We start from the raw sequence: 72089 nt of genomic DNA on the forward strand, positions 1-72089 counted from the left end.
AACACAAACTTCATAAACATTAGATCTATAAAATTAACTGCAAAAGATCTTCCAGTTGCACCCAAGATATATTACTGTATCCAAGAAAAACATGTTATTTAATTAAAATTAAGGAATAAATATTTCTTTGGCTTTTAGTTTTAACTTATGATAATGAGGGAAAGACTACACACGCACATATACCAACATTAAAAATAAGAAAATTCACATTAGTCACAGCTGTAACTTGTAAACAACAATAGTGAGAGGAAGGAATGAACTCTTGGACTTGGGAACGTATCTGGGAGTGGATCTCCGTTTTCTAGGGTTGAGCCATAACCTCAAGAATCAGATCCGATATGCCCAAATTACATTTTTGGGACTTGAATTTTTGACTTTCATACAATAAGAAAACAAACTATGAATGAGGCTATACATGTTGAAAAGAAGAAGGAATCTTTACCATGAGATGCAATATATTCCAATTGCGATTTTTCAGAAAAATATATACTTTGGTATAGGTAATTTAAGAAGAAAACAAAATGATACGAGTACAAAATTACAAATTATAAAATTCATGCAAGGTGGGGGTTTCTTGGTTAAAAAAACTAAAGTGAGCAAGAGGGTTAGACTCATATACTCATATATAGAGTGAGAGTTATCAAAGACTTACTTGAACTAGAGGGGTTTGTAACTTTGTATGTGTTTGTGACAAGTTTATGAATACAAGGCAAGCTAGTTGTTTCTCCGGCAGTTTGGTGTGAGTGGCTGGAAAGGTCTTCTTCATGCATATATGATAGGTGGCTATGTAGCACAAAGCTGAAAGTTAATTAGAAGCCACTATAGGAAGAATCCAAAGGGATAGCATGATCCAAAATCAAAGAGTTAGGATCAATGCGATCCCTTTGGATGCCTCCTCTAGTTGCAGTTGAAAACACCCGGAAACTTCTTTCCTCCTCAAACTTCTTTGTTTGTGTGTTTTTGTGATGTAGAGGAAAGTGGTATGAGGGAGCCTTGGATATAAAAGAGACCAAGTGCTGTAACAGTGACTAAAATTTCCTTTTTTTTTTATTCTTTTTTTTTTTTTTTTGAAAAACAATCCATAAATATAATAAATTTGTTTCGATTTAACAAATCATCAAAAATGTTTTTTTCAAAAGATATTTGGATGCTTGTAGACCCCATTCTCTAACAAACCAGACATATGGAAAAGGTTTTACCAGTAGTGGGTCAGCTATCCTTTCTTAGAATTTCCCAACAAGTTGGGTAAGCAATATTAATAGTATTATTGTTATTTTCCTTATTTTAACGAAGGCTTGCGGTCCAGTCCATGTTCCCCCTCACACACCAAACCTTTTTTTTTTAATATATGCTTATTTCATAAGGAATACATTCTCATCATTATATTAATTAATTTTTTTTAATAATATTTATATTAGTCATTGATAGTATCATATGATTGATATATATATATATATATATATATAGAGAGAGAGAGAGAGAGAGAGAGAGAGAGAGTTGGGATCCGAAGAGGTACAATACAAGCTGTCCATAAGGCTTATATTAACGTGGTCAAATGTGCACGTATAGCGTGGTTCTCTTGGGATACACAAGGTGATTTAATCCCGCGGATATATGTACTTTATATATAGTATTGAATAATCTTCAATCCCATTCGAGAATATGACTAAAATTTGCATTTAAAGTTTTATAGAGTGTGTATAATGGGCATATATAGCTTCATTATACCTCAAACTCAAGGATTCAAGGGTTTTGGGCTAAGAACATTATAATATTCAATGGTAGTATTTGGTCTCTTTTATGAGAAGAATCAATGTTTGAATCTCTTTTTCATATTTATTGTAAAAATTGAATTGTATACCATATATGTGTGTGTATATATATATATATATATATATATATATATGTGTGTGTGTGTGTGTGTGTGCGTGTGTGTAGGGTCATTGGGCCCAAGAATGTGTGTGGGGTTGGCCCAAAATTATTTTGTGAGCTAAAAGCCCAATCTGAGGATGCTGAATGGTCTGAGGATGTATGAATGATAACTCATAAAGTAATACTAAATAGTAAAGAGGTAATGCCTGAACATATATGTCCGAGGATGATTATGTCCTCGGTTATGTAAAGTCAAGGCAGGTAAAGAGATGGTTAATATCCACATGCAATGTTCTAGAAAATCCTATGGGTAGAGGTAAACATGGTAAACGTGAAAAATAGGAAGAAGGGCGGTGGAATATTTAAGATAAAGCTGTTACCACAGCCCCCGCATTGAATACTTTGCAACTGCTATTCTGGCCACATTAGTGGGAAAGCGAGACCTGAGCATCAGAGTTGAGCCTACCTCTTGCCTCTAAAGACTTCATGGGAGGTGGATGAGACAGGTATCTAATCCAGCAATCTAACCCTGACGTGGAGGATGAAGAAGGAAAAAATGAGGGAATATAAAAGGAAGAAAGGACCTTCAGCAAAGGGGGAGAGAAGAAAACAGAGAAAAAAGACTGTATACCTCACAATCCATAATTGTAATCTATTTGGGAAGTAATAATATAAATCATCCTGGCTTGTGTCCAAGGAGAAGATTCTTTCATAAATACAGTTCCTTGTGTGTATCGTTGTGAAAAAGTCCATCATCTTTGTTATCTAAACATCATTAGAACCTAAATTTCAAGTCTACTCTCTACAAATTCTATTGTAAAATGCCTTTCAGGCCCATCCCCCTCTGACTGTGGGTCCGGACTCAAATTGTGGCCTTACAATATATATACACTTTTTGAATCGATAAATTTAATTTTGTTCCCCTTAGAATGTGATGTCGCAGACTAAGAAATACTTCTAGTAGTAAACTTTGAATCTATAAGGAATCCCTTGAAGGAATCCACTAATGAAAGAACTTGACAAAACGTCTGTATTTTATTAATAATCAACTTATTTGCCTTCGGAGGCTACAAAACATATAAATACTAAGAAAATAAAATCCTAAGATGATTAGGAAACATTTGAAACCCTAATATATATAACCGAAGTTTTTGAAGCTCCCACAATTTTCCACATCAGCAATTAATTTTTTTTTAAATAAAAATAAATTATTTTATTAAGTTTTTTACTTGCTAACCCGACAGACTACCCTCACCCGATAAATTCCCTCTCCTTCTTTGCCTCTTCCGTTCTCTCTGCCTCTCTCAATTCTCAAACCCCTTAGTCCACGGGCCCTGGCCTCCCACTCCTTTAGTGGCTGAAAGTTTTTGATCTTGAGACTTTACCATCAAACCAAATTCTCTCCGCAAACATTAACGGTAAGTTTTTTATTTTGTTCTATAATTTTGGCTGTTAAATATGATTTAGGGTTTTGCTTTTGATTCTTTGCCTCTTCCGTTCTCTCTGCCTCTCTCAATTCTCAACCCCCTAAACTATAGTCCACAGGCGCCAGCCTCCCACTCCTTTAGTGGCGTAGTTTTTGATTTTGAGACTTTACCATCAGACCGGATTATCTCCTCAAACATTACCAGTAAGTTTTTTTTTTTTTTTTGTTCTATAAGGGTTTCATTTTTGGTTGTTAAATATGGTTTAGGGTTTCATTTTTGGTTGTTAAATATGATTTAGGGTTTCTTTTAGGGTTTCATTTTTGGTTGTTAAATATGATTTAGGGTTTTGTTTGAGAGTGTTTCTTTTGAATGATTAGCTTAGATTGATGGGTTTGGGGCCTGTAGTGGGTTTTATTGATTTCAATTATTGGCCGCGAGAAAATCCATTTGGGATTTTAGATTGAATTTTTATGTGTAGGTTGAAAATTGCATCAAGTTTGTGAGTTCAGGAGTTAGAGGAAAAGTGATTATTTTTAAAGTATGAAAGTAACCACTGTGTTGGATTTGATTGTCTGAATGGCTTATATGGGTTTGATCCTTTGGATTGATAACATACTAGGGTCAATTTTAGTTTTATGTTTTATGGATAAGATTTATTTGAGCTGTTACTGGATGTTTTACTTAACCGTGAATTCCAACTGAACTTTTGGCAACAAGAATGAAGCCAGAATCTGTTACTAAATTCAGTGAGCAAGATGCGGTAAGTCAGAGTTAGCAATTCTTTATTTTCCCCTTAATCTTGTTTTGTGTAAGGAGTTTTTCACCCAAAAAAAGGTGATGGCTTGAATGAATAATACAAGTTAAGGTTTATACTATACTTGATGCTCATCTTTTAGGACAATAATGATATTTCCTATCCTTTTATTAGACGAGCATCCTTGGCATGCCCTTGATGTTTTTGTGAATCATTTGTTTGTGTTTGGATTTAATTTAAGTTTCTGGGTTATGGTCAAGCTTGGTTTTATGTTTAGTTTAATTATTATTTCATCTCAAGTTTTTATGGGTATGTAGAATAGTACTGTGAAAAATACATGCATACACACATGAATTGATATTAAATCTCTTCTTTAGATGAAAGAATGTTTATTAACCAATAAAATCCAGACAGGGTCAAATTTTGCTACCAAAATCCAAAAATAAGGAAGAAAAATATCATCTTGAAATTACTCATTTAAGACTAACTACAAGCAGATTTGTTGCAATGAAGGTTTAATCCATCAAATGCTAAATTTACTTTGAAATTGCCATATAACCTACCTATAAGATCATTCATGTAATATGAAGCAAAGTTTTCTGAATCCTGTAACTTAAAATTACTTTAGAATTTGCATAATATCATGAAAATTGGAGGAAAATAATGAAGTTAGAGTCTACTACATAATCCAATTCTCCCTACTTTATTAGTTCCATGTTACAATTTAAATCCAAAATAACTTGAAAATATTTAGAAGCCTATAATTGAACCTATTGAACTCAAATAATACCATATTCTCTTTGATTCATCAATTTAGAACCAAAAAAATTAAAAACAGAGAAAAAATAATGGATTTGTTGCAATTTGAGCTATTTTATGTTTTAGAGACTATATATGTCTTTACTTCAAACATAGTGAAATGATGGATTTGATACACAATTCAATAAGGTGATATGCATTATGATGGACACTATGATGAAAATGCGCAAATCTAGGTTAAGTATAGTTTTTCTTATGTTCTTTATATTTTCCCTATTTACATGTATTGTGGTTTGCTTCCAAAAATATTATTTTTTGATTGTAAATCATTAGAAAGCAAAATAAATGTGTTTCATTTATTTTCTCTTTTGTGTATTTTATTCACATATTTCAATTAGGTAGTCAAAAGTAATTTGGCTGGTAAAAAGTATTGTTCTTTAGTGCCAAATGTTTGTTTGAATTGGAAGCCTTAAGGAACAATTTTCATGAACAAGGAACCCTCATTTGTTTGGAATATTTTATGTTTAGCTGGCCTTTGGTATTACTATCAATTACATATGGCTTGGTCTTAATGAAAGATTATTTCAAGGCAAAGTAAGTGGGGTATCTATATTTCTTTCATTGTAATTTTGGATGGTTCTTGCTTCATGTTGAATGAAATTTCTTGAATTTGCTACAAATCTTGATGGGTATTGCTTAATGAAAAGTTATTTGTCTCATATATGTGGTCAACTACAACTATCACAGCCATTGCTCTTGCACATGGAGGGGTAAGTCCATATGACTTCAATTTTATTTTATTTTCATCTATTTTTTATAGCAAGGTTAGCAATCTGACATTGACCCAAAAAAAAAATTAAAATAAATATGACTCTAGGCTTACTTTGTCTAGAAGATTTTCAGTTTTTTTTAAAAAAAAAAAAAAATGTATATGATATATGCTCACATTAATGATTTTTATATATAGCGGATAATCCATTTGTCTTTTTAAGAAATTTCAATGAGTAATATAATATTTTTTTTATAAATCCATTCCTATTCAAGAATTATAGGAGATTTAAAGAAACAAACAGATTATTTGCAAGGTATTACTGCTACCTTTATATTTTATTACTTTGATAGTGTGCTTAGCATTTTGTGTATCATTTTTTTTCAGTTATCATGGTGACATTGCTTCTTTTTTTGCTATTGTAACATTGTCATTTTGTAGAACTTTTAGAAGTCAACATGAATTATTATCGTTAGGTTTTGAATCAATAGTTCTGAATCTCTTGATGAAAGTTTTACTGGAGTGTTTTCAGTTTGTCAATGGAATGTTTTTTTAATTAAAACAAAAAATTAATGTATGATAGTCTATCATCCTAATATGATGCCACTCAATTTATTTGGTAGTTTAGACTTTAGAGCTCATTCATGATAAAAGTCTTTCTAATTATGACTGAGATTATGCTTCGACAAGTTTCCAATTATTTGAAGTATGTATAGTTTCATTCTCAAAGGTTCTTGCTTCATCATATTGAACTCCACCTGTTTGTGTTTTGAAATTAACTTGAACTCTTATTAAAAGCTTGGTTTTGTATCTACTCTATGTGAAACATTATAAAGAAGTAAACTTTGACTTTTTAGTTTTAAATTATAATTTTTAACTTCTGTAGTCAAACTAAGAAGGGTGAAGGAAAATTTTTCTAAAAAAATGGAAAAAGGCTTATGGATTTTATGAGATGTATACGTGTTAATTGTGATTTTTATGTTGTAGAATGATGAAAAGAATTGGGAAGGAAGAAATGACTTTGTTTAGGATCCACTTGAAATAGGGCAGAAGCCTAAAGGTTGCTTCTAATGTTGTTGCACTTGAATGATTCAAAAGCTATGTAGACATGTGCTTATGCATTATATGTGATGTTTTGTTTGGCAAAATTTACATTTTTGAAGTTCTTCAATAAATGAGTTTTTTATTTTTGGAGTTATGTGGATATGTGTAATTGTTATTTATCTTAATTCTTACCTATCAAAAACATACCATCTATCCTAATACTGGAATATCAAGATGAAGGATTTGCACTTGATCCATTAAGACTAAGTTCGAACATGCAAGTGATTTTGCTACCAATAAAATGTTGGACAATACGTAAGATGCAATTGATTCTTCTACCCAATTTTGTAGTCTAATTTGTAAATGATTTTAATTGTAAAGCTTGACAATTTGTAACTTGCTTTGGATCCAATATATATAAGCTGATCTCATTTTTAGTAGCTTTTTCGTGTATCGCACGGGTTAGCGACTAGTTGAAACTAATTACAAAATTAAGTGACAAAATACCGAATTTTACCAAAAATGGTAAAATTGGCTCAAATGCAAAATTATAAACTACTGAACTTAATGGCCAGCCCAAAACAAGTGGGATCTTATTCTAACTTTTAAGAAAAAAAAGTTATTAATAAAACAAAAATTACAAAAAATTGCAAAATCACTGTTTTCAAGGGCTAAACGAAGGAATTTGCCAAAACAAGGGAGTATCTCGTGGCGAAGCAATGAATATTGCTCAGAAGATTGTTTCCCTTTTACTTGCCAAATTTCATGCGATTCCAACTCTGTCACCCAAACAATTTCTACTATAGTGTCTTTTTGACCTGCGCAATTTTAGACGCTTGAGATTCCAAGAAGGCCATGGCAGTTAGTTCTACATCAGAATGACATGTAAAAAGAAAATTATTTTCATCTTAACAATAGGATAGGAATATTTGGGGGTTGGAGTTGTTATCCCAATGGTACCATTTATGGTATCCAACGTCAAGGGTTCTATTCCTAGCTCTCCCTTCCCCTACTGACCTAGTAAAAAATAGGAGAGGAACATTAATTTTCCTGTATAGTAAGACCCTATAAAATGATGGACATGGATAGCTAGGTACCAAATAATAGAGTGCGTTAGTCTGCAAAGAAAGAAAATCGACCTTGGCTGTACATTCACCCCAACTAAAAATTTATTGCCATATAAATATTTTTTTTCCAGATATTGCCATTTAAATATACGTTATTTCCATAGTCGAGCAACTCAGAGATTCCATCGAAACAAAATCTGTGAGTTGCTAGATTTAGAGGGACAACGCTGCACGGAAGAGGGTGATATTGCAAGGATCCTGGTGGAGTACTATTAAGGCTTGTTCAACTCAACCAACCTAAGCAGCATTGATCAGGCCGTGGCTAACATTCCACCTATTATCACACCTGAGATGAATATCATGCTTCAAGAGGACTACTCACGAGCTGAAGTGGAGATTGCTTTGCACCAGATGGAGGCGCTTAAAGCGCCAGGCCCCGATGGCTTGCCACCAATGTTTTTCCGACACTATTGGCAAATCATTGGGAATGATGTCTTAGAGGTGGTGTTAAATTGCTTAAACACAGGTTCTATTCCTCCATCCATAAATAAAACCTTCATCACTCTTATTCCTAAGGTAAAAGGCCCAACCATTGTGACTGAATATCGTCCTATTTCTCTCTGTAATATTCTCTATAAGCTTGTATCCAAGGTTATTGCTAATAGGTTAAAAAAAATTTTACCTGATATTATCTCAGACTCACAAAGTGCTTTTCAGTCGGACAAAGCTATCTCTAATAACATTTTGGTGGCATTCGAAGCTCTTCACCATATGAAAACTCAAAAGGCAAAAAAATCGGGTTTCATGGCTTTGAAGCATGACATGAGCAAGGCTTATGACCGGGTTGAATGGAGTTTTCTTGAAAAAATCATGGAGAAAATGGGCTTTGGCGGTAGATGGGTGAATTTAGTTATGAGATGTATTACTACGGTGTCATATTTAATTTTGGTGAATGGTGAACCCAAGGGCGAGATTATTCCGTCTAGAGGAATAAGACAAGGTGACCCTCTCTCACCTTACCTTTTTTTGCTGTGTTCTGAAGGTTTAAATCGACTGATTCAGGGAGCGATAAGAGAGGATAAGATGAGAGGATTTTCATTGTGTAGGAAGGGACCACGAATTAGCCATCTTTTTTTTGCAGATGATACCTTACTATTTTGTAGAGCGGAGATGGGTGATCTCCTAGTTCTTCAAGATATTTTGAATTTGTATGAAAAAGCATCTGGTCAACAAGTAAATAGAGGGAAGACAACAATCTTTTTTAGCAAAGCTGTCTCAATGCAAAAGAGAGAGGCAATATCACACTTTTTTGGGGGTATTAGAGGTGAAAGAGTATGAGACATACTTGGGGTTGCCATCTGTGGTGGGAAGAAATAAAAAAGCAAGTCCAAATCACATAAAAGAATGTGTGTGGAATAAATTACAAGGGTGGAAAGAACAACTACTATCTCAAGCAGGTAGAGAGGTACTTTTAAAGGCAGTGGTTCAAGCAATTCCAACATTTGTCATGTCTTGTTTTAAACTCCCTATGGGTCTTTGTCATGATATTGAGATGCTGATAAGGAAATTTTGGTGGGGGTAACGAGGAGAACAAAGGAAAATTCATTGGAGGAGTTGGGAGGTCATGTGTCAACCAAATAATCAAGGAGGCTTGGGATTTAAAGATTTGGTGAAATTTAATGAGGCTATGCTTGCTAAACAGGTGAGAAGATTACTGCATGATTAGAATTCATTATTCTATCGTGTGTTCAAAGCAAAATATTTTCGTCATGGAACCGTGTTAGATGCAAAAAAGGCCTCCGGTTCTTATGCGTGGCAGAGTATATTAAAGGCTAGATCAGTCATAGCTGATGGTATGATGTGGAGAGTGGGAGATGGCTCAAAAATACGGGTTTATTGGGACAAGTGGCTGCCTGGAAAGTTCCCTTCCAAGATTGCTTCACCACAAATTGCAGCACCGGGTGATTTGCGTGTCTCTTCTCTGATTGACCAGGACACAAAATCATGGGATTTCGGAATGTTAGATAACTTATTCCTACCTTTCGAAGCAAAGAAAATAAAGACTATACCACTTTGTGTCATGGACCAAGTAGACTGCCTCATCTGGCCAAGAAGCAGGGATGGTATATACTCTGTAAAAACCGAGTATCATCTACTGTGTGAAAGAGAGGTGATGGATGAAGCTTCAGTATCGGATTTAACAGGAAAAAAACAGTTTTGGAAGAGGCTTTGGAGGATGAATGTGCCCAACAAAATAAAAATCTTCCTTTGGCGTGCGTGCTCTGAAGCGCTGCCAACAAGATCAAATCTTCTCAAGAGAAAGGTAGTGAATGATTCAATCTGTCAGCTTTGTGGAAGTGGGCATGAAAATACGATGCACGCTCTATGGTCTTGCCAAAATATCCTTACGGTCTGGGAGACAAGGTTTGGATGGTTGAGGAAGGATTTTCAAATGGTGGAAACTTTCTCAGACTTGGTTGAAATAGTTGGAAGGCAGAAAAAGGAGTTAGACTTATTTGCTACTATTGCATGGTTAATCTGGGGTCGGAGGAATAAACTACGGTGCAATGAACAATGTTTGCCGCTGGGGAAGATCAGGGAAGCAGCTGCATCACTCCTTAGTGAGTTTCAGAAACACTATAGTCATGGCGCTAGTGTACCAAGGCATCAAGATGTCAAGTGGAGGCCACCTACAGTTGATATGATGTGGAAAGCTAATTTTGATGGGGCTATGTTTTCGGAATCTGAAGAGGCCAGGATAGGGGTGGTGGTTCAGAATCAAGCGAGACAAACTATGGCAGCGTTATCAGAAAGAATTAAAAAGCCTGCTTCTGCTGAAATCCTAGAGGCCTTAGTAGCGCGGAGGGCAGTCAAATTTATCCTTGAGCTGGGTTTTAATCAGGCGGTGTTTGAAGGTGATTCGGAGATTATTATCAAGGCCCTTGCTCGTGAAGATTTTTCTTTAGCTAGTGTTGGACACATTATTAAAGACGTTTTGTCTATGGCAGGTTTGTTACAAACCAAGTCTTTCTCTTATGTAAGGAGGCAGGGTACTTCAGTGGTCCATGTCTTAGCCCAAAGAGCAAGGTTTTCTTTTCCTGTATTAGTCTGGATGGAGGATGTTCCACCAGACATTTATCGCTTTGTATTTTCTAATATGTCAGCTACTTAATAAATTGCCGACGAGATTGGCTTCTCAAAAAAGAAAAATACCTTGAAGGTCTAGAAATTAGAAATTTAGAACTCTAATAAGAAATAGAAGGTAGGGAATAGGTTAGAATAATACACAAACCACACTCAAATGCTGATGAGAATTATGTCACTAATAATGCTTGAATTAATTATGTTATAAATTGCTTTTGTGAAACATATAACACAAAAAAGAAAAGAAAAAGATAATTTTGATAGTTAGAAGTGAGGCAATTTAAACCTTGAATATCTCTATTAGAACTATCAAAAAGTGCCAACTAATTAAGTTACAAAACTTTTTCCAAAAAACAAATTAAACATATATTTAGTGTGCGTTTGGATACTGCTTACTTTGATGAAAATTAAAAACAATAAAAAAAAATTTCTAGGTTACTGTTCACTACTAGGTCACTGTAGTTTTGCCTTAATGCATTGTTCATGTTCCATGAACAGTGCAAGAGGCGCTGGTAAAAAAAAAAAAGCCAGACGCAGACGCGTGAATCCAAAATGCAAACTAAATGGACACTTAAAATGAGTCCATTATTTTGGTATATAGTGCGGTCCTTAACTATGTATCTATTCTCTCAATTAATCCTCTTATAATACATTCTCCAAAAAGAAAACCCCTCCTATAATAAGTTTACATTCACATATATCTTCAAATTATCAATTGCACACATAATTAAAAAAGAAAAAAACAAAAACAAAAATCAGCCCACAAACCCTGTAAAATCTGGTTACAATTTTCTACATGAAGAAAGTAGCATAAATCAGCCCACAAACCAAGCCTTAACCCAATTCTCAGGTTGCTGGAAGAAGTTGTGGAATTTGGAGGTCCCCAACAAAGTAAAAATTTTGTTTGGCACACTTGCAGGGAAGCACTACCAACAAAAGCCAATCTGTGCAGACGAAAGATCACCACAGATGCGCTATGTGAGAAATGCAAGGTGCATATTGAAGACTATTCACATGCTTTATTTTTTTGTCCTAATGTGCAGGTAGTTTGGGCCTCGGATCCATAGTGGCAATGGCTTCTAGCAATGCAAGGAAGGTCGGCACTGGAAATCTTTAAGCATGCTTTGGAAGAGGACAAGGACCCTTCTCTGCTGGCTTTCACAAGATGGGCCTTATGGAATTGTAGAAATCAAATCAAGTTCAATGAAGTAGCTTGTCCACTGAACCAGGTTCTGCAGGTTTCAAAGGAATGACAACTGGAGTTTCAACTCCTTCACCCAGTTACATCGAAGCTATAGCACAAGAAACATACCAGGTGGAAGCCTCCGGATGTTGACAGATTTAAGGTGAATTATGATGGTGCAACTTTTAATGAATAAGGCAAAGCTGGTATTGGTATTGTTATCCACAACTCGAAAGGAGTGGTGATGGCTTCCCTTTCACAGCAAGTACCCTTACCAGCCATAGTTGCCCAAGTCGAAGCACTGGCAGCGAGAAGAGCTGTCGAGTTTACATTGGAGATCAGAATGACTCAAGCCATCATCGAGGGAGACTCAGACATCATCTTCAAGGATCTCACTAGTCCAAAACCCTATCTTGCTTTACATGGGCATCTAATTCATGATGTAAAACTTTTAGTAAATGCTTTTACAAACATTAGTTTCACCCATGTTCGTTGCCCATGGAATACTGTAGCCCATGGTTTGGCTAGGTGGGTAATTACAACACTCAATCTAACTATTTGGATGGAAGATGTACCACTAGACATTTTTCATTTTGTGCAAGCTAATTTAACAAGCTTGATTAATTAAAGTTGACGTCTTTTTTTTTTAATAAGACAAAAAACAAAAAAGCAAAAGCTCTCGTGTATGTGCAAAGTCTTAATAATTCTTGTATAATAAAGTGTGCACTTGATATACCTTATTTTCATTAGTTTATTTTACTTAAAAATTAAGTGGCATAAAAATCTAGTTATATTTTGAAATATTGAACCTGAGCAAATAAACAAAGTAAACTACAAATGAAGTACAATAAGTACTTGTGGGGTGTGGGGGGCAAGGGCTAGGATTCAAGTCTTCAAGAGGAAGCTTCACATACATATATACTTAAATTAGACTAAAGTAAAATTTTATCTTGTATTAAAAAAAAGTACAATAAAACAAATATTAAAGACTACATAACATACTCTATCAACAAAAAAAAATAATCCATAACATACATTCAAAAATCCAATAAAAACAAAACAAACAAACATTCAATGAGAGTGTTACACAAGGCAGATGTCATAATTCCATTACTTGATTGGGTTTACTGTTCACCCCACTTCAATTATTATAATAACATTTCACCTCATCAAGAATTGGAAAAAGAGACTTCTTTTACTTTACAAACTTTTCATCAGCCTTCTCAATTCTAGTTCGTTTCCAAGCAGAAAGTGAAGGAAACTCTAGTTCCGTATACCAATGACTGCCATTGTCCATTTTGCATGTGACCACCTCGAAAACTCTTTTCTTTTGTTACATTCTCTTACCCCAACTATTGTCCGATACTAGCTAGAGAGAGAGAGAGAGATGAGAAATTTTTTTCAGTCTACTGCTTAGCAACACCCATTTCTTCTTTGTAAAATCATCTCAGCCATTGATAAGTAAGGCCATCAAAGCCAAAGGATGCCATAGTTGACTCCTTCATATCAAAACATGATGGATGGTGCTAGATCTTGTCCACACTAGTGAAGCACAAATGGACCACAAACACAGTGCAAGTTTTTTTTTTTTTTTTTTTTCCTATGGTGCTGTACAGACCCCACCACCATATATTTACTGATCTCTCTCACACATAATGGTATAGTGGGGTTAATTTGTGGTTGGCTGATACTGTCTGATGTGATATGAAAGTAGGGTTTGGTTCAACCCTGAGGACATGTATGTTTCTGAATTGCAGGACACAAATGTTATTTCCACCCAGGCCTTGTAACCCATCTAGTGGAGCACAAGGTCCTTGAATAAACCCTGCCATTCGCTGCACTATATTGTTCATATCTATAGCTTTCTCATCTTTCACACATGAAAATTTCACTAAGTGCCAATTCCCACTCACAGTTCATTCTTGTTTGGATTCACTTTGGGTTAGAAATGGACTCATCGGTTTCTGTTTGTAGTCATTATGACACTACATAAATTTGAAAGTCACACGTTCTTTCATTCAAAATTCATGATGCCCTGCTGAAGTGGCCACATGCATATATGACCTAATTGTGTTACTTGCCGCCCAATTATTTTGCTACTCTTTCAAGAAAAATTAAATAATTTGGTTTTATATAATAATAATATAAAACATAATATTATTCCAAAATTCCAATCACAATTTGCTATTTAGCCAAAAAAAAAAAATCATGAAAAAATAATTGTATTCCTGCCAATACCATTCCTTGATTTTTCCTCTTTCTTCAATACTGCATGATTGAGACTCTGAGTAGTTTGTTTTACTCTCCTTCCTATTTTTTCTTTTTTGGTAACCTGCTCTTTATCTCTTTTTTTTTTTTTTTTTTCTTATCTTATCTTCTTCTTCTTCTTCTTGTGCGATCTTGAGTCATTTAAGATGATTAAATGGTGGTCCAATATTGTTTCTACCTAGCTCCTACTTCTATTCCTTTATTGGATGTTTGAAGGTTTGGAGTTTGGACCACAGCCGCTGGCAACAGCACCTGTGTAATGAAAAAAAAATTTAGTGTGCCCAGTCCATCGGTATGTAGCTAGCTAAGGCTAGTGGTAGTGTGATTAAAAAAAAAGATCATAGTGCTAATTTCCATGGTGGTCTTGGAGTTCTAAACCTTTTTCTCCTGACCATGACCAGATCTTATCTTCCTGGTAGTTTGAACCAAATGAATTTAGTCTAGCTTTATTATACATAAGAGTCAAGTACGCACTCAGTCGTTTTTTATTCTCAAACTCAGAAAATGGAATAAAAACAAAATATAAGTTCTTGGAGGAACCAACCAGGGTAAAAAAATTTCTGAGATAGATGAGATTCAAACCTTATTCAACTATAACCCATAACAAGATAATTTGGTAAGCTAACATGTGCATTTAGTCCGTTTAGCTTCATTATCACCCAAAAAAATGACAATTTTGAAATTAGGTTTTGTGCAATGGGTTTAATAGGACTAGGAAATCTGAATAAATATAGAGTTTAATTAGCTATAAAAATTATTGTAGTCTTAAATTACAACTTTATTTAATATCTTTTTATTGGAGGTGAATTCTGACTAATTCACCATTGAATTAAATTTTCTGCTTATATCCTTCACACTTGCAAAATTTCTAGAAAATTAAAAATCAATAGTTATGTCATCAATAAATTGTTTAAATAGCAAGTTTTTGTAGATTAAAATTATACACAAAATATAAGCTATTAGATCATATGGTAAATAATATCTGATTGACAAAAATTTGACATGTGTATTAAGAGTGTAAATAATATAGTAAATAATATAATAATTTGACATGTGTATTATAAGATATTAGATCATATAGTAAAAAATAATTGATTGACACAAAATTTGACATGTATATTAAAAGCATAAAAAACATGCAATTCAACGATTAGATTTTCAAAATATATAGAAATGTTTTATTTTATTGAATAAGTTTCCAATTTTGGATCTAAACTTTTTTATAAAAATAATTCATTCTCATGTTACTGTAAGACCCACTGGGGTTTTTTCAATTAGTATGACTAATAATTTGCATTCCTAAAAGAAATATAAAGTCGTAGGGGTTTTCAAAACTCAAAAGTTACACACTACCCGTTGTTTTCTCACTATCATATGATTTGCAATGTCACGTGGAGTCAATTAGGAGGGGGTCTCCCACAGAGGACCATTCAATTAGTGCTAAGGACACCCCCCTCCTCTCCCTTACCCCACATCCTCCTAAGTCCTACCCTACCCCAATTTTGTTTGACATCAAACTCTACAGCTTTCAGTCTGTGTTGTGTAAGAAGTGGGTCATGGAGTGTCTGATAAGGAATTAGGGTTTTTTGGACCCTCACATATGCATAGGATTAAGGGTTTCATCATCTTTCATGTGTTTCTTTCTTTTTCTTTTAACTGGCAATGTGAAATACATTTTGAAGGTGACTCTAGCTGTCGCATTGGATCCCTCTTAAATACGTACGGTTTAATATGTTTGGAAATGGGCTCTAATTTCTGCAATATTGTCTGTGCTTAAATAGGTGAAACCTGCTTTGATGTTGGATTGCCGACTATTATGGCATCATGGGATTTCCTGGCTCTCTTTTTTCTAAGTTCCAACTTTAAAATTTAGCTTTGATAAAAGAAAGAAAATAATAGACATGGAATTTTGTTAGAAATTCATTGGCTACTGTAACTATATGTACGTGTGTGTGTCCAAAGCTTTCAGCTATCAGACTATTCATTGGTTACTGTAACTAATTTTATTAGCCAATTCATTTGCCAAGTATAAATAAGGGATTTGCTGCCCTCCTTTTTAATCCCCACAAGAAAGGTGGAAACCATTAGCCATATGTGATATGACATAGACAAAACATGAACTTTAGATTTGGAGATCAAGTTATGAACAAAAAATAATTGAAATTTGAAAATGAAAAATATATCAAATATCAAGACTAAATTTATTATAAAAATGTAAAATTAGTACCATTCACTATTAACAAAACATAAACATAAACAAATATATATATATATATATATATATATATATATAAATTTAAACACATTTCAAAACAATAATTATTTATAAAAATGAAATCTGTAATAAATTTTGCAGTAATTTGCATTTTACAATTTTAATATACAAAACAAAAAAGATTATAGGCTTTTAAAAAATCATCTTCAATTCATTTTTGTAGTGAAGCTTAGTTTTAACTGACTTATTATTGAAAATCTATGTTTATCTTGTAAATGCAGTAGAAACAATAAGGCTAAGCAAAAATACAATTACTTAATAACTAAGTTGGTAGATTGTTGATGTTTTAATCCTCACCAATCATTTGGGACAATTCATAAAGAAATAATGATGAAAAAAAATATGTTTCAAATTTACTATCACCCCATCAAAATGAAGAAAAAAAGGGAACGCACATAATTAAATATTGGATAAACTACGTATTTGGTCTCTATCTTAAACATCATATTTTAATTTGGTCCATAACCTTTCAATTGTATCAATTTAGTCCTTAACCTTTCAGTATTGTGTAAATTTAGTCATTACCATTATCTTTTTGGATGAAAATTGATGATGCGTCTAATATCAAAATAAAAAAAATTAATTTTCATTGATATGAAAATACACTAAAATTTTATTTTGGTTGTTTGTCATGTCATCAATTTTCATCCAAAAGATAACGACTTGAACTAAATTGACACGATATTGAAAGGTTAGGAACCAAATTGACACAATTGAAAGGTTAATGACCAAATTGAAATATGATGTATAGGATTGAGATCAAATACATAGTTTACCCTTAAACATAAGAGCAAGAAACTATATTATAATAAAAATAAAAGAGTAATTATACTTAAAAACTTGGCTTCTTAATTATAATAATAATTTTATGTTTGTTTGTTCTTTATCATCAAATGAATGGACCAATCAATTTTTGTTGTAAGAATAAATTAAATCTCAAATATCTTATTCAATTATGAAATTTTTTTACTAATTGAACTAATTAAAATTTATTTATTTTTTAAAAAATTTAATATTGCATTGTTAGTAATTTGCTTTATTTAGAGGGGAGTCGCAGGCTTTTACAGGCTGAACAGGGGACCTTGGTCTCATCATGGGTACGTCTCTGCAATCTGCAATGCATACGACCATCGGCCGAATTTATTAGCCAGTTCACTTTTTTTTTTTTCTTTTTTTTTTTACCTATTCTGTGGTGTTGTAGATTGTGAGGACTTACAAAAGTCTTTGTCTAGGATCTGGTCCCAAAAAAAAAAAAAAAGTCTTTTTCTAGGAAGCTCTGTAGATATAATGGAGTCAATATATGTACTTTCTAAAATTAATTTAATAGTTATAATAACAGGAGAGATAAGAGTTTAATCGTCTATGGTGAGTTTTTTTTTTTTTTTTTTGAGAAAAAGACTTACTTAAATCCTTTATTTTGAAACCTATAGATATAATTGAGTCAATTTTTAAAACTATTGGTAGGTTACAGTTAACTTAACTGGTAAAATTTTTTATAATTAAATAAGAATTTTGAATCTATACCAAAACTAATTGATATTTTGGTCTGATAATAAAAGCACAATAAAAAAAGTTACAACTTTACAATTAATAATGAAAATGAAAGAATAATTACAATAATTTTAAGTATGATTCATTCTCCTTATAAAGTAAACATATTATGCAATTTAATTGAAAAAAAAAAAAAAACTCATAGCTCTCAAATATTTATCCAAGAATAGTTTTTTTTCCCTCTTTTTTTTTTTTTTTTTTTTTTTATCAGATAGAGGAAAATCCTCCATTGATCGAGTTGGCTATGGCTCTATTGAATTTCTCTTCATTTTAATAAAAGCTCTCAATCTTTCTATCAAAAAAAAAAAAAAAGAGTTTGGTAATATATCCTAGTCATTGATTCAACTTAGGATTGCTGTCTATACGCCCGTGATAGATGGAGGGGCCCTCTAAGTTTCTAAATTCTAACCCAAGGGAGCAAGAGTGTGTGTGAAGATATGGCTTTTTTCACAGAAGTGGGAGCAACCCAAAGGCCACAATACGTCAATATGCACCCGGGCTTAAACCCCACACACATAAACATAACTATTAATGTCCCCACTTTAATGATAATTCTTACCAAACTCACCAGTTGCGCATATAATAGTTAAGTCAAACAATCCACATGATACTAATTCATAACTTTTTTTTTTCTTGAGAAGAGCACAAATTCATAACTTCATCGCAGGGGTTGAACTTTGAAGTTTGAACATGAACATTATTACATTACATGTATTTAAAGGGTTTTAGTACTCCATTTGTTATGGGCAAGTAATGATGTACATTATTCAACAAAAAAGAAGTACAAAATGATGCACATTTTTCTGATAATTATGTACTGATGTACAAAGGGTTCTTTTTCTGTAATCCTCATGTACAAAGTACTTGGGTGTTGTAGATTAATTATGTACTAGTGTCACTTATTCACCATTTCACTAAAAGATTTCACTTTGTTAAAATTGTTGAGTTAGTAATCAATTTATATTTAAAAAAAAATTCTGACTCGACAATTTTAGACAGGTGAAAATCTTTTAGTGGAATAGTAGACCACGTTACTTGTTCATTATGAGGACCTTATAATTTCTCCTGATGTACATACCAAAAGTTCTGCCAAGTACTAGTAGTCAAGTATTCAATCGCGATTCCATCATTAAATCAAAAATTGAAATGTTTGCCGGGGTTAATTTATCAACTAGACTTATTAGACAAGACATGTTGGATTTATTGGAAAAAAATCAGGTCTGATTACAGGTTAACTCATTTTTGTTTCAGCCAAATAATTCAAGTTTGAGTCGGTTATTTTTTGGGTCGGATCAAAAAATTCTTACTCCATTTTGCCATGTCTACTTACATGTATATACCCATAATAATTTCTCTCTCACATGGATTCATTGTAGTCTCTCCATAGGCCTCAAGATCTCTTTGTTTTTGAGCCATGAACAAAATCCTACTAGCACCCCTTTACCTATGAGCTATTTACTTCACCATGCCTCATCCACGAGTCTCACCTCTCGAAGGTCATACATGGCAACCATTTGTCAACCTCAATTACTTATTCCTTGGAACCCAGTACAGCCATGACCATGAGAAACCCCACAATGTCTCATTCTCCTTCAATCTAGAATCATTCAAAATAATATTTTGTTGCTCTTTTCCAAGATCATTTGTATGGGCTTTGTAGGTTTGCCTTGTGCATTGCTCACTATGTGGGCTCCCAGTGTATGCATGTCATTTCTCCTACAAATTGCAAAACTTAATAACTTCGTCATCTTGTACATGTTGCTCATCATAATCTGCTCTAATACCATTTGCTAGGGAATTAATACCTTAGGGAGACTCCTATTAAGGCCTTAACATAGCATATAGGGAAATTACTTAATTACAATATGCTGCTAATCTCGCAGCTCGAACCCTTTTCTCCCTAGACCCCCAAGCACTTTGTACATGGGAAGGTGTCAATTCAACTACAAGGTCTTTTGGCGTCACTGTATGTTATGTACTTGTTAAGACATAAATTGGAGTTTTTCCAATGTGTTATATCTATTATCTCCGACAAGAGTAAGGAAGTTGAGTAATTAATATAGTATAATTGGCCTATACCATAAATTTAAACTTTTGGGTTAAGTGAGGATCTTGTAAGTTATATCATGATCTTAATTGCCATCTCTCGGATACGTTATCTCCTTTAAAAAATGGATATAAAAACCGATGGTGATGTGTGGCAAGATAGTAAGATTATCAAAGCCACTTTATAGTTGAAGCAAGGACATGGTATCTCATATGTGTGCATATAGCCTACGTTAAGTGTTAAACACACTAGGCAAGCCCACAAAGTACAAATTCAGAGATTGGTTTTTTTTTTTTTTTATAATAAACAAACAAGCTTTCGTACGAACAGAAAACAAAAGCAAAAACAAGGTATCTCTTCCAAGCATCCCAAGCAGAAGCTGGGATAAAAGAATTATTACACATAATGAAACATTAACATCACAAGAACACTTTGCAAGAGCATGGGCCATAAAATTTTGATCCCTTTTGACCCAAAAAAAAAAAAAAAAAAAAGAAGCTTGAAAAAGATACCTTAAGTTCTAATAATCTTTACTGGGGGTTTTCTGATTAAAATAAGTAATGTTAAGTGGCTTTTAGTTTTTTTTTTTTTTTTTGGGCTAAGCTATAGCTTTGGCGTTTATATTGATGATTAAGTTTTTTTTTCTTTTTTCTTTTTTTAATAAGAAGAGTATTTTTTTTTGAGTTTCCTGTTAATGTCTGTTTTTTTTTTTTTTTTTCCAATGCTTTCCTTTTCTCAAACTCAAATAAACAAATTGAATGGCTCTTGGGACCCTTCCAAGTGTTTTCAACATAAGATTTCTAGCTTCCCTATACATTCTCAAAGCCAATAGGCACAATTGTGCAAATCCTTGTCACGTCAATGAGATCACACACCACCGATTCTAGCCCCCTGATTGCAGAAACAAATGAATTTGCTGGGCATATGTGTCCGCCCAGAAAAGCGATTGGCACTTTGGTGCACCTACTTTGATATGTGGTCCTTTTCGTGTAGCATTTTGCAAAGGAACTTGGTCCATGCACTTTGGTTGGTTGGAAAGCATGCACATTTCTCTTTTCATGTTGTCATCCTGCTTCTTCTTTGTTGGTTATCCTATGTATTTTCTGCAATCTAATCATCTTTAGCTTTACATATAAATATATATATATATATATATATGCTTTTTAATATTATTTTTTTGATCCATAACACAAATATATTAATGCCACTTCATGAGCAAGAGAGTTTATGCAATTAAGCTAAGGAAATTTAAGAAGATTTTGAGCAATTCAAAGCCATGGCCAAATATGTAAATGGAAAAGGGGACCATGTAAGAGTCCAGAGAGAGGATGTTGTGTTCTTTTTAATGCTTCAATACCTAATCCTTTTCTCATCCTTATCGCATAAACATATTGTTTAGAAAAAATATTCCATAACGAGAGCTTGATAGAAACACACCCTCTTCTTGTGCACTATGTAAGATGTTTTGTGGATTTTTCTTTCACTCAAGGTAACTGAAATAGTATAGTGTGGCTCATAAATAATACTAAAAAGTGTAATAGGACCCATAAATAGTAATAAAAAAAAATTAAATAATAAAAAAAAAACTAACTTTTTAAGTCAATGTCAAATACAACCTAAATTTTCAATGTCAACTTATTTTCATCTTAAAAATGAGAATGCAATAATTCAAACTATCACATATTTAAAAGTAAATCTATACATATACATTATAAACAAAATAAGCTGAATAAAATAAGTCTATTCAAACCTCTCTTTAGTTCTAGAAATAAATTTCCTCTAGTCTTTTTCCCTTCTATTTTTCTTTTACTCACTTTTTTTCCAATTTTAATAATTCACGGATTAAAGTCTTTTTTGTGTTATTTTATATGAAAGTTTATCTTTAAAATAGAGGGGAAGAAAAGAAGAAGAAAAAACAATGAAAGGTGCAAAATCCATGGCAAGTAACAATCCAGGTCCCTTTCCATGTGTTTTGCTTTGCGCTATCATCGCTAGCGATCTGGGACTCGGGTGTTTCTTGAATGCCTTATCTCTCATTTTCATTCTTATATTCCTCTCTCATCCAAAAGACTACGACGTTACAAAGATTTTTCTCGAATAGCAACAGCTAAAGTATACAACAATAGAACTAAGGGTTCGTTTTGTAATTTGCAATATTTATAGGAAAAGTAGTCTTGGGTCCATAATAACGATTAAAAATAGGTGTCGGGTTGAAACTATCATAAAAATTTTATGAAATAAATTAGTCGAAAATAACATCTTGTAGCAAATAATTATCAAACACTCATTAATATAATTGTCATTTTCTCTTCTCTGTTTTCTTTATTTTCCTCCACTAATCTCTGGCTTGGGTTTGCATTGGACTTTGTCAAAAAGTTTGGATTGGGATTTGAATTTTGTAATTAATATAGGCTCATATATAGCAGTATATGTTGCAATCAACCCAAATTCTGAATCGGCATAACATAACACATGGCCTGGCCTGCAAAAAGTGATTCGCATCAACAATAGTCTATTAACCTCGGGAGTATATTCGCTCAGCAATTGGCCGAAAAAAAGAGTAACAGACAACTTATAGGCTTATAGCCCTCTTAGGTTAGACAATGTTTTTTTCTGTTTGGACTTAAATCTTTTCACCAGAAAGGGACTCGGAATTTTGTGTACCATAAATATAAGCTAATCAATATGCTTTAAGGAACAATAGAGTTGAGTGATATTGACATCTCTGATGCTCTCCAATATGTCTCATTGAACTTACACTACATATTGAGATCATGAATTCATGATCACGCTAATGGTTGAGTAGCCAAAATATTTTGAAATTATTGATTTTGATTCATACTCCCTTGAATGCAAGAATAGATCAGGAGGCGAAAGACAATTAGACAAAGAGAAAGAAGGGGGCATTGGTGTGAGCATGACCGCTCAATTGTGCATCCATGATGATAAGGAAGAAAATGTATCCTAGATGGACAGGGTGATTTTGTTTTGGGCCGATGAGTGATATGCACTGTGGTGATATCTTTTCCTTGAAAAAGGAAAATTATTTTAAAAGATAATGTTGCTTTTTGTTTGTTGATGGCTACTTTTGCTAACACCTTTTCTAAGCCCACATAATGAAAGGCCCAACTCCTTTTGGCCCACTGTCTCTATTAGAAACATTTTACCTTTACACATGACTCAAGCCCATGTATTTTATCCTGAGGATTGAAAGAGTGTGACTTTGAAGGTAAAAAGTGAGCTTATTTGGGTTACTTATGGACCCAAGCTTAGACTTTACATAGTAAGCTTTTTTTCTTTTTCTTTTTTTTTTGGAGAAAGACTACACAAAGTCAGCTAGGAACACCTTTAGAAGCAAAAAGCTCATGAGTTAGTCCATGTGCCGCCCACAAACATAAATAAAAATACTATTTTGGGTTGCTGTATTTGCCATTAAATTTAGAATTTGTTTTAAATTTGAAGTAATCACTTTAAGCTGATATAAGTAGGTTAGCCGCATTTATATAACCAATTTACACAACCTTAGCACATATCTTAGCAGGTTATTTTCCTTCAATAAACACAAGAAAGTGAAATTGCTCAACAAATTACCTGGATTTGTCATTAAAGCAATTGATCTTATTATCTAATCATGAATAAAGTTGAAGGTTGCTATTTCTTTAAAATTCCAACAACTGGATAATAAGTACCTCATAATCTGTTATGAATCCCAAAACATGGAATTCTCAAATCTTAAACGTAACTAAACATCCTTATTTATTACTATGACTTGTGGTAGATACAATAACTTTGAGAAATAGTGCTAGTGTGTGTGGTGACACGAGTAGTGTCTACTCTCTCTTTCATAACCTCCCTCATTCTCCCCACTTTGTTATATATCATTTTTCAATACTTTAATAGATATTCCTTTGTCTTTATTATTAGCTATAGTCATTGCATGTTCTTCTTTGTCTTGCATCCCTAATCTCCATTTAATACTAAAATGAGTTGTGGGTTTGACTCTTATTTATTTTGAACTCAAGTTGATAGGCTCAATTTTTCAACCTTTCCAAAAATCGAACTAAACAATATTTTACATGATATTTGTAAATCAAAGTTTTTAAAAAGATAGTCTTCAATTAAAAAAAAAAAGGCCTAAGATGAGAATAATCATACCATATATAACATATTAATCAAAATCCAAATTAGCTTTTAATTGTAGTTTAATTTTGTGCTAAGTATTCATTTTAATTTTCTTAATTTTAGTGTCAAGTGACCGTTTCATAAAACTCTCAATGAAACTTGAGATGACCACTTCACTTACCTTAGTAAAACTAGCTTCATCACACGCGCTTTGTGCATGCGATGGGACTTTTTTTTTTTTAGTGGTAGTAGCAAAAAAAAATCTATGTTTTTTATTATATACTAGCCTCTGAGCACGCGCGAGAGGCTCTTCTATTTTTTGGTAAATGTTAATAATTTGCATCCATTATAAATTGAAATTACTACATTTTTCAATCGCAAAAATATTTAAGAGTGTGATAATTTTAATATTTGGTACAAACGCTCATCACACCCTTAGGTATTTTTATAATTAAAAAATGTAGTAATCTCAATTTATAATAGATGAAAATTATTAACATTTACCAAAAAATAGAAGAGCCACTCACGCTCGTGGTTAGATGCTAGTTAATATTTATGTATTTTAAACTACTAATATGACCAAAAGTGTCATAAGAGTCATTCCAAAAAACGAACACCGATATAGCATTGAAAACATATGTTCGTATGTAGATTTATGGAATAAATGTTTCACCTTACTACCGAAAAAAAAAAAAAAAGTGCTATGTCCACAATATTTTCATAACAAATCATAGGTGACACTTAGGATTTATTGTAAAAATATTGTAGACATAGCATTTTTGGGAAAAAAAAAATATGTACAACATGACTCATAACTCCAGCCATAACTTCTTTGTGGTTGAGATTTCTGTGATAGACATAGAGATAGAACAATTGAAAGACTTAACACTTGCCAATATAAACAATCGATTAGCAGACACAAACATATGACATAAACATTAATACGTAGTTTACTATAATTCCAATGACACTCTTTTATCAAAAAAAGAAAAAAAAAATCATTTGAAGATAACATTTTATTCACCTTTACATGAGACTGTAACTTTATGTGCCATTTTTTATTGGCATGTACCCAAGGCTAGAAACTAAATTTATTAGAGGAATATCTTAGCACGAATGAATTTCTCTTTTGTTGAAACAGTATCATAATTTCTGGCATTTTTCATTAAGATCAGGTCATTTCTATTCAATTTGAAAAGGCTACATGGAAAAGAACCAATAACACATCAACATAAAAACAAATATGTAATAGTTAAATCAAGTTTTGCATTACTAACCTTCGTATGCATTTCTCCGTCGATTCCTATTGCACGTTTTCAAAGTTTTAGTTTTTATTTATAAATGTAGTTGAATTGATGAAAGTAACTTAGGAAAAATCCAAACAATGGGAAATGTGCAATTCAGGGGATCTTAGGAACTGCTCACCATCATCGTGGGCTCTGGTTGAAAAGGCAAGAGTTGAAGAAAATTCTTTAAAATTGTTTAATGGAAGGATAGATTCGTGAGTCACCAGCTGTATAATTCGTTCTAATTTTTCTCTAGAGTAATGGAGTAACATGTGCAAGGTGAAAACTAAATCTAAAATTGGAGTGGAATGGGATTATTTGGAATTGAAAAATGGGTAGAAGAACAGGTAAAAGTGGGGGAGATAGAGATATAAAAGTAGTAATTGATCCCAAGAGATTTTGATTTGGTGGGAAGTTTGTGGATGGACGGATGGTTGTGTATGGCGTGTGAAGAGTTGGAGTAAGTTATTCAAGGAGCAAATAGTTTGTAAAATGTTTTTTTTTTTTTTTTGGCTAAAATTTAGGAGTTTTTGAATTATTAATTTTACATGTCTAACCCTATTATTTAAGTTTTACAAACTGGTCAATTTAAGGGTATTTTAGGCATCGAAATTGAGGAATCCAAATAGGGAAAGCCCCTTAAATAATAGTACAGATATAACTTTTATTTTGAAAATCTAATTTATAAGTGGATAAATAAATTTGAAAATCAACAAGAGAGTAACCCTATTTTTTAGGCAATGTTTTAGTAGAACTTAGAGTTGTATTTTTACCGAATTGTCCTTTAGTTTTGTCTCTATTTAAACATAGGAATGTAGGAGTATTTTAGAACAAAAAAAAATTCTGTCAAGACAAAGGAAGGCCTTAAATAGTAATATAGATTAACTTATCATCACTATTACTAAATATTTTCTAGTGTAAGCATGGAGTTGCAAGGTAGATGAATAAAACATATTTTACTGGAGTTATGGCCATCTGACTTCCCATTTCAAACTAAACTGATGAATGTAGTGTTGTGGTTCTATAATTGAGTGGACCATGGACCACGATGTTTTGGGTCTGAACAAATGGACCACTTTAATTTACAAAGTTTTTCTTTAAAGCTAAATGGGCTTAAAAAGCCATAAACTCCAACTCTATGGGCCTAGCAATAGTCCATTTACACAATCAGAATTGATTCTCAACTCAAGGGTCAATTCGTCATACCAGTACTCAAAAGTCAAAAAGATCTACTACTTTGAATTTTAAAACTTGGAGTCTTGGAGCCTTGGAAACGGTTTTTTTGGCCTTTTACTATAACAGACCCCCTCACGTATAAATAACCAGGAAAGTTTATGTATTCACGACAAAACCAAAGAGATCTCTCAATAAATTGACACAATTTGAGGGGTAAAAACAAGACAACCGCATTTTGTACATTTCGAAGAAAGTCCAAAGTCCAAACCCAAGTCAAGGTAACGGACATTTGGGTCATTTTGGAAGAACCACCGATCATTACCGGGTAATAATAACTAGCTTTATCATCCGCGCTCCGCACTCGGGACAAAACTTTTTTTTTTTTTGAGTTTAATATAATTTTTTAATTTAAATTTATCTATTATTAGTGAGATTACATAAGAATAAATTTTTAAGAAAATAAAATTTAAAATTTGAAATAGAGTTAACGGCTGGGTTTAGTGTTTACTTTTTTTTTTAATGTATCAAATGTGAGTAAGAAATATTTAAATAGAGAGTGTGCTGTTTTCAAAAAAAAAAAATAGTATGCTAATTTTTAGGAAAAAAATTTTCTTGTAGTTTTTTTTTTTTTTTGGTTTTTGAATTTTGTTAAATTACAATTTTAAGCCAATTTTTTATTTTTTAAGAATACTGATTATTTAATTAGATTATGAGTATTTTTGAAAATTTTTGAAATTATAACTAACTTTCTGAATTTTCTTAGTATATAATAATAATAATAATAATAATATAATAATAATAATAATAAAAGCTTAGTCCGAAGGTTTGAGTTAATGCAAATTACTACCAAAAATTTTCAAGAATTTCAAGTTTGTTTCATAAGCACAAACATTATTTAACACCATTTGAAAAATCCCCTATTTCTGTGCTTTCTTTTTCATTTCTAAGTATTATTTATCTTTCAGCGATTCATTGACTACCCATATATATTATTTTACATATATAATTGCTATAATATAGTCACTATTAGATACGTGCACTTAATACAAGCTGTTAAAAGGAAACATATACTTTTTTTTTTATAATATATAGAGTATAATTTAAATTTAGGGCGTCCACTTCCATGATAATTTCTCTTGTCATCAGACTAAGCCATTAGTTTTTGAATTTCAAATCTTTAATCAACGATAAAAGACTTTACGAGTTAAGTTAATTAATACTCACAAAAATCAAATGATTTACGTGAACATATAATACTTTTAAACGGCATTAAATAATTAAATATCTTCATACTTTGGGAGCATATGGTATATTTTTGAAAAAAATATTGGTAGTAACTGAAATTAGCCCATACCTTTTTTTTATATATAAATAAGTATTAGCCCATACTTCTTCTTTTTATTATAAAAGAATTAGTCCATACTTAGGGCTATTTGGTAATATAGTTCTAATAATATTAAAAATATGTATGAATAAAAAAGAATGTGAAAATAAATATAATATTATTTAAAAACTAAAAATTATTGTTTAAATTGTAATACCAAACACTTCCTTAATACATGGTTTTGTATTTAATTTTAAGTTTTAAACTCCCAAAAAGTAATCGAAAGAATCCGAAACATTTGGCTCCTATAAATCGGTTCCCATCCATGCCCTTTTGCAGTTAAGCATTTACTCATTTTTTATTGGGTTAAGTGAAAGGCAGGTAGAGACTAGAGAGAGACTGTGTATTTGTGTGTGTTAGACTCTGAGAGAGAGAGAGAAAGAACAAAAACTAAAACAAACCAAACAGACAAAACTGACAAGTACCAAACCTAAAACCGCCACAAAAACGATGAGTGAAAAAGTAGAAGACCACTCACCCGCCGCGGAATGCGGCGCCGAGTCCGGGGACCCCGAGTTGGTTGCTTCGGAGGGAATCGGCGGCGGCGGTGGTGGTGGAAAAGTGAAAGGACCGTGGTCACCGGAGGAAGACGCCGTACTGAGTCGACTCGTCAGCCAGTTCGGAGCAAGGAATTGGAGCTTAATCGCCCGCGGAATTCCCGGGCGCTCCGGCAAGTCTTGCCGCCTCCGTTGGTGTAATCAGCTCGACCCTTGTCTCAAGCGCAAGCCCTTCACTGGTAAATTATATAAAAATATTATTTTGAATTCAATTTGTTGAATATTGAAATTTTAACTGTTATTAGTTGATGTGAGTTGAATTTTATAAGTGGACGAGGTGGTTGTTTTGTTTTGTTTAGTTACATTGTTTTGGTTAGAGAATCAAGGAGTTAGTTATAGCAGTTAAATGAAACAAAGGAGAATTAGGAAACATTAAAAACAAAAAATGAGTATATTCATGTTAAGCATTTGGTTAGCTTGTTACAATGTAAGAAGAAAATTAGTTAGGATTTGTGATTATGGCTTGAGTTATAAAATGTTCCATTTGAATTTTAATGGTTAAAGGAAGCAGCATTGTTTGTAAATTAGATCAATCATCTTTAATGGAACCATTAAAGAAAATAGTGGACATTGACATTAACTATAGCCAAATCTTAGTATGTGGTAAGTGTGTCGAGTCCTTTTTGAACACGAGCAAACCTTGGATATCTAATGGAACGATTGTTGGAAGCGGGCGGAATAGCAGGACAGCTTGTATGCAAATTCTGTAGAGGTAACCGATTATCAGGTTAAAGAAACTGTTAAACTTGTAAATAATGGCAAGTATGTGTAGAATGTGTGGTTGTACTCACGATTTTTGTTCATGCTTTAATTGGTATGAAAATATGAAAAAGATGTGAGTTTATTAAGGGCCCATCACATCTCTTCATTTCAAGTTGTAAGATACTTAGTATGGTTGAAGTTCACGAGATAGCTTATAGGCTAGGATCTTTATTTTGGAGAAAGGATACTTGAAGCACCAAATTGTGTTCATGATCATCATCACGGGTTAATTGGTTTTGGAAGTTACGTAGCAGGTCTCATGCTATTACTTATTGTTTAACTTTGTCGTATGTGACAATTGACCAAGACGCAAGCATGAACTTTTTGTACATAGGCACTCACGTTCAGGGGCAGTATGTTATATATGATATATATGCTACAGTAAACATTAACATAGATGCACTCATGATTTCTTTCTGCAATAATTGTTTCTTGTCCTCTATCTTCTTCTCTCCTTCTTCCTTTGTATCATATATGTTTATGTCACACTCTAGATGAAACTTTAAGCCCAAAGGTGAGAACCACAAAACTGTAATTTTTTTAGTAGGTTATTTTCCTTGTGTAGAGGGTTCTCAGCTAACCTGTACTTGCATTGTGCCTTAGAAGATTTTCAACTCTTAATGTCCATTTACGCTGTAGCAACTTGACTGCATATATAGATTGGTTTGAAGTACACAGGATCTTTTTGTTATTTTGGTTTAATTTCAAGACATTATATCTTTGTTTTCTTTTCTTTTTTGGGAATGATATTGTATATAATATATTAGGCTCTTCTCTGATTATTTCAGCCTATACATATGTTCATTGTCTATTCTTACATATCAACTCCACTCCACAAAGCATTATATCAAAAGCCTGAACTTTGTGAAACTAAATTTACTTACAACGAGTTTTATTTGGGTGCTTGTGCAAAGGATGGAATCTTGTTAGGTTGATATTGGCATTGAACCTTTACTTAGAGTACTATCAGCAAATATTTGTAGCCTATTGTGAGTTCTTACTTTCCCAAAAATCATGAGTATTTAGGGTTGTTCATCATTGGTGAGTTTTGAGTTTGATTGTTTGATTTTTGATAACAATGTTGGCACTGGAGTGGATACATTTTGTTTAGATGCCCCTATACAAATCATAAAACAAATGGATGGTTTAAATTTTTGGTATTATAGGATAATACAAAATGTCGAGATGCTGAAGCCTTTATTGCGACTTGGATATCCCACTATCAGTTTTACTCTTTACTGACATTAAAAAAGATAATCAAATGATTTTTAAAAATTTTTGAAGAGCTATCTGTTTATTGATGTTTAAGGTTCTCTTTTTCTTCATTCTTCTTTTACTCCCCACCCCTTCATTTTCTTTGACTAGCACTTGATTTTTCAACTTTTATCATTACATTGCCATTGATAGAAATCATAGAATTGACTTGATGAAAAGCTGAATCCATAATATTTGCATACTTCGTTTTCTTCTTCTTCCATAATTTGCCTTTCGTTTTATAGTATGTGGAAATACAAATCCGAAATGAAAAGATAATTTTGAATGATAAAAAACCTAAAACTTGATACCTGCTTAATTTTCCACTCTCTTCTCATTCCATATACCTTGTTAGTTTTTATTAGTCATAGATGATTTTGTGTTCATATTCAAAGAGTAATTAATTTTTATATTTAAGTATTAAGTCATGAAAGTATACTTACAATTGTTATATTTTACTCGTCACTTTTTTCATAAATGTGTTGCATATATTGTGCACTTTAATTAATGGATTCTTACGAACTTGAATGGGTGCAGATGAGGAGGATGAAATTATACTTAAGGCCCATGCAGTTCATGGAAACAAATGGGCTGCAATTGCAAAGCTCCTCCCAGGTAGAACAGATAATGCAATCAAGAACCACTGGAATTCTACCTTAAGGCGTCGGGGAGCAGATCTAGGAATGTGGAAGATGGAAGATAGCAGCCTTGACAGAGCAAAAGTATCTTCAGAAGAAACTCTATCAGTTGGGGTTATCAATTCATTCAGTCCCCCAGAAGGAGGAGATGTCCCAATGGAGGATAGTCCCCACCCATGTGAAGATAAAGCTCAAACAAATGAGGAGCATTTTGTTGCTGAAGAAAGAGAGCATCCTACTCTCTCCCGTCCAGTGGCACGTGTTAGTGCATTTAATGTTTATAACCCTCCTGGTGGTACAAGCTCTTCTGTGTTTTCAAGGACAGTTCCTACTCAAGGACCTTTGGTTCAAGCTTCCAAACCAGAATTAGGGGTATGCAAATTTCTTCAAGATGTTTATAGTGAGCCTATGGTTCCTTTGCAATGTGGCCATGGTTGCTGTACAGATTCACGTGGGGGCCATTCTCATAGCTCGCTGTTGGGGCCTGAGTTTGTTGAATATATAGAGCCTCCATCTTTCTCTAGTCATGAGTTGATCTCCATCGCTACAGATTTGAACAATATTGCATGGATTAAGAGTGGCCTTGAGAAGAATGGTGTCAGAATGCCAGACGATGCAGCAAGCCACAGAGTATCTGAGGCGGTGGCTGCAGCCTCGCAGTTGGGAACATTTGAACATAATATGAAGAAAGACCATATGGGTGTTGAAGAGGGGCATAGCAAATTGATGGGCATGATGAAAGATGTGCTATCTACCCAGATGCCTAGGCAAACTTTTCCAGGTCCGGCTGAAGTTGAGGGCTTGAGCTAAAAGCCAAAAGCCAATATTGGCTAAATTTTATAGAAGGCGGGAATTTATTTTTGTGAAGAAGAGGCTTCCATATTCCATATTCCAGGTGAAGAGATCATGACATATTGGTTGACAAAGATTCTGAACTTCTTTCTGAAAATATATTCGTACTAGATTAACTAAAGAAATGAAACTTGTTTATAGCAGTTACTATAATGGTTATGATTTGTTTAGGTAGAGATATCAACCTCTGATATGTATCTTTTTTCTTGGTTGTGCAGTTGTCACCATTAGAGGATTAACTATGCCATCGTTTAGGCTAATTGCTTGTGCAAAACTTAAATTCAGTAGGCAAGGTGGTGTTGGTTCCTCAAAGTAGGCCCAAATAATGCTAGTCTTACCAGGGTTTGATTGGACCCTACAGCTTTTTTTTTTTTCTTTTTTCTTCAGCCATGGTTTCGGCCTTACAAGGTTCCCGATTAGCAAAAATATAAAGCTAGAGTTCTTACATCTCCTGGATAGAAGTATTACATATTATATTTAATTTCTACATCATAGGAGTTCTGATCTGGAGCCAAATTAAAAAATAAAGTTGTCTCTGTCTTGTTGTTTAATACAAGAATCAGTTATAAATACTAAATAGTAAATAGTGGATTGATGAAGTAGGACCACCACACAGGTGTTTCGCAAGTTAACACTGCTCTGTCTGAGTACCATGATGTATATATCTTGCATGTTGATTTTATATATATAAAGTCCCAATTATGGTTGCGTGATCTGACACTTTCACCAGTACATTTATATGGGTTAAAAAAAAAGAAAAAAACCAGTACATTTAGATGGCATAGTTTAATAAAACTTCCTCTCTTGGGTTACAACTTATAATATACTCAATCGGTAGTGGTGTTGGGTGATATGTACGTTTGTGATAATTCACTTAGCCCACCAAAAAAAAAAAATTTTGTTAATTCAGCGGAAAATAAAGAATATTGGTATCTGCCTATGCTCGGATTAACTAAAAATTATATGTAAATTAAAAAAAATAAAACTTATTAGTGTGATTTGAGCTATTTTAATAATTTCTGGACCATTTGAAACTTCAATAGAATTTTAATATTTCAACTATCTTAATATTTAATGAGCTATATGACAAAGTCATATTAATTTTGTTGTGTGTAACACATGCGTTGATCCCCTTGGCACAAGCATAGTATATAGGATGTAACTTTTAATATTAAAACACAAAATTGGGACTTTTGTTTTTTTTTGAGGGGGGTGGGGGGATATTATTAAAATAATTAAAGTAAACATTAAATTTTTTGAAATTTCTATAAACTTTTAGTAATAGAATTAAATTTTTTTTTTGAAATTTAAGTAGTATAATTTTACCTAGAATAAACTATCTAAACAAATAATATGCCACTTGTTATTTTCGTATCAAAGTTTCATTTTAGGTAAACTATCATAATAATTAATGACCCATATGGCACATACGACATGTCACAATTATGTTAAGTCCCTTGCTTTGATTAAAGTTTTAGGATTCAACTTATATTATATAGTATATGCTATAGTAATAATTTGGAATATCCCATAGTAAGTCTGTAGTTCAAATGGTCGTTGAGCGACAACGCTTGTGATTGTCTATTGATGGATGTAGTTAGGTACCATTGCAATGGAAGTGGGATTGGTTGAAGGGCACTCCAAATGTTAAGTTAGTGAAAGAATTCAAATTATAATTTTAGAGAAAAATTACAAAATAATGGAATAAAGAGTGCATATCTTTCTCTATGGTTCAAAAGGCTATTAATAGGGTTGTGTAGGCGAATGAACTCATTTCCAAAAAATCAGATAGAGACCTTAACAATATACCTCTCCTTTAAAGGAAAGGCATTACTACATCTTAGGGGCTCCCGTACTTCTACATGGGCCTCCCCAATTGGATATAAATACAAATTTTGATTAGCTAAGCATAAATATTGTGACCCAAGAGTCGAATGCTGAAGAGAATTATACTAGATTCAATAATATTACAAACACAACTATTTTTGCAATAATTGTTGATTTAGTTGATTGTGAGTGTTGAACACAATTAACTTCACACATATGGATGAATGCTCAATTGACTAGTTCAATAATTATGAAATTTATAGTAAAAAAATTTGTCCCTAATATGAGATCAATTGGATTTTTGCAATATATATATGAGTTGGGTTCAAGTTACACTTGGTGTAAATCTAAGTAATATTACACTAATCAATATTTTTTAACTGTATGTGAATTTTGATAAATCGACCGTTGGATTACATTATTTTTGTATATTCTCCATGCTTGCAAAATTTCAAAATGATCAAAGATCAATAGTGATGTCATCTATCAACTATATAAATTCAAGATTTTGTAGTTTAAAATAATGCATAAAAGATGAGTTTTTGGATCGAATGGTAAATAACATCTGATTGGTATGAAAATTGACATGCATGTTTAGAACATATAGAACATGTAATCCAACGGTGGAATTTTCAAAATATAAATTTATTAACTAATTATTGAGTGGTGTAATATTGTTTACAGTTACACTATGTGTAACTTGAACCCAACCCTATATATATAATATATATATATATATATATGTATGTATGTATGTATGCATGTATGTATATGTAAGGGTAGGTTTTGGATCCTACGCCCGAAAAGCAACAGGGTTAGGACCTAGAGAGCCCAACACAATGAATTTGTAAAGAGTGAGCTTATAGGCTGGGTTTCAATTGAAGAACCAACGCGCACAGTAGATTAAGGATAATAGGAAAGTCAAGAAAATTAAGCTGTATGCGAAGAAAATCACTCCTCAGGCGAGGAGAGTAGTTCTTGAATATATTTTTTCAGATTTGGTTACAATTTCTGTTCTAGGTTGCTACAGTGTTTTCTTCCACAATTTTTCAAATCCCTTTGTTCTGGTGGGTTTCTTACATTATATAGCCTCTTTTCGTTGATCTTGACCCTCCATTAGACGTTTCCCCAAATCTTTTGTGAGTCGTGGCAACTAAGACGACACTGTTCAAGGGTTTTCTCCACATAAATGCGGTCAGAAGGTTTGGTGGGGTGCAATTAATGTAGTGGTAGCTTCCATCCCTTCAGACATGACATGCTTAACCCCCTCTCTGAAGTCCTTCCCCTATAGTGTGGTCTCCTTTGATGATGTGTCAGTGATGTGGCCATGACTCGCCTCCCTAGCCTCATTGTCTGAGGGGATGGTCTCCTCGGAATTGCACTAGACTCCTCGGCCGTGGGTATGATACGTGGCATTACTATCTTATTAAATTGTTGTACCCCACAATATATATATATACTGTTTAGTGTCTGGATTATTTATTATATATTGCGTGTTAGGTTGTTGTCTTGTTCATTGATCATTGATTTTTTTTTTTTTTTTTGAGGGGAGATCATTGATGATTAGGGGAAAAAATATTGTTCATTGACAACTAGGGTAAAAAAAAAAAAAAAACTGAAAAGAAATTAAAAGCTGTTGAAAGTTTTTATTTTTATTTTTTTAGAAGAAAAAGAAAAAAAAAAAGCTGTTGAAAGTTGAAATAGACTTCTGCTGTGTCAGTCTCCAGATTATGACCATGACCAAAAAGTACAATTTAGAATTTTACCTTTATAAATTGGATTTTATTAATGTATATCTTAAGGCATATATTAGGAAATTATTTTAAAAATTTGTTATAAAAAAATAATTAATTGATTTGAAAATTTTTTAAATTTTTTATAAAAAGTTTCTTAAAATGTTTAGAGCTAAAAATGAATCATAGTCCTTTAATAGTCATGTATTATTTGTGCTGAGAACAGCAACTTCTCTACGCAATTTTTTTTTTTTTTTTTTTTTTTTATAGTGAAAATCTCACAGCATTCTCATTACTTAGGACCAAAATCCTCATCAATTACATCCAGTTGAACTTGGTTTGCTATTACAAGGGGGGTGTCTTCCACCCAAATATGACAATCAAGACTATTACTAGCTTCCCTCGCCATGATATGTGCAGCGTTGTTATGCAGTCTGGGCACATGGCTAATCGACCAGAACCTGAAGGAACCCAGCCCCATTCTTATCCCTTCCACCACCTTTATGATTGAACTTGGCCTCGGTTTTTCCCCTGTGACTGCCTTAACAACCACCTGAGAATCACTTTCCAATTCCACTTCCCACAAAGACAGCTCCCGAGCCAGAGCAAGCCCCTCTTCCATAGCTAAGGCTTCCACCTCCAACGCTCCTAATGGAAAGGGCTAATTTTTGCTCATCACTCCCATAATCTGACCATCTTCATTCTTGATGACCACCCCGATTCCACAGCTTTTCATACCTGTGAACACAGCCCCATCAACATTAATTTTGTACCTCCCATGTCGAGGTGGGTGCCATTTTGTTCTATTAGGGGCTGGACCGTGGCTAGGAGGCAGAGACTCATCTGCCACCTCCTTCGCATACTCCCTGGCTTCCATTGCAATTCTCTTTGGGTCTTTGCACCTCTTTTCATGCTTGAAAACGTTCCTATTGTTCAACACCATCCACGCTGTGATGGAAAACAGCTCCCAATCCGAGACACCATCCTTTGCTTTTAGCGTCCAAACCACATCAATGAAGTCTTTCATGGGCTGCTTCAGATTAGGGAGATTGAGGCCAACTTCCTTCCACACCCCAATAGCTATATTGCGGTCCCACAATGCATGGCCAGACGATTCATAGCCCCCATAAAGGCCACACCTACTGTTTGAGGTCACTCTCCTTGATGCAAGACAGAAATTTGTTGGTAAAATATTCTTACATGCCCTCCAAAGAAAATGTTTGATCTTGTTTGGGCAATTAAGCTTCCACACCAACTTCCACAGTCCCGCACTTTTCTCCTTTTCTGAGCAAGCTCCATCTACTTTAGCCGAGTTTGCTTCTTTAAGCACCTTGAGAGCCACCCCATACGCGCTCCTTATTGTGAATTTTCTGTTCTTTGACCAAGCCCAAATTCGAGAATCCTCGGGCAGTCTAGGACTCAGTGGTATTCCCAGGATAATTTCTGCTTCATGGGTAAGGAAAGTCTTCTTAATAAGGTCTGCCTTCCACATCCCCGTCTTCCCATCAATGAGTTGTGCAACCTTTACCAACTCCCCATCCAAACATTTTGGACTAATTACCTTAAAGTTGTTTGGGGTAGGAATCCACCTGTCTCGCCAGATCTCCACTATTTTGCCATTACCAATACACCACCTTGAACCCCTTCAACTATCTCCCTTGTTGCCATAATGCTTCGCCACACATAGGAAGGCTTTCCCCCCACTTAGGTTTCCATAAACAAGCAGCCTGCAAAGTACTTTGCCTTAAACACTCTGTGGGTGAGGGAAGAAGGGTTTTGACTCAGCCGCCACCCTTGCTTTGCTAGGAGGGCCAAGTTGAATGCTCTTAAGTCTTTAAACCCTGTTCCCCCTTCGCTTTGGGTCTACACAAATTGTCCCACGAAGTCCACGCCATCTTTCGCTCTTTATCTTTCTGCCCCCACCAAAATTGGCTCACCATTGAATTAAGGTCACGGTAAAGGGAATTTGAGAGCTTGAAACAACTCATAGTATTGGTTGTGGTCGCTTATGCCATTGCTTTAATCAAATTTTCTCAACCCGCATTCGACAATAGCTTACCTTTCCAACCAACCACTTTCCTCCCTAGTTGGTCTTTAATGCGACTAAAAGCCTTTATTTTCCCTTTCCCCTAGGGTGGGCAACCCCAAGTACCTTTCATGCTTGTGGATAATTTGAGCCCCAAAGATTTCTTTGATTTCCTCTTGTATCTCCCTGCTAGTATTTCTACTGAAAAAGAGAGATGTCTTCTCCTTATTCAGTTTTTGACCCGATTCCCTTTAATAGTCAGCTGGCACCTTTAGCACTCTATTGCCCTCATCGACACACGCTTTCCCAAAAATGATTCAATCATCAGCAAACAGGAGATGAGAAATCTGTGGCGCCCCTCGGCAGACCGAAACTCCACTTATCAACCCCTCACCCTCCTCCTTTCTAAGCATGACTGTCAACCCCTCCGTACATAACAGAAAAAGGTAACGCGATATAAGATCGCCTTGACGAAGCCTCCTCGTTGGAGTGATCTTTCCCTTAGGCTCCCCATTTATAAGTACCGAATAAGATACCGTCTTCACACACATCAACATCAGCCTAATCCATCTCTCCCTGAAGCCCAATTTTCTCATCATCACTTCCATGAAAGGCCATTCTACTCTATTGTATGTTTTACACATGTCGAGTTTTATTGCTATCAAACCCTTCTTTCCCTTTCTCCTTTAATCTATGCAATGCATTGCCTTGAACGGCACAAAGACATTATATGTAATTTGCCTCCCGGGAACTACGCACTTCGCTGATTTTTTATAATGAGCAGATGAATAATTTACGACCCTCCTTACATAAAATTAATGAAGCCAAAATTACCCTTCATATAATTATGGCATGCAATCACTGCAAAAGAGGAGGATTGACCGTTCACAACTTTAAAGTGGACTCACTCTCACCTCAGCAGAAAAATCAGGGACCTTGTAATAATAGCTGACACAGTTTCATAATAGTAGTACTTTTTTTTTTTGATTTGATAATAGTAGTCCTTGATAACCAAAAGGTGCTGAAGAAGACAAAGAAAAATCTGCTTTCGACACCTTAATTTACTTCTGAGCTGTGTGAGGCAAAGAGAACTGTATCAGATCTTTTTCCCCTAATACTTCATTTTCCTTTTTCTTCTCATTTTCAGGAATCACAATGGTTTTAGGTTTATAAGCCAAAAGGAGTAAAAGAAAGAAAAAATAAATAAAGAAAAGAAAAAGAAAAAGAAAAAAAGGATGAGCAGCCCATGTTTTCTTTACTATTTAAAAAGAAAAAGAAAAGCTTCAAGAACATATGATTCACACAAAAAGAAGAGGTTCTGTCTTTTTCTATTCTCTCTGTGTAATGGTGTTGTATTAGTATTACTACTATTTTATTTTCTCTATAAGATCTTTCGGTATTTCTCTCTCTACATCTTCTAAGTCCTGTTCAGTGGCTGACACACATAAAACACACAGAGAGAGACTACCTAACACACTACAGTGTCCAGTTGTTAAATAAAAACACACAAAAACAGAATCAAGTTGGTGTTTTTTTGCTTACAACAAAGGTTAAGAGGGACTCTCTCTCACAAAGATAGCTTAGTTTTCTTATTCTTCTTCTTTAACCTTATGTTGTGTGGGCATTCATGATCTCGGCCTCACATACACATTACATGAAGATTCTCTTTCTGGGTCTTGACAATGACAACCGTAGAGAAATCCCATGTTATTAATGTGGAGGAATGTGGGCTCCGCCGGAGCTCCGGCACCGGCGGTGACGTGTACTCAGACTCCGGAGACAGGTCAGATGAGGATCAGAGAAGTTCAAGTGGGTCTGAGACTGAGATTGTTGGAGTTTCTGATAAGGGGAGGGAATCCTCTGTGTCAGAGTGTTCTGTGGAGGTGGATCTGGAATGTGGGGTGGCCGAGGATAAGTTACATTTGGCAAAAGTTGAGAGGGACTGTAGGATTTGCCATCTGAGCATAGATGCAGCCAATCCTGAATCTGGGTTTCCCATTGAGTTGGGGTGTTCTTGTAAGGATGATTTAGCTGCTGCCCACAAGCAATGTGCTGAGGCTTGGTTCAAGATCAAGGGAAACAAGTAAGCTCCTTAAATTTGTTTTGGATGTGACACGTTTGTTGGTTATTGGCTTTTTGTGAATTTTAGTACTGTTTTTTTGGATATGATCAGAACATGTTCGGTCTTTTATGTGTTATTAGTTTCTGCTGGATTGTTCTGAGTGTTTTGTTAGCTTTCGGCAATTTGTTAGTGTTGAAAGGATATGTGAATGTGCTTATAGTGAAATTTCTATTTAAAATTGTCATTTTTATTTTCTGGGTGTGTTCATATTGTATAAAGTTGCAGTCTTTGGAGTGTCTTGACTTAATAGATGATTGTTTAGTTCTGATCAAAGTTGGTATTGTGGTATTTGTTAGAGTTGTTTTGAACCTTGGGGTCTGAGTGTTTCAGCAATTTGTTGCTGTTGAAATGATATGTGGGGTGCTTATAGTGAAATTGCTGATAAAATTGTTATTTTTATTTTGTGTATGTGTTCTTATTGTATAAAGTTCTTGTCTTTGGAGTGTCTTGACTTAATGTATATGATTGTTTAGTTTTGATCAAAGTTGTACAAGCATTTAGGGACAATGCTGGCAAAGGACTGTACTTAAAGCAAGGAACATGATAATGGGAACTTAAATAAGAAGGAAAATCTCTACTTTTGAAGGTTTAAAGGAAAATTTGACGGTCGATTAGGCTTCACAAAGGAATCAAAATCGATAAAGTAAAAGATAAAAAGCACATAGATGTCCTGCTTCTTTAAACTGTGCAATTTGATTCTTCCCTGTTCTCTTCTCTGTCCTCATAGTATTATATTACGTTTGTTCAGACACATTGCGTCTCTCAGTCTTTCTCCTTTCCAATTTCTCTTTATTTCCACGGGACAAGTTTTTATTTTTATTTTTTTGATGTAACAGTGGATAAGTTGGTTTAGATACTTTCCAAGTTAAATTATGTTGCACTTGGTATTTTCTCGATATGGTACAATGTACACTGACCAGGTCATTCTGATTTCTGGTTCACTGTTTCACAGACTCGATCTATGCACCTCGCATACAGGATTTTGATAATTCACGCATGCATTTCGGGGCAGTTAGGTTGTAACCTGTCCTTTTTTTTTCTTCCTAAAGTAGATAGGCACTACCAATTGTCCGCCTTTCTATCACTTTTGGAGCTGGGTTGGTTTTGTTCATTCTCTTTCACTTATCAAGATCATGAATGCTTTGACATGTATACTTGCTTTTATTTTTAGATGGTATCTAGGCCAGCTCTTCCTACTACAATGAATTTGCTCTAGGTGGGAAAATTGGGTTGAGGATTTGAGGTTCAAAATGCTTTGATATGCATAGAAAGTGAAAAAAATAGCAAAGAGTATATTGTTATTAGCATTATTTCAAAATACAGAAAGATGTTTTCAAACAAATCAAATTTGGAAAATTAAAATCTATTATATGCTGTTTCCGTAACATTGAAAAAAAAAAAAGTTGAAGCATTGCAAAATCTATTTCCTTTTATTATTATTATTATTATTTTTAAAATTTAGAAAAAATATATGTAGAAATTGGTTACATTACCGTTTACTGAATTATGTTTCGTGTGGCCTCAGTGAGGAAAACATGATGATATTCATTATATACCATAACTATTCACTTATTTCTGAGTTTTTTCACATTACTGTTGAGTTGAAGGCTATAAAATCTATTCCAATGTTCTGTTTAATTCCAGAATTTTTATACCATTTTATCCACACTAATACTCTTGTAGACTTAATTTTACCTTTCAGAAACAGTTTCAATAGCTTCCTGCCTGACAGCATTAGCAAACTGTCCACTATTCTGATTGTATTTTAGCTGTATCCAACTTTGGAAACTCAAAACACAGAAATGAGCAAAGAAAATTTCTCCTGGTTCACTAATGTATCATATCAAAATTTTGGGGTCATCTCGTGTCCGAAGGCTAGTTGAATTGGTTGGTGTTGTATCCTACTACTTGTTCTCAGAAAATATAAATACTGAGCTCTTATTTGGTTCAGATTGATCTACCAGTACCATCATTTTTTGAAACAGAACGTTACATTGTTTCGCCTGCTTTTTTAGGAATAACCCCTGTATAATCTATTTCTCTGTAACTTTATAATAATCTTCTTTCCTGTATGTAACTGCAGGACCTGTGAGATTTGTGGATCAGTTGCACGCAATGTTGCTGGTGCAAATGAGACCGAGTTGGAGCAATGGAATGAGACAAATGATGCTGCAACAGCAGTAGCACCTGCACCTGTGCACCCTGCAGAGACTCGAAACTGCTGGCAGGGACACCGGTTTCTGAATTTCCTGCTTGCTTGTATGGTCTTTGCTTTTGTCATCTCATGGCTCTTCCATTTCAATGTACCCTCATGAAATCCTATGGCAAGAAATATTGCATTTCGCCTGGGTTGATGATTGAGAAGGAGTAAACAAACCCTTATGTCTCTCTTAGCACTTTGCAAAGGTACATCCTCAGTACTCCTATCTCCATACTTGCCTGGAGTTAGTGTTTCTGTATCTGCTTGATATTTATACTAATAGTAAAAGCAGAGCTTCATTGGGCTGTTGTGTAATCTATGTTGTATAACCCAAAATAGTATCATATTACTGTTGTAACTTTATTGGCTTTGTTACATTTGAATCACAATGTAGTCTTCTCAGTCTTTCGCCTCTTTTGTTGGGCTTCAGAGAATTCTGTTGGATGGACCAGCTGCATGGTTGCATCAATTAATTAGATATTGGATTCTTTAGTATGCTTGAGTCAAAGAGAATAAGCAAGCACATGTTCTTGTTACAGGCATCTAACGCAACTTTGAATTGGCTTGAGATTTCAATGGGTATGTTTTAAAACCTGCATGAGCTTATTAATTCACTGAATTTTTACCCAGAGGTTCAAATTTAAGTCCCACAATAGTGTACTCAAACCTAAGAGAAATGTAATATATTGTTAGAACTTACAATAGAAGGAAGAAAGTAAAATAATGTAGGGAGGAGAGAAAAGAGAAATAAGAGAATTAATATGGTTTAGCCCGATGATCTATGTTAAGAGTGAAAAGACCTTTACGGTTATATCTTTGTTATATTGAGTAGTATGTTACAATAGACCTTTTAAGCAAGGTATAAAAGCAAGAGCAAACCTTATGGTTATTTACTTATTCTTCAAGTACATGGGGGGCCTATAATAAACTTGGGACAATGATTTGCAAGGTGCATAGAAGCACCTTGTTGTCAAAGTAAAAATGAAGTAGGATTTGTCCTAAGGTACTTGGGGCAATGAAAGCTATGATGATGGGGGCTCTTCTTTTCTTTTTTAATCGATGGAGCTTCATTTCAGGTACCATAAAAAAGAAAGACTGATGTGCATGCAACCCTGCATCTGCAGCTTTGCAAAACAATTGGCCACAAAAAAGAGAGACAAAAAGGACAAAAGTTAAAGTTAAAAGATAATCTTACAGAAAAACAAAGAATATTTATTGACCATCTACGTCGGCTATATAGTAACCTTGATCTCCTAGGATCCAATATTAAGACATAAACATATAGTAACATGGACCCCGGTGCAAAAGTAATTTAATTAGGTGATCTAATTGTCAGACTCTCAGTCTGTCTAATCTCAGCAGTGTGATTAGATTAGATTTAGATTTGGACTCGGTCCTCAGGTGAGGTTAAGTCATTCATTGCAAGATTATCTCCTTTGAATATGCCGAGATTTGTGGTCATAGTAATCTTGATCTTCCAGAGATTAGTCATTAGGTTAGATCCTCATTAGCTTTTATTTTTCTTATAATTCCAGTCTACAGTAGAATCTTGAAATTAATGATTTATAAATGTGACTTTTTTTCTAATGCAATTATGAATCTATGACATTGTCAGTTAAACTAATATAAAATCTGTATAATTTTTTTTAATTGGTAATAAAATCTCTATAGTTGGTATATAGTGACCAATATAGTGCATAATTTTCTTTCAAGTGGGCATTTTAAAAAAGAAGTCTTTATAAATATTTCTCTAGTGAAATATATAAATTTTTTTTAAAAATTGCATTCTTAAACACACAAAAAAATTGCATTCTTGATTCTTGTTAGTTTTCATTCTCTTTCCCAGATCCCAGTCAGTGGGTGATCACTCATAAGTATTCCCCAAAAAGTGATAAATAGATTAATCAATTAAAAGAAAGAAGTTGTGAGTTCCAGTTAGTTCAATTGGTAAAGTCTCTGATGGTTGTATAAGGGATCTGGGGTTTAATCTCTACCTACACCAAAAACTAATTGGTGTCTTGGTTTGATAATAAAGAACAATTATCAAGAGCGGACGCCATAAGTTGAAACTATCTTTTAAAAAAAAAAACCTCTCTCAAAGAAAATTAAAAGAAAGAAAAAAAAGAAGAGAATTCAGAGATAGATATTTTGAGGAAAGACTGGATTTGTCATTATCATATTCACCACGAGTGGAGGCGCATGCTATGCTCATGAATGGCTTTCAAAAAGAAATTTATGTATTACAACTTCCCTTTTCATTAACCTGCACTTCGCCCATAAATTATAGGCTATGATGCATTTTTGACGAAGTACTAACCAGAATCATTATAAGAGTATTGGTAATATTAACATGTTGATCTAAGCTATTTAATGGTGATAGCGAGGTTTCATGTGATTATCTTTATACTTCTATAGATTATGATTTCTAGAGGAAAAGATCATTTTTATTCTTAGACAATAGTCACAATAGCCAGTGGCAGAGGGAAGGGGCCATGACCTGGCTTTTGAAAATACCATTTCCTTTCTTTTTCTTTTCTTTTTTTAATAAAAAATGAGAAAGAGAAAAAAAAAAAAAAATTCAACTAGTGCCTCTTAGATTTTTAAGAAAATTGTAAGACATGTATGTAAATGACTAATGCATTATTTTCTAGGGGTGGCAATTCGTGTTCGCGTGTCGGGTTCGTGTCGTGTCAAGTCATGAGTATTCGACTACATAGGTCAACACTAACTCGACATGTTTATTAAACGGGTCAAGATTCCTCAACCCTAACACGACCCATTTATTAAACACGTCAGTCGTGTCGACCTGTTTATCAGATTTTATCAAAATGAAAAATAAAAATTAATGAAAAAACAAACAAATAAATATTTTTAATATAAAATTCAGAACTAACGAGTAACTGCATCACAAATAATCATTTAAAATTAAAGCATATCCTAATATCACAAATAATCAATCACATTATGTCAAAGAAAATAAATCACAACAACTAATAAGTTTATATACCTAGAGTTTGAAGGGTATATTGGTAAAATATCAATTAATTAAACGGGTCAGACGGGTCAAACGGGTTCTATGTGTTCAACACTAACCCAACCCATTTATTAAATGGGTTAGTCGTGTCAACCCGAATATGACACGAACCCATTAAGCCTCAACCCATAACCTGCTAATTTCGTGTCGTGTCGTGTCGGGTTCGCGGGTCGTGTCAAATTTTGCCACCCCTATTATTTTCTTATCTTTTTACTCTTATTCCATATATTCCGGTATTTAGAACTTTTTGAAAGTTTTAACTATTTTCCTGTGTGTGTTTAGTCCATGGTATAACATATACACACGCACGCCAAGTAATCACAAAAAAATAATTTTTTGGAGGTGATTTCAAGATGAGAGCTTGAATGATTGAACTTAGGATCTTATAGATCTCATGAGTCTTTAGGAATTTTTAGACCAAGCCTTTAAGTTTAATTGATCAAACCCAAGTGTATTCACTATAGATGTTCCTAAAAATAGACAAGCTTATGCAAATAATAATACATTTTTTCCCCTTTAATTGTGATCACTTTGATTTAAAAGATAGTTTGTAGTTAACCAAAACTAATTTAATGGATTTTTTTTTACTTTTCATCTATAATATCAAATTGATGTTATTTTTATTATAAATGTGTTCAATAAGTTACTTATTGGATTTAGAATTTCTTGATATCTTTTTAACTTGGATTGGCCCTTAAAAACAGTCTATGTCTCCGCCTCTAACAATACCTATCAACAATTGCTAACTTGCACGATGCATAGAAAAAGTAACATAAAAGAATATATTTATTCATGATTTTTTTCCCTAAAAGTAGTTGCATACTTAACAATAATAAAAAAGTTAAAAAGCTAATAATAACCTATTATATTTAGTTAGATGATTAGATCATGTGACGTGACTTCATAAAAAAAATATAATAATATCAACACTAAAATATACAAATTAATATTGTAATATAGTATTATTACTAATCATGTAATGAGCTTGCTCATCTTTTAACCAGTTGGACATTTGTTTCTCTAGCTTAGAGTCTTATCTCTTCCATCCCTTAGAGGGTCTTTTGTAAGGAAGTTAATGGATCGGTTCCCTCTTTAAAGTCTTTGCCTCTTTTGAGACTTGAGTTTCCTATTCTTTCTTAATAATATTGTAAGGGATTTCACAATTCGCTCCAATACCAATGGGCTTGATCTGCGATCGAATGCTATAAAAGATTTGTGCCCCCTCATCCTTCACCAATTGGTCGTTGGATGGATTGGTAAGGCACACGGTCCGACAAGTGGTATCAGAGCCAAGGTTATAAGTTCGAGTCGTTGGAGCCGCATTGTGAGGGAGGGATTGTAAGGGATATCACAATTCACTCCAATACTAATGGGCTTGGTCTGCGATCAAATGCTATAAAAGATTTGTGCCCCCTCTTCCTTCACCAATTGGTCGTTGGATGGATTGGTAAGGCACACAGTCCGACAAATATTATCTTCTTTATAAAAAATTAACATGCAATAATTTCGTATTATTTTAAGTTTTGAAAATTATAAAGTAGAGAAGAATTTGAAACCTGATGTGACAACATAAGAGGAAATTCAAAAAAGTCTAAACATATTTTTTTTGTGAACCTATTAGATGATGAGAGAACGAAGCAAATTATGAAAGCTTAAGATGCCTTCTCCTTTTCTTTTTAGTGAATTTATAATGCCCATTTGCAAAATTTATCTTCAATTGATAAAATCTAGATACCTCGTCATAATGGCACAAAACAATAGATTTGCAATTGTGCATACCCAAAACTATGCTTAATGGACCAAACTTAGAATTGGGCTCACAACTTATTTTGTATGGAGGGCTTAGAGTTTCCTACCAAGTGCAGTTCTTTACCAACTAGGTCAATTATACCTTTCAGCTTTCACTAACTTCCTTGCTACCTTTCTCTTAGTTCCCCCTCCTTTGATAATAAGTTCTTACTTTTATCACTCTCCCTCATTACTATGAATTGCCAACCACCCCTCTCTCTTACTCGACCTCCCTATTTATAGCTTGAGGTTGGTGGGATGCTCATGATTAGCTTCTGGTATCACTCGTGTGGGTGGGGTCCAATTTGATTATTCCTGATAAGGGATATGCTCCGTTGGAAACAACGATAATGACATTGGAATTGAGTCTTGCCTCCAAAAGGCTGCTTAGCAATGATACTCCCCAAAGCAATATCAAGCTACTGAGGGCATGGGCCGCTCTGAGGCATATTCTTGATCAGGTCATAATTGACCGCCATATGCTTGTCTACTAGGTGTTTGAAATGAAATGGGCTTACTATGTGATTTTGGCCCAGTTATGGCCCTAAGTAGTGTTCGGGCCAAGGCCCAAGGCTCAATGGGCCTGAGATCATATCCCGTACAACGATTGATTCCCCACTATAGTCCGAACAATATATTTCAAATTGAGTAAAAACATTATTTTTGTTTTAACATTTGCTTCTCCAACACAAAAGTCAGGAGCAACATAAGCAAATATAACCTTTACCTACATACCTTATATTTCTAGGCTTTTTACATTGTTATTTATTCTAGGCCCCCCCAAACACAATTCACTTGTTATTTGTTGATTATTATTAAATTCTTTTTACCAACTTAATCAGAAATAATGTTGGGTTCAAGTAAAGAGAATAATGATGTGGGTCCATCAACTCCAATCTTCTTGGTTTAAGATTCTATAAAACTTCATCTACAACATTAAAAAAACTAGATTTGCAAGAGTGGCAAAGATTGCATTGTAATAATTTCTTGTCCTAAAGAATTGTCTGTATTCTGTAACATAAACTACAATGTTACCTAGTAACCAGTCTAACGGATAAAAACTAAAAGGTAGTCCCTTCACAACGTGCTCACCATGATTGGAGACAATAATTTAAAGCTGCTTTAGGTTCTAGTTCTACCCTCCTTTGGCTTCATTCCCACACAGACCCAAGAGTCGGTTCAATTAAACTATGGAATTAAATTAACTCAGAACCCAGCTAATGTGGCACAGCAAATTGGGACAAAATTTAGATTGAGTGTCTTCCTAACCACCGTGCTTGCATTCTCAATTAAAGTGTCGGTCTCATGCTCCGGCAATGGACATGTATCGCCGACATTTTCATTGTTAATCAAAGGTTACACTTACATACATTCTTATCCATTCATGCGTGAAAGTTTGGATTAGATATGCTACTGCCAAAGGTAGCAAAGTGCTATCCATAACATAGGGAACATACATACTGCCTTTGCAATTGGGGTTCTTTTGCTTTTTCTTTTTCCCTTTTGTATATTCAATGATTCGTTTGTTATAAGAAACATTTTGGGTTGTTTATATTTTGTGACTTGGTGCCTAAAGTTTGGTGAGTTTTTGGCTAGTGTGTTTCAGGCTCCACACATTAAAATATTGACGATATCAAGGTTGAAAAAAAAAAAAAAAAATGTAAGCTGTCCAAAGATTAAAAATTAATCAACTTTTAGAATAGGGGTGACAATTCGTGTTCACGTGTCGGGTTTGTGTCGTGTCGACTCATTAGAATTTGACTATATGGGTCAACACTAACCTGACATGTTTATTAAATGGGTTAAGATTCATCAACCCTAACATGAACCATTTATTAAACGGATCAATCGTGTTGACCTATTTATCAGATTTTATGAAAATGAAAAAAATAGTATTAATCAAATTGAGTTATAAAAAGCCAAAAAAATAAATATTTTAATATAAAATTTAGAACTAACAAGTAACTACATCACAAATAATCATTCATGATTAAAATATATTTCAATATCACAAATAATCAATCATAATATGTTAAATAAAATAAACCACAACAATTAATAAGTTTATTTACCTAGGATTTGAAGGGTATATTGGTAAATTTTTATTTAATTAAACGGGCTAGATAGGTTAAATGGGTTCTATGTTTTGGACATTAATCCAACTTGTTATTAAACGGGTCATTCATATCAATCCAAATATAACACTAACCCACTAAGTTTCAATCCATAATTTGCTAATTTCGTGTCATGTTGTGTCAGGTTCGTGGATCGTGTCCAATTTTGCCACCCTTAGTTTAGAAAACCTTTTAAATTTTAGGATTAAGAAGTAAGAACCATAAGTAGAACCCTAGTAGTAGTGGGACTGTGGTAAGCCAGTAATGTTTCTTACCCAATTAAAGTTACTTTCTGTTGGAATGTAATTTTTTACATGACAATATCTTTCAACTAGAGCACTTAATAGTCTCAAGTATGACAATAATAAGACATAACCTCACTTCTAAATATGTCAATAGTAAATAATTAATAAATCAAACCTATCATTTAAAAAGCTTTAGTTATTAGTTAATGAAGCTTGAAAACCGGCTTATTTGTTTTTTTAATGTTGGTAGCATTCTATGTAAGTTAAACCGTTGAAATCCATTGTACAAAGTCTAGAGAACAAGAATTCTTAGAATTAAACCAATCAGAGTCATGATTATTGAAGAAGTTAATTAGCAGATTAGCATTAAATAAACAAAATTAATGGGATGCCACTTGAGAGTTGAGAGAGAAGAACCTTATTATCAATTACACAAATTTTAAATTCAATTAAATCTCATTATCCAACAACATGAAATATTGAAATCTAAATTATTATTTATCAGTCACCATCAAATTTTATATTAATTAGGAGTAAATTTTAATTTTCAAAAGAGAGAGAGAGAGGATGAGAGAGCGTGCAAACACGACATAGACAAAGCTAACCACGTTTACATAGGGGGCCATTGCCGGTTGGTAATTCTAGACTCCCTCCCTTTGAATCCAAGACTCTCTCTTTCTATACCATTCACAAACTCCCAAGCAAAACCCACATCATATTCCAAAAAAACAAAAGACACTTCTCTCTGCCAATCTTATTAGCTAGATTCTCTCTCATGAGGAAACTCTGTCCCAACTTTGATCGTGAAGATGGGCTCGACACAGTCCTCGAGGTCCCAATCCCGGAAGAGATGTTCTCCAACAAGAACAACAATAGGTCATGGCAAAACATGAAGTCATGGATGAAACCAAACGGTGAAAAATCACAACAGGCCATGGCAACAGTATTTGGAAGCCGAAATGCAGAGATACAACTCTTGCTTGGTGTCGTTGGAGCTCCATTAATCCCTCTTCCTATCCGTGCTGATCACCAACCCATCAACTCCAACATCAAAGACAACCCTATTGTAAGTGTCACCTATTTTAATATCTTTATATAACAGCATTACATCATACACACACAAAAAAAAAAAAGAACTATCCCAACATGCCACTTTTGTCTCCTATCTTTGTAAATATCATATTTACTTTAGCACTTCCAGTTCTCCCACATTCATGCAACGACAACAACGACGACGACAATCTAATATTATTCCTAGCATTGTGGGGTTAATTATAGATTCTTACAGAAGATCGATTAAATACATTCTTTTCTGTCATTTTATTCTATTTGAATTCATACTTTTTGTTACTCTATTTTTAGTCGTCCCCAACATGTCCTCTACATTTCCTCAACTTTGAACCATTTGTTAAGTTAAAATAAGTTGTGGCACCATTGATTAAAAGCTTATAACTTTATATATGATGATTATATTGACAGGAGGCATCAATGGCGAAATACATAGTGCAACAGTACATAGCAGCAGTGGGGGGAGAGAAGGCAATGAGGTCCATTGACAGCATGTATGCAATGGGGAAAGTGAGGATGGGTGCATCAGAGTTCAGTTCAGGTGAAGGTAGCTTGAACAACAAGGTGGTGAAGGTGAAGAGTGTGAGACATGGGGGTGGAGAGATGGGTGGGTTTGTGCTTTGGCAAAAGAGGCCTGACTTATGGTGCTTGGAGCTTGTGGTCTCTGGTTGCAAAATCAGTGCCGGTAGTGATGGTAATTTGGCTTGGAGACAAACCCCTTGGCACCACTCTCACGCTTCACGTGGTCCACCTAGGCCTCTTAGGCGTTTCTTACAGGTACCCCTCTCTCTTTGAAGTAATTCACAAGGGAATTCAATTCTTTCTAAGATAATTCTATCATATTCTTGAAATTTTATCTGTCCTTTTTGAAAAATAAGTGGATTAGAGTGTATCATATCATCGACTATATATAAAAAAACGTTGATTATCATCATTTTGGTGGATTAAGAGGTTTTTAAATTTTGCAGGGTAACTATGAGCATATAGATTAGATTAGATCTTATCATATTTTTAACTTTGAAAAAATGGTTATCACTCTTGATATTTATTTAAACTATAATGTGATAAAATTTAATTGATTTGTTTTATTGATAAGAGTTTGAGAAGTTCATGGTGAAGTTATTTCAAAAACTTGAAGGTAGTGTTTGTTGCACACAATACCCATTATAACTGAAAATGTGACTTTAACCTTGTGTGTAATACGTATTAGCGCAAAACTTTAGTATACGATTTTATCACATGTAAAACAAATTTATCAAGATTCCCTTTTAATTGCATTGATTGAAGCTTTATTTATGAATGGTATAATTGTCTTTTTTGCTAATGTGGAAGCTGTATTTATGAGCGGTATAGTTGTCTTTTTGCTAATGTGGGAGAAGAGAACCGCCAAACACTCATTAAGTCTAAAAGTCTTAACTAATAATTCTCATGATCTTGGCATATAGTCGTAGCCTTAGCTGGATTCTTACCCTTATCAGAAACTAATTGAGAGTCTCCTTTCAGACTTTACCCACGCAAGACCAAAGCTTGAATTCCATGTGCCCTTCAAAAAAAAAAAAGTCTGGCATGCATTCCATGTTCGATTCACTCTATTGGGTACCTTTTTTTTGGGGTCAGAGTTTCATCATCTATTTTCATGATCATACCAACTAATTACGTTTTCCACGCTCAATGGCCCACTTCATTGCGGGGCCTAGCCCACCAAAAATTAACAGGTTGTTTGTTGTTACCTATACCAACAAGATGTGTTCTCTTTTCCTTGCATCTTCTTGGCTCTTGCACTTGTATTCCTAGCTGAAATTTTAAAATTTTAATTTGAATCTACTAGAGTCAACAATCTTAATCAATGTGCAAATTATTAGAAGAAGAAAAAAAAGAATGTATATAAGTCAACAGCTTAGTTTTTCTTTAGCAGCTGTAAAAGGAAGATAAAAAGTCAATAGTGGTTGGTTTATGTCTATCAATTCATTAAAAGTCTTTTTAAAGGGTCGGTTGGTGGATTAATTGGCGCAAGTTAATTAGAGCATATGAATCGGCTTGACCCATTTAAGCCTACACAAGAGTCTGTTCCCATTAGCAGGCCTGTAAAGTCAGTATTACCAAAAAAATTCTCTCTCAATTGGGATTTAAAAATCAAACAGAATAAAAAAGTTGCACTTAGAATAAAAAAATTGAATAAACAGCTTAATTTTCTCAATTGGGTTTATTTTCACTGATTCATATACAACATTTTTCTCTAGACAAATTACTCATATACGTGTGACACTCAACAGGGTCTTGATCCAATGTCCACAGCCAATTTATTCTCAAATTCAGTCTGCACTGGTGAGAAGACAATCAACGATGAAGACTGTTTCATACTAAAACTTGAAGCTGAATCCTCAACACTAAAAGCAAGAAGCAACAGCAACGTAGAAATAATCAGGCACACAGTGTGGGGCTACTTCAGCACAAGAACAGGCCTATTAGTCCAACTAGAAGACTCTCACCTCCTCAGAATCAAAGCCCCAAGAAATGAAAGCATATTTTGGGAGACCACAATGGAGTCATTGATCCAAGACTACCGAACCATAGATGGGATAAACATTGCGCACGCGGGCAAGACCTCGGTTTCTTTGTTTAGGTTTGGTGAGAACTCAGAAAGCCATTCCAGGACTCGAATGGAAGAGGTTTGGACAATTGAAGAAGTTGATTTTAACATAGAGGGATTGTCCAAAGATTGTTTCTTGCCTCCTGCTGACTTAAAGAAAGAGGAAGAAGGGTGTGGTGTAACAAATGATGATGTGAAGTTACAATTGAAGAAAGAGGAAGAAGGGCGTGATATAACAAGTAAAGTGAAGTTACCATTAAAGATTCGATCGGCTTCGTTTAGGATTAATTCCTCCAAGGTAGTAGCTATCGATATTGAAGACTCAGATGACATTGAGAGTGAGGAAGAGTAATGTTCAATCTGTTTTCATTTTGTACATATATGATACACCATCGCATTATATATACATGATGATGCGCAATTTAGTTTTGCATAGGTGAACTGTTTAAGTATTGAATTTAAACATAAAATGAGAGTCACCATTAAGGTATGTAATGGTGGTGATGTGTAACTCTGCATGCATATCTCCCATCAACGGAGAGGTGCTTTATGGAAAGTCAGGACTAGAGGGGCATTTCATGACCTCGCATCCATATATCATACTTTGGATGTAGCAAATATAATTGTAATTTAAGAAATATGATCATTTCAAAGAAGAAATACGTTCTTGCAAACTATTCTTTTACTATTTGTTAGAGAGGGAAAAGGAATATGTAGCAAATCCCAAATTGGTAGTCCAGATCTTAGTGTATATGAATTAAATTGTTTGATAAAAATTAATAAGTGATTCTAGTCGTGGGTTCCAGTTAGCTCAACTGGTAAAGTTTTTGATGCTTGTATAAGAGATTTGGGGTTCAATCCTTTCCTATATCAAAAACTGATTAGTGTCTTGGTCTGATGATAAAAAGCTACCATCAGGAGTTGATGGCCAAAGGCTTAAAGCCATCTCTAACTCTAGAGAGAAAACAAGGAAAGTAGTTTAGAGATGGATATAGGGCAAAAGGAGTTGCAACATACAAGCAAAACACAATCGGCCACAAAATTACCAAACCTTCTCTCCCATCAACAAAATCCCAAGCAACAAAAATTAACAATTAAATTTTTTAATAAATAAAGTATACAAACATATGTTGGCTTAGGTATTGGATTAAGGAGCCCAACTCAACCAGGCAAAGTGGGCCTGCAATGCACCCGCCTGTAATCCTACCACTGTTAAGAGCAGGATGTCTTTGCGACCCTATGAAACCAACCTCATGCAATGATTGAACCTTAGGTAGCAAGGACTGACCTTACAATTAAAGTTGTCCCCAAAATTATTTTGTAGTATTTATTCTATATAATTAAAAATATTACTAATAAAATAAATACATTTATTTTATTATATTAATTATTTTAAGTGGTGCATTAATTATTTAACTTTAATGAAATTTTGATGCCATTTTTCTAAGATTTATAGAATAAATAATTGATTTGAACAAAGTCCAATATAATAATAATAATAATAATAGTAATAATAATAATAATATTATTATTATTATTATTATTATTATTATAAATATGATATTTTCATTCTTGAGTAGGTATGAAAAACGCCTATCTATCTGTCATTATATCATGCAATTTTCAAAATTTTAAACATATATAGTATGGTCAAATCGTTATATTATTCTTATTGTCTTTATATTTTGTCTATAAAACAGAATACTAAAGATTACAATTTTTACAAGGAAAATTAATGAAATATTTTCTTTGATACATTGATAGTTGCGTTGAGTGGATTTGAATGATGGATGTCTCTATTGAAAATACTAGAAAGTGTCAACTAGTTGAGTTATAAAGGTTCTTAACCAATATTAATAAAATATTGGAAGAAACTAATTACAAGTTGTCCCCAAATAACTCCAAAACCTCAAGCAAAAGAATGGAAGGTTTGGGTTTAGCAAGAATTATGGTTTTACCGGTGAGGGGATTCCATATGATAACATCAAATCTTCTGTCTAGACATACCAAACCTTCAGCACAACCCAGATTGTATCCAAATTAAAAAGCCTAAACTTATGAATCATCCCAATTCGATACCAATGTATATCCACTAACATAATCCAAAATAAATTTTTTAACAAAATCAATATGAAAAATAGCTGAACTAAAAAAAAAGGCAATCTAGGATAGATGATGATTACCTTGATGTCTCCGGGGAGATCATTAAATGCTTAAAATGCTCTTAAAGTTTATAATTCCAAGTTCCTACAGTTTTGAAATGTGAGAAAAGAAAATGCTCTTAAAGCTTGTAATTTCAAGTTCCTATAGTTTTGGAATGTGAGAAAAGCATCGATTCTTTTTGATTTTGTGCTCTTGCAAATCCAAGATACTTCTAGACTCTTTCTCCTTGGTTTGGCGAGAAAATTAGGGAAAGACTTGGCTTGAGTTTTCTTGCACTGTGGAGACTTAGAAGAACCCATTAATGTTTTGGTTCTAAGGAGGAGTGAGAGATTCAAAAACCTAGTTTAGTCACAAAGTCCTAATTGTAAGAGGAAGCTTTTATTCCAAACAAGAAAATAACCATTGAGTACTTGATGTCCAAATAAAGACCACCTTTAACACTTATATCGAGTCCGCATGTCATGGGAATCCACATGATCAATTAATTCAAGCCATATCTTTACAGATGTTTTTCTCTAAATTAGTTTGGAAAAAAACTTTTCAAAATTCTTATATATCTTTTTGTTAGAAGTAAATTTTAAATATCTAATCTTTGGATTGCATTTTCTTTATTTTCTTAATGCGCATGTCAAATTTTGTTCAAATTGAATGTTATTTACCATTCAATCTATACCACAAAAACTAGAAATATAAATATTTGATTGATGATATAGCTATTGATATTTGATTTTCTTGAAAATTTTTAAACATAAAGGATATAATAAGAACATATAATTTAATGGTTAAATTTTCAAAATTCACATTAAAGAAAAATATAGGAGGAGTTTAAAGGATTTCTCTTTGAACTAGTTTATAGAGAAACATTTTCCATAAATTGATTTTTCAATACTTAAAATAGACTACATGAAGTTAAGTGTCACATATTTTTCAAATTTAAGGGTTTTTTTTTTTTTTTTTTTTTTTTTTGTGGTTAAGTTTACTTTTAGTACTTTTTAAACTAGAATCTCATTTTGTTTTAATGAGAAATTACCACATCACCCATTAACCAAACAAAATTTGGAGATTAACACTCTGTTTGTTTTGATGTAAAATATTTTACACATTTTATTATGTTTGTTTGGGTGTACAATTTGGTTAATTGTAACATAACCCCTTCCAAGTGTAAAATGTTTTACACTTGAATAAGGTGTAAAACATTTTACACTTCTTTTCACATATCTCTCCTTCTCTCTCCTGACTACAACAACCTCCTTCCCTCTCACCCTCAGGTTCTCTCTTCCCACAAACCAAAGCCACCAAGCCATTCATCACTATTAGGTTTGTCAGTGTCATTTGTCTCCAGCGCCGCCGCCGCTATTCCTTGCTGACTCAACCTCCACCATTGTCGACTCTAACCATTGATTATCTGTTGGAAATATTTTTTTTTTCTTTTTTCGGTCCAATCATTCAGTTCATTATCCTCCATCATTGACTCTGTTAGGACATATGTGATTGAATGTTAGGAACATATGTCGCTATTTGTGTAATTGGCTAATCCTTTGACAAAATGCACTTTTTTTGTAATTAGATAGATCTAGGATGTGTTTAATACTTCAAGAAACCTTGTTTCAAGATCAAGTGTTAAAGCCATGTAAGTCTGTCCAAGATTCAAGTGTGAAAAGTGTTGTTCATTAAAACTCGACAGCTAGCATCTATTGAGCCTTGAAGAGCTGTTCCAACCCGTGGCTCGACAGCAGCTCGACAGATAGGGTATCTGTTGAGGTTTATGAAACTCAGATTTTCAAGTCTGTTTTTCCTCCAATTCGTAATTATGTGCTTGGGTTTTCTTTTCTCACAACCCTAGACATATAAAATGATTATTTTAAGGACTGTATCAGGTTGCACAGCCAAGAGCACAATTGCACAAGAGCATAATTCATCAAGTGTGATCAGAAACCTAGTTTGCCCTAGTTCTTGAGAACCTGCTATGTTTTGTACACCATAGGGTTTTGTGACCAAGCAACTTCGTGATCTTCCTGTGTTGAAGAACAGAAGGACTTTGCAGCCAACTTTCTTCTCTAGTTGGTGATTGAAGTCGCGTACTGGGATCCATACAATTGGTTAGTCACGTACTGGGAGGCGTGCATTGAAAATGAGAGATTGTCACTACAAAACAAGTCCAATTGGGTATTGAGGTAAGGGTTCAACTGTAGGTTGGTATAAGGTACTGACATTCCTTTACTTGTAACCGCTTGTTGTAATAATAGTGAATTCTCAGGAGTGGTGACTTTAAAATCACCTGGTGAGGTTTTTGTCGTGTTGGTTTTCTCCATTTGTAAACAAATCATTGTGTCAATTTACTTTCCACTGTACTTTAGTTTATTGGTGATTTTTTTGTGCTACCACGTGTTTGCATGTTAATTTGATTAATTAATAAACTTGACTAATTAATTAATTAATTAATCAAAAGGGGTTAATACATTTTGGTCTATTAAGTGGTATCAGAGCAGACACACTTTGATTAGGACTTAATCTTTGCTGTGAGATCCATTGACCCCTGTTTGTCATGGATAGAGGACAGTCACTTATCGTACCTCCTTTATTTGATGGAACTAACTATGCATACTGGAAAGTACGCATGAGAGCTTTCTTGCAATCCTTAGATGAGAATGTGTGGGAATCTGTGGAGATAGGCTAAACCAAGCTGAAGGAAGCGCTGGTCGATTGGGATGATGCAAAGATCAAGGTGGCTAACTTCAATAGCAAAGCATTGAATGCTTTATTCAGTGAGGTCACAAATGAGGAGTTCAAGAAGATTTTCTCCACTAAAATCGTAAAGGAGGCGTGGACCATTATCTCAACAACCTATGAAGGAACCAAGGCTGTCAAGGATTCGAAACTTCAAAGGCTCACTACTAGTTTCGAAGAAATCAAGATGGAGGAAGATGAGTCATTTGATGAGTTCTATGCCAGGCTTAAGGACATTGTGAACTCAGCATTTAATCTTAGAGAAACCATTCTCGAATCCAAGATTGTGAGAAAGGTGCGCAGATCTCTGCCTGAGAGGTTTCATGCAACGATCACCGCTATTGAGGAATCCAAGGATATTGACAAGATTCCTCTAATAGAACTCGTTGGAAATCTGCAGACATATGAGTTGGGTTTGACAAGGCTCGGGAAGTCAAGCAAGAGCAAGAGCATGGCACTGAAGGCCAAGAGCAGTGACACAGATGAGTCTTCCGATGATGAAGATTCTAAAATGAAGTCTTACATCACCTGGCAGTTCAAGAAGTTCATGAAGAATGCCAATGTAAAGGGCTTCGACAAGGATCGTAGGCAATCCAGTTCTTCACAGTTTAAGAGCCAAGACAAAGAAAAGAAGGATGCAAGGGATGACGGTCAGTACACTATTCCTTTAGGACCTAAGTGCTTTGGGTGTCAAGGCTTCGGACATATGAAACAGGAGTGCCCCACATATCTCAAGACTATTGGGAAGAGCAAAGCGCTTGTTGCTACATTAAGCGACACTGAACCTAAGGATGATTCTGACAATGAGGATGACGGAATCCTGAATGCCTTCACTGCTACTGTTAGTCCTACTGAGGAGATTGTTGAAGATGTGGATGAAGAAGAGGACTTGGTGGAATCTAAATTTGAGAAGATGGATGAACAAGATGACATCTATATAGCCTATGCAAAGTTATACAATGTCTCAGAGAAACATGAGAAGTTGTATAGGTTGGCCACCAAGAAGCTCAGTGATGTGAAGCTCGAATGAGAACAAATCTCCACAAAATTTGATGAAGCAAATTAAACTATCGGAGCACTGAGGTTTGAGACCAATTTATTGGTTGAGAAGACCAAGAAGTTGGAGGCGGAACTGTTCCAAGTGAGAGCTCAATTGGAGAGGACCTCAAGTGCAAAGCTTGACGAGATGCTCAGCATGCAAAAATATGCCTCTAATCGAACCAGTTTAAGGTATGATTTTTCTTCTTCTAATATTACTTTTACTAGCACTATTGTTTTTGTTCCTCCTAGTAATAATATTGATATTGAGAACACTAATGTCAAAACTGATTTAGCTAGTGAGAATATAGACAAGGGTAAATCTATCTTAGGAGTACCCCCTAAGTAGAATAAGAAAGAAGCTAAAAACCCTAGGGCTAAGAAGGCTAACTCTCAAAAGCCTAAACAGAAGAAACGACATCTCTGTCATCACTGTGGAGCAGCCAGTCATACTTGACCTAATTGCTATAACTGGTTAGCCACTCAACAAAGTAACGGCATGATTGCATCGGGAAACCAGAATCAGTTTCCATCCTCTCTTACACCTCTTGGAAATCTTCTTAAAGTCCTCACGTTCCTTTTGAACTTGAACGATTTAAATTCTTTCCCCTCATTGCCGGCTCAAGGCTTTACTTAAAGGAAAAGTTCTTCCAAGGTGTGGAAGGAAAAGAGTTCCAAGTGATTTTATCACTTCTTTTCTCTCTACCTCTCTGTTTTTGATTGTATTACTTGTGTGTTTTTGCTTTCTTAGTTTTGAGTCAGTCTAGTTTTATGCATTACTTTGCTTTGTTTAACATGTTTTTGTTGTTTATTTTTAGTTTGTTTTATTTTTTTTTTCATAAAAATAAAAATAAAAAAATTGAAAAATTGAAAAATACAAAAACAATGTGTATTTGTGTACATTGGTGCTTGTCCACCTTATATGGCTATTGAAACAAAGTTTTCTAAATTTTGTATCTCTTGTAGCTTAAATGAGCATCTCTATGCACAATTAAGCAAGTGAGCTTTGTGACTCTTGTTTATGATGAGTAAGGTTTAGTAATCTCTTGTATTTAACACTCATATCACTCTTTTTGACGGGAAGGATTAGAAAATCTTAAGAGAAATGCATAAATAACCATCTCACCACTATTGCTCGCCAATTATGAAATGAGATCTGTATGCTTCGGCATAGCAAAAGTGCAATGCCAATGACATCTGTATGCTTTGGCATAGCAAAAGTGCAATGTCAAAAAGTTAACATAATTGAGTATTTCTTTTCTATCTCTTATATGCCCATGCATGGTTTGCTTAAAAGAAAAATATGCAAAGAAAAATAAAAGCAAAAAGATCAAAATGCTTTGTATATGATTGCAAACGTGTATTCTAGGAAATGTGGGAGTTATAGGTTGTACCTCGAAGGTGATAGTCTCCATCAAACAGTTATGATTGTGTGTGAGTTAAAATGATTTTCTCATATCTCAAATCGTTATAACATAAATACACTTATGCAACCTTGCGATGTTTTTCACACACAACACACAATATTCTTTGTTACTTTTGATACATGTGTAGATACAATGTGATTTGGCCATCACAAGGTTTACATGTGTTAATGTATGCTGCTTACTAAACTATCTTAACTTGTTTTTAAAATATAAAATTGGTTAGACTTGTTTTTTGTGTGTGTGTGTGTGTGTGTTTTGAGATTTATGTGCTTTACAATGTTTGTTGAGAGAAGTTTTTGAGAGATCGAAATGTTGTTTGAATCTATGGTTGAGTTGCATGCTTGATTGCATTCATGTGTGTGTTTTTCTCTTCTTTGAAAAATTATTTTAAGCAATCTCGACAGTTCCTCGACACCTCTCAACACTTGACTTATCTATCGAGCTCATCAGTTGATTTCTTATCGCAATCTCGACACCTCTCGACAGCTATGTCGATCGATCGAGAATCTTTCTATCCCTTCGATAGCTTCTCGACAGATCCTCTATCCATTGAGCTCCATTTTTCCTTGGACACCTCTCGATAGATGCATTTGTCGAACCGTTTAAAGCTTGACACCTCTCGACACCTCTTAATCTGTCGAGAATTATTGGGTTTCTATATAAAGGGTCTTCGTGATTCTGATCTCACTTTCCTCGATCTCTCTCGCCTGCTCTCAACCGTTTCTCCTTCCAAACACACTTTTCTCTCTCAAAACCTCTTCCTCAAGGGATTTACGGCCTTGATCAAGTTTTTCTTCTCTTGGTAAGTATCCTAATCCCTTATATTCATGCATTTCATGATTTTTAACCTTAGTTATTGGGATTTTGGAAATTTTGGGGTTTTTCAAAATCAAAGAGGTTTTTGCAAAATTTTTGGGATGAGTTGTGTTGTTTTGATCTTGAAACTTCATGCATTTCATCTCATTTGCATTTTAACTATATTGTCATGCATTTTAGATACGTGCTATATATGTTCTCTGATTGTCTGCTGGTAAGATTGGATTGGGCTGAGCCCATGATGCAATTACCTTTGCATGTCAAATGTTCATGCATTCCCATGCATACGTTCTTTCTTTTCAATATATTTTGATATATTTGAACTTCTTAGGACTTTTTTGATTATCTCCTTCTCCCTCTCTCTCTTCTGTTTGCATTAATTTGCTTCTATGACACCCAAATGTAAATCTAATCCATCCCAGAACCCTTTACATTCTGAGGCATCCACTTCTTTCGATCCTACTCCCTTTCATGTTCGGTTTCTTGATGAGAAGGCCAAATCGGACTTCTTTGAGAAATTTTCAAGATAAGACATTCATTCGGAATGCCAAGTCATTTTGTCGGACTTCTCCGACACTGACCTACCTATTGTTATTCACAGTAGGGGTTGGGAGTCATTGTGTGACATCCTGGTCACTTGTCCATCCGTGATGATCCAGAAGTTCTACTCCAACATGCATGAATTTGATTATTCAGTACCTCAGTTTTCCACTTGCATTCGAGGTACGCGTATCGCGATCACTCCAGTTCTTGTAGCCAACGTGCTCCATGTCTCCAAGGTAGCGCATCCTAACTACCTTAGTTGTGATCGTCTTAAGACTGTGTCTAAAGACGAGCTTATGTCTGCTTTCTATGAGCACCCTTCTAATTGGGGTGAACGTCAGTTCACTTATTGTTCGACCTTTGCTAAAGATCCTAGGTTTATGAACATGGTCATGACTTTTGTGTTACATCCCTTATCTCATTATAACTCTATTACAGAGCCCCGTGCTCAGTTTTTGCTTTCCCTTCTAGAACATCTTAGTATAGATTTTTCCTCTCACTTTATTCTTTCCCTCGTAGATATGTATAAGGATACGATGACTCGTGATAAGCTCATCTTCCCTTCTACTATCACAAGGCTCTTACGCCATTTTTCTATTCCCTTTCCCATGTCTGACCACTTTTTTACTATGGGTGCTATAAATGCCGCTACTGTTAAACAGAGCGAGGCACAGTTTCGGTCGAGGCGGTCCGGGTCAGTAGCTCCTCCCATTCCTTCAATTCCATCCACACCCGCTCCCTCTTCTTCTACAAGCGGTGTGACTCTAGAGGACATCATGGCGTAGCTTCAGCGCATGGATGCTCGCCTCGACACTTTTAGTGATGAGTTGTGTTAAGTAAAAACTCGTGTAGGTCGTATTGCACGACGCCAAGAGGTCATGGGTGGCTTCGTTTCTTCTTCTCCACATTCTCTAGAGGCTTATGAGGATGAGGATGATGATGGTGATGCTGATGCCTCTGATGCTGATGATGGTGATGCTAGCTTTTCCAGTGCTGACGAGATGTCTACTTGACACACTTAGCCTTTGTCACTCGTGACAAAAGGGGGGAGTATTTTGGTTATGAGAGTAGTCATAATTAGGGGGAGTTAGTATAGGAGATTTGGAGATTCTTGTTAGGGGGAGTGTTGATATTAAGGGATGTAGTGAGGATACTTATATCTTTTCTTTTCTTTCTACTCTAGATACATTATCTCTTGTACATGGGTCTTGTGACAATTTTTAGCATACATTGTACTTATCTTCTTTATATGTTGATGCATGTATGTTTTCGGCGACTCGTGATAAGCTCATCTTCCTTTCTAATATCACGAGGCTCTTACGCCATTTTTTTGTTCCCTTTCCCGTGTCCGACCACTTTTCTACTATGGGTGCTATAGATGCCGCTACCGTTAAACGGAGTGAGGCACAGTTTCAGTCGAGGCGGTTCAGGTCAATAGCTCCTCCCACTCCTTCAGTTTCATCCACACCCGCCCCCTCTTCTTCTACGAGCGGTGTGACTCTCGAGGACATTATGGTGCAGTTTCAGCGTATGGATGCTCGCCTCGACACTCTTAGTGATGAGTTGTGTTAGGTAAACACTCGTGTAGGTCGTATTACACGACGCCAGGTGGTCATGGGTGGCTTCGTTTCTTCTCCTCCACCTTCTCTAGAGGCTTATGAGGATGAGGACGATGATGGTGATGCTGATGCCTCTAATGCTGATGATGGTGATGCTAGCTCTTCCAGTGTTGATGAGATGTCTACTTGACACACTTAGCCTTTGTCACTCGTGATAAAAGGGGGGAGTATTTTGGTTATGAGAGTAGTCATAATTAGGGGGAGTTAGTATAGGGGATTTTGAGATTCTTGTTAGGGGGAGTGTTGATATTGAGGGATGTAGTGAGGATACTTATATGATTTCTTTTCTTTCTACGTTAGATACATTATCTCTTGTACATAGGTCTTGTGACCATTTTTGGCATGCATTATACTTATCTTCTTCATATGTTGATGCATGTATATTTTTGGCGACCTATGATAAGCTCATTTTCCCTTCTACTATCACAAGGCTCTTATGTCATTTTTCTGTTCCCTTTCCCGTGTCCGACCACTTTTCTATTATGGGTGCTATAGATGCCGCTATCCTTAAACGGAGTGAGGCACAGTTTCGGTGGAGGCGGTCCGGGTCAGTAGCTACTCCTACTCCTTCAGTTTCTTCCACACCCGCTCCCTGTTTTTTTATGAGCGGCATGACTCTCGAGAACATCATGGCGCAGTTTCAGTGCATGGATGCTCACCTTGACACTTTCAGCAATGAGTTGTGTTAGGTAAACACCCGTGTAGGTCGTATTGCATGACGCCAGGTGGTCATGGGTAGCTTCGTTTCTTCTCCTTCACCTTCTCTAGAGGCTTTTGAGGATGAGGACAATGATGGTGATGTTGATGCCTCTGATGCTGATGATGGTGATGTTAGCCCTTTCAGTGCTGACAAGATGTTTACCTTACACGCTTACCTTTTGTCACTTATGACAAAAAGGGGGAGTATTTTAGTTATGAGAGTAGTCATAATTAGGGGGAGTTAGTATAAGAGATTTGGAGATTCTTGTTAGGGGGAGTGTTGATATTGAGGGATGTAGTGAGGATACTTGTATCTTTTCTTTTCTTTCTAATTTGGATACATTATCTCTTGTACATGGGTCTTGTGACCATTTTTGGCATACATTATACTTATCTTCTTTATATGTTGATGCATGTATGTTTTCGGCGATTTGTAATAAGCTCATCTTCCCTTCTGCTATCACGAGGCTCTTATGTCATTTTTCTGTTCCCTTTCTCGTGTCTAACCACTTTTCTACTATGGGTGCTATAGATGTCGCTATCGTTAAGCGGAGCGAGGCACAGTTTCGATCGAGGCGGTTCGGGTCAGCAACTCCTCCCACTCCTTCAGCTCCATCCACACCCGCTTCCTCTTCTTCTACAAGTGGTGTGACTCTCGAGGACATCATGGCGTAGTTTCAGCGCATGGATGCTCGCCTTGACACTCTCAGTGATGAGTTGTGTTAGGTAAACACCCGTGTAGGTCGTATTGCACGATGCCAGGTGGTCATGGGTGGCTTCGTTTATTCTCCTCCACCTTCTTTAGCGGCTTCTAAGGATGAAGACGATGATGGTGATGTTGATGCCTTTGATGCTGATGATGGTGATGCTAGCTCTTCCAATGCTAACGAGATGTCTACTTGACACACTTACCTTTTATCACTCGTGACAAAAAGGGGGAGTAGTTTGGTTATGAGAGTAGTCATAATTAGAGGGAGTTAGTATAGGAGATTTGGAGATTCTTGTTAGGGGGAGTGTTGATATTGAGGGATGTAGTGAGGATACTTGTATCTTTTCTTTTCTTTCTACTTTAATTAGATACATTATCTCTTGTACATGGGTCTTGTGACCATTTTTGGCATACATTGTACTTATCCTCTTTATATGTTGATGCATGTATGTTTTTCACCTACCCTTACATGTGTTGCTTCTTTTCTCTTTTTATGAACATGCTTCTTATATATTATATGCAATCTTCTATTTTTGTTTCACACAAAGATGCATTGATGAGTTTTGTTTTAAGTGTTTCAGAAATACAGGTTGTCAAAGTTTTCCTGACCATAAACTCTTTTCTTACAAAATTTTTCAAGAGTTTGTGTTAGGATAGATTTTATTGTACTTAACAAGTGAGTATGAGCTAAGTGATTTATGACTCCTCTCATATGTTCATTTGTTTGTTGTGGTTTTGTCGCGGATTGCCAAAGGAAGAGATTGTTTAGACATATGTGATTGAATGTTAGGAATATATGTCACTATATGTGTAATTGGCTAATTCTTTGACAAAACGCACTTTTTTTGTAAATGGGTAGATTTAGGATGTGTTTAATACTTCAAGAAACCTTATTTCAAGACCAAGTGTTAAAACCATGCAAGTCTGTCCAAGATTCAAGTGTGAAAAGTGTTGTTCATTAAAGCTCGACAGCTAGCATCTATTGAGCCTTAAAGAGCTGTTCCAACTCGTGGCTCGACAACAGCTTGACAAATAGGCTATCTGTCGAGGTTTATGAAACTTAGATTTTCGAGTCTGTTTTTCCTCCAATCCATGATTATGTGTTTGAGCTTTCTTTTTTCACAACTCTAGACATATAAAAGGATTATTTTAAGGGCCGTATCAGGTTGCACAACCAAGAGCACAATTGCACAAGAGCATAATTCATCAAGTGTGACCAGAAACCTAATTTGCCTTAGTTCTTGAGAAGTGTTGTCTTTTGTATACCATAGGGTTTTGTGACCAAACAACTTTGTGATCTTCCTATGTTGAAGAACGGAAGAACTTTGCAGCCAACCTTTTTCTCTAGTTGGTGATTGAAGTCGCGTACTGCGATCCACGCAATTGGTTAGTCACGTACTGGGAGCCGTGCATTGAAAATGAGAGATTGTCACTACAGAATAAGTCTAATTGGGTATTGGGGTAAAGGTTCATCTGTAGGTTGGTATAAGGTACTAAGATTCCTTTACTTGTAACCGCTTGTTGTGATGATAGCGAATTCTCGGAAGTGGTGACCTTAAAATCACCCGATGAGATTTTTGCTGTGTTAGTTTTCTCCATTCGTAAACAAATCACTGTGTCAATTTACTTTCCGCTGCACTTTAGTTTATTGGTGATTTGTTTGTGCTACCACGCGTTTGCATGTTAATTTGATTAATTAATAAACTTGACTAATTAATTAATTTATTTATCAAAAGGGGTCAATACATTTGGCCTATCAGACTCTACCTCCACTTCCGCTTCCACTTCTATCGTTGTCGACTCACCCACCGATTCTCAAATTCGGATTTTTTTACCGTTGCGTTGCTTTTTTGGTTGGTTTTTGAGTTGCAGTGGGTAGCTAGGTTTGTGGGTTGTGGGTAATTCATGGTTTGAGTTTTGGGAATGAGAATTTATGGTTTCTGATGAAGCAAAGAAAATCAGCAGGCTGGATGTTTTGGACTTGAAAGGACCACTTGCTCTCTCAATGGCCTGAAAAAGAAAGAAAAGCAATCAAAGGTGACCGGGGTTGCCGGCCAAGAACCCTCCGATAACAAAGTTAGTTTTCTCTCTATATTTTTGGAGTTTCAATTTTTTGGGAGCAATCATAACCTACCTTTCATTGGTCTGAACGGGTGTTTATATAATATCCTAGGAGCAGTTATTGGAATTGTAACCTCTCTTGGATTTGAGGAGGTTGGGGGTTCATAGATAACTCCTACAACCGTTTAGGAGTTATATCTTTTCATACAACGGTCACCTGAAGTTATGCATAAATTATGGAGTTGTAAAATGTACTTAGTAATTCCTAAGTGTAAAGGCCTCGTCCAGGAGTCTTCATGTGGACGAATCTCTTCAGGATGGGGCTGTGCGCTTCCCTTGGATGAGGGATGCAACTTTATTTTCGTCTAAGGACGGCCATGCGCGTTAGCTTTGTTTTGATGCTAACTCCTGGACGGCTGTCGGTGTGATGACCATGGACGGTCTGAGTATCTTCATCCCTCATCAGTTTCAATCAGGGGTTGGGTTTTGATTAAAATTTGAGTTTGTTCGTTGAGAATTTTTTAGTTTTAGTTTATTTTGATTGAAGGAAAATTTTATACATTTTTATGTATATAATCAAACCGAGTGTAATAATCACTTCTATCGATAAAACAAAAGGAGATGTCCTGTTAAAATAAAAAGAAAAGCCTAGTTGAAGTAAAAAATGAAGGGTTGATTGGACGATAGTCCAGTGTAATAAAAAAGATCACAACCGTTGATCTGAAGGTTAACAATTCTGGATTGTGGAACGTTCCAGAATATACTCCCCGTAGAATTCTCCAGAACCATCAAGATTTATCCACTCCACCCTATAAAGAAAAACCGTCCATCCACAAACCGCTTCTTCATAACCAATTCTCTCGAAGCAAACAACCACAAAAAAAAAAAAAAAAAAAATGTCGCTGATTCCAAATTTCTTCAACCGCCGATCCAACGTCTTCGACCCATTCTCGCTCGACGTGTGGGACCCATTCGAGGGTTTCCCACATGTCTCTCACTCCAACTTCCCCTCCGAAACGTCGTCGTTCGCCGCCGCTAAAGTTGACTGGAAGGAGACCCAAAACGCGCACGTGTTCAAAGCCGACGTGCCTGGGCTGAAGAAAGAGGAAGTGAAGGTGGAGGTCGAGGACGGTCGGGTTCTACAGATAAGCGGGGAGAGGAGTCAAGAGCAGGAAGAGACGAGTGGTACGTGGCACCGCGTGGAGAGGAGCAGCGGAAGGTTCTCGAGGAGGTTCAGGCTGCCGGAGAACGCAAAGGTCGAGGAAGTCAAGGCTGCAATGGAGAATGGTGTGCTTACTGTCACTGTGCCCAAAGAGGAAGTCAAGAAGCCTGATGTTAGGCCCATTCAGATTTCTGGTTAGGAAAGTCTGAGATTTGTTTTTGTTGTGTTGTGTTTCTTTCAATGTCTGGTTGTTTTTATGGTAAATAATGGCTTCGCTTGTTATGTGTGTCGTTCTTGTGAAAATCGGTGTTTGGTTTGTTATGTAGAAGAAGAACTCTTATTGTGTAATTATATATGAATGGATAATGTTACTTATTTAGTATTAACTCTGTTTCTAATTCTAATTATTTTATTCTATTGTTTCCGATTGAAATTGATGGACAGAGTTGTGAGGGAACATAATTATTCCGTTTCTTGTTTCAATATAAGAAGTTAAATATCAGAGGTGGATGTTTGGGGATTTCTGAGTTTAGCCAAATTTAGAATGCGAAAACAATTCTACTTTACCATAATTTAAATGCTTATGTGTGCGAGTCTCGTTCTAGAGATTTGATCACCGGTCCTCACCTTACCTGCAAGAACTTGTACTTATTCTTATGGAGGGGGCTACTTATTCTTGTAGAGGCACCATTGCATCAAGAAATTAAAAAATGTTGATTATTGATAATAATTGAAACTATTTTTAAGGGGTGTTTAGTAATGTTGTTTTGCTAATGCTGCTTGTATTTTTTGAATATACATGTGAAAAAGTGGGTGGAAATGGGTGGAAATATGAATAATATTTAATCATTGAAAATTGTTGTACTAATTACACCATCAAATAGCCCTTAAATTGCGTGAAAATTATTTACAATAATTTAGTGAGATTTGATTTATGTAAAATTGCATCCAATTATTATGGGACCCAAGGAAAGCAAAATTAAATTTAGGATGCAGATTTAGGTGCAGATGTTTAAACTTTAGAGGAGCCTGAATGAAGTAGGAGCAAAGTATGTTCTAGGGGAATAAGAAACTTCCAGAAGAGTCAAGAGTCAAGAACCTGTAGTGGAAGATGTCAATCAGGGATGCCATTGCCATTTTCGTCTTGGCAAAACTTGGTGTCTGAAATCTAGCCAAATTATGACAATGTCCATAATTCATGCTTTTATAGCTTTGGTTTTGATTTAATTAATCCTCCTATTAACATCAGAAACCCCCTCCCAATTCTTCTTGGCTATTTCTTTCTAGTTTTTGGGCTGTAACTTGTGTAAGTCTCACTTTCCCCCTTGCTTGAGGGAAATATGGCTAATGCACCCTTGAAATGAGATCATTTTCTTGAATGGATTAAACGGGATTCACGAAATTCACATAAACTAAAATCATAGAAGTCCCAGGAGTGGAGATAATTCAATATTGTAAGTAATCTATTCCAATTATGCAATTTACTGTTCATTCTAGATGGTTGAACTTTGAATGATTATGTACCATGCGCTATTAGTTTTCCTTCTTGGTAGCATGTAGGTTTTTAGAAACATGTAAATTACAATGGGTAAGGCACAAGCAATGCGGACTTGTGAGGTAAATTCTGAACTGAAGGCAATGCAGACTTAAATCCTGCAACATAAATATGGGCATGTCATGACTGGACAAATAATGTGAACGATGGTTTTTAGAAAACATTATACTCTAGCAGGGCATGAATTCAGTAGGGGCAAAGTATGCTAAAGTGAAATCACCTCAAGATTCTTGGAGAGCCGAATTCTGTTTAAAGTATCTTGAGTATGTCAACCTGACATACCACGCTTCTATAGCTTTAGTTTTGATTTGATTACTCATAATCTACCAACATCAGAAACCCCCTCCCAATCCTTCTTGGCCATTTAGAACTAGTTTAAAAGGGTTTGCCAACTGCCAAGTATTGACCCCCTTGCTTGAGGGAAATTCAGCAATTGCACTCTTGAAAAGTCAAGAATGTTCAAATTCTTGCATAGATTTGGCGGGGTTCACAAAATTCTCAAGTAAAATCGTTAGGGTCGTTTGTGAGAAGATGAATCAAGAATTGTTATTAATCCATTTCGATTATCTAGATATTATTATTTTTTTCCTCCTTGATCGGGTCATGCTGGCCTATTAACTTCAAACATGTTGTTAAATGAAATTTGGGGACTCAAAAAAAAAAACGCTAAAACGATTGTCTTCATTCAAGCCAATGTGATTTGTCCACCCGCGACATTTGATATCTACATCTTGTCGTTTTGTAAGGAGCACAAATGACCAAATGAAGATAATCATAATCCAATGGGTACATTATGTTTTTCTACCGTAGTCTTTCACATCAAATACACTTAGGTCTCGAACTATCAAAACGCATTGATGATATCAAAAATCACCGGTTGAATCACTCATCTAATCTGGAGTATTTGACGATCTTATAGGATATGCAAGATAAAGAAAGTTGATCAAAGAGATCACGGGTTGTGCCCAGTAGAAGAGCTTCCGATACTTGAATTAGAATTAACCCATATATTTTGTATATAGATAGTGTTTTTTAGTCTTTTTTTAACGTACTCTGCTAAAGTAGAATGTCTCTTTTATAGGTGGCTTAGGTAGCCATTTTGCTTATAAACGTATTCCTTTGTATTCCTTTATATAATTGCAGATGATTAATTTTTTTGAGTGTAACAGTCATTGTTTTGATGAGAGTTTAAGGCTGTTGAGTACTTGTTGTGATTTAATGCGTTAAATGTGCTTGAACAATATATCTTTTTCTTTGATGGCCTACTAATGACATAATATGGACGATTTTAATAATTTTTTTGGACTCATTAGTTGCCCATATTTCCAATTTTGATTTCGCCTTGTATTAGTCGGGCTTAGGGAATTTTCTTAACTTGTTTAGATTTAGATTTTTTTGTCTCTCAATTAATTTCTTCTTGGAGGATGGTGGTTTATCTATAATGACTTCGTTCCAACATCATATAACTATATTTGATTTTTTGGTTATCATATAACTAAAGTCTATGTTCATACAAAATATAACTAAAGTATATAGCCTCTCTTTCTAAATTTTATTAATGCCCTCCAAAAAAAAAGAAAACTAAAAAAAATATTGCTTCTAGAGATATCTGTAAACTCTAGGAATAATTCTGATATTTCCAAAATCAAAACCGTTGATAGGAAGCCCAACCACTCTGGAACTTTCCAGAATATACTCCCCATAGAATTTTCCAGAACCATCGAGATTTATCCACTCCACACTATAAAAAAAAACCTCCCCATCGAGAAACCGTTATTTCATATCACAATTCGCTCGAAACAATCACAGTCACCGAAAAAAAAAAAAAAAAAAATGTCGCTGATTCCAAATTTCCTCAACCGCCGATCCAACGTCTTGGACCCATTCTCGGCGCTCGACGTGTGGAACCCATTCGAGGGCTTCCCACCGCTCTCCTCTCACTCCAACTTCCCCTCCGAAACGTCGTCGTTCGCCGCCGCTAAAGTGGACTGGAAGGAGACCCAGAACGCGCACGTGTTCAAAGCCGACGTGCCCGGGCTGAAGAAAGAGGAAGTGAAGGTGGAGATCGAGGACGGTCGGGTTCTACAGATAAGCGGGGAGAGGAGTCAAGAGCAGGAAGAGAAGAGTGACACGTGGCACCGCGTGGAGAGGAGCAGCGGAAGGTTCTCGAGGAGGTTCAGGCTGCCGGAAAACGCTAAGGTCGAGGAGGTTAAGGCTGCAATGGAGAATGGTGTGCTTACTGTCACTGTGCCCAAAGAGGAAGTCAAGAGGCCTGATGTTAGGCCCATTCAGATTTCTGGTTAGGAATTAAGTCTGGCTTTTGTTTTGTTATGGTTAAATAATGGCTTCGCTTGTTTCGTTAGTTTAGTGTTATGTATGTGTCGTTTTTTGTGAAAATCGGTCTTTGGTTTTTGATGTAGAAGAAGAACTCTGTTATATGTGAATGGAATCATGGATATTATTACTTATTTACTCTGTTTCTGATTCTAAATATTGAATTCTAGTATGTGAGTAAGAATAATTATTCTGTTTTTTGTTGCATAGCATTGTTGGATGTTTGGGGATATAACTGAAAGTGTCCAATTGGGTGAAAAAATTAGCAATAATTCAGTGAGATTTGATTTAATGTAAA

The 72089-nt window shown here is 34.9% G+C and overlaps 5 protein-coding genes across 5 annotated transcripts; all 5 read left to right on the forward strand.

Moving 5' to 3' along the window:
- The first annotated feature begins 28405 nt into the window (after positions 1–28405).
- Positions 28406–32449, forward strand: LOC142638732 (transcription factor MYB1-like). The gene is made up of 2 exons (XM_075812802.1): positions 28406–28864; positions 31239–32449. The coding sequence occupies exons 1-2, from the start codon at positions 28579–28581 to the stop codon at positions 32147–32149; spliced, it is 1197 nt and encodes a 398-aa protein (XP_075668917.1). The 5' UTR covers positions 28406–28578; the 3' UTR covers positions 32150–32449.
- A 6619-nt stretch (positions 32450–39068) lies between these two features.
- LOC142638459 (uncharacterized) lies at positions 39069–42513 on the forward strand. The gene is made up of 2 exons (XM_075812490.1): positions 39069–39860; positions 41983–42513. The coding sequence occupies exons 1-2, from the start codon at positions 39460–39462 to the stop codon at positions 42212–42214; spliced, it is 633 nt and encodes a 210-aa protein (XP_075668605.1). The 5' UTR covers positions 39069–39459; the 3' UTR covers positions 42215–42513.
- Positions 42514–49911: 7398 nt separating this feature from the next.
- LOC142638697 (uncharacterized) lies at positions 49912–53615 on the forward strand. The gene is made up of 3 exons (XM_075812758.1): positions 49912–50346; positions 50760–51125; positions 52622–53615. Exons 1-3 carry the CDS (start codon positions 50056–50058, stop codon positions 53288–53290), a joined length of 1326 nt encoding a protein of 441 aa, XP_075668873.1. The 5' UTR covers positions 49912–50055; the 3' UTR covers positions 53291–53615.
- Positions 53616–67563: 13948 nt separating this feature from the next.
- On the forward strand, positions 67564–68288 carry LOC142640836 (17.5 kDa class I heat shock protein-like). Its single transcript, XM_075815128.1, has one exon. The coding sequence runs from the start codon at positions 67637–67639 to the stop codon at positions 68099–68101; it is 465 nt and encodes a 154-aa protein (XP_075671243.1). The 5' UTR covers positions 67564–67636; the 3' UTR covers positions 68102–68288.
- Positions 68289–71097: 2809 nt separating this feature from the next.
- On the forward strand, positions 71098–71925 carry LOC142640953 (18.5 kDa class I heat shock protein-like). The gene has a single exon (XM_075815291.1). The coding sequence runs from the start codon at positions 71291–71293 to the stop codon at positions 71759–71761; it is 471 nt and encodes a 156-aa protein (XP_075671406.1). The 5' UTR covers positions 71098–71290; the 3' UTR covers positions 71762–71925.
- The last annotated feature ends 164 nt before the right edge of the window (positions 71926–72089 follow it).

The sequence above is a fragment of the Castanea sativa genome, chromosome 6 (assembly GCF_040712315.1).
Source record: "Castanea sativa cultivar Marrone di Chiusa Pesio chromosome 6, ASM4071231v1".
Lineage (NCBI taxonomy): Eukaryota > Viridiplantae > Streptophyta > Magnoliopsida > Fagales > Fagaceae > Castanea > Castanea sativa.

Excerpts from the sequence above, each read along its gene's own strand:
- LOC142638732 (XM_075812802.1), top strand. The coding sequence starts at position 28,579 with ATGAGTGAAAAAGTAGAAGACCACTCACCCGCCGCGGAATGCGGCGCC. Across the intron at positions 28,865-31,238 it reads CAAGCGCAAGCCCTTCACTG|ATGAGGAGGATGAAATTATA; the intron begins GTAAATTATATA and ends GAATGGGTGCAG.
- LOC142638459 (XM_075812490.1), top strand. The coding sequence starts at position 39,460 with ATGACAACCGTAGAGAAATCCCATGTTATTAATGTGGAGGAATGTGGG. Across the intron at positions 39,861-41,982 it reads TTCAAGATCAAGGGAAACAA|GACCTGTGAGATTTGTGGAT; the intron begins GTAAGCTCCTTA and ends ATGTAACTGCAG.
- LOC142638697 (XM_075812758.1), top strand. The coding sequence starts at position 50,056 with ATGAGGAAACTCTGTCCCAACTTTGATCGTGAAGATGGGCTCGACACA. Across the intron at positions 50,347-50,759 it reads ACATCAAAGACAACCCTATT|GAGGCATCAATGGCGAAATA; the intron begins GTAAGTGTCACC and ends TTATATTGACAG. Across the intron at positions 51,126-52,621 it reads CTCTTAGGCGTTTCTTACAG|GGTCTTGATCCAATGTCCAC; the intron begins GTACCCCTCTCT and ends GACACTCAACAG.
- LOC142640836 (XM_075815128.1), top strand. The coding sequence starts at position 67,637 with ATGTCGCTGATTCCAAATTTCTTCAACCGCCGATCCAACGTCTTCGAC.
- LOC142640953 (XM_075815291.1), top strand. The coding sequence starts at position 71,291 with ATGTCGCTGATTCCAAATTTCCTCAACCGCCGATCCAACGTCTTGGAC.